Source organism: Python bivittatus, unplaced genomic scaffold (assembly GCF_059951505.1).
Source record: "Python bivittatus isolate LINGU-HERP-01145 unplaced genomic scaffold, Pbiv_v1 ctg000620_np1212, whole genome shotgun sequence".
In the NCBI taxonomy this organism is placed as follows: Eukaryota; Metazoa; Chordata; class Lepidosauria; order Squamata; family Pythonidae; genus Python; species Python bivittatus.
Genome location: NW_028277089.1, coordinates 1 through 65,221, shown reverse-complemented (window position 1 = coordinate 65,221; position 65,221 = coordinate 1). Strand labels below are relative to the sequence as shown.

At 53.2% G+C, this 65,221-nt stretch overlaps 6 protein-coding genes and 1 pseudogene across 13 annotated transcripts in view; 3 read left to right on the top strand and 4 right to left on the bottom strand.

Annotated features, from left to right (window-relative positions):
* The window catches only part of SAE1 (SUMO1 activating enzyme subunit 1), a 6,283-nt gene extending 249 nt beyond the window's left edge, over window positions 1-6,034 (bottom strand). The window contains exons 1-8 of the mRNA XM_088150968.1: window positions 5,625-6,034; window positions 5,423-5,534; window positions 4,995-5,168; window positions 4,612-4,754; window positions 4,237-4,336; window positions 2,343-2,448; window positions 1,043-1,187; window positions 362-428 (exon numbers count right to left, since the gene is read on the bottom strand). Coding sequence (XP_088007094.1) covers window positions 362-428; window positions 1,043-1,187; window positions 2,343-2,448; window positions 4,237-4,336; window positions 4,612-4,754; window positions 4,995-5,168; window positions 5,423-5,534; window positions 5,625-6,034 — 1,257 coding nt within the window. The remainder of the gene's footprint in view (window positions 1-361; window positions 429-1,042; window positions 1,188-2,342; window positions 2,449-4,236; window positions 4,337-4,611; window positions 4,755-4,994; window positions 5,169-5,422; window positions 5,535-5,624) is intronic.
* A 197-nt stretch (window positions 6,035-6,231) lies between these two features.
* On the top strand, window positions 6,232-28,929 carry ZC3H4 (zinc finger CCCH-type containing 4). The gene is made up of 14 exons (XM_088150966.1): window positions 6,232-6,422; window positions 17,054-17,270; window positions 17,662-17,772; window positions 18,058-18,274; window positions 19,843-19,985; window positions 20,076-20,172; window positions 20,334-20,476; window positions 21,126-21,242; window positions 22,237-22,348; window positions 22,645-22,754; window positions 22,923-23,281; window positions 23,529-23,809; window positions 23,952-24,191; window positions 25,038-28,929. Exons 1-14 carry the CDS (start codon window positions 6,232-6,234, stop codon window positions 26,507-26,509), a joined length of 3,810 nt encoding a protein of 1,269 aa, XP_088007092.1. The 3' UTR covers window positions 26,510-28,929.
* A 5,645-nt stretch (window positions 28,930-34,574) lies between these two features.
* LOC103054821 (protein phosphatase 1 regulatory subunit 14A-like) lies at window positions 34,575-40,866 on the bottom strand. The gene is made up of 4 exons (XM_007433790.3): window positions 39,421-40,866; window positions 37,566-37,646; window positions 36,856-36,888; window positions 34,575-36,391 (listed from the first exon to the last, which is right to left on the bottom strand). The coding sequence occupies exons 1-4, from the start codon at window positions 39,637-39,639 to the stop codon at window positions 36,266-36,268; spliced, it is 459 nt and encodes a 152-aa protein (XP_007433852.1). The 5' UTR covers window positions 39,640-40,866; the 3' UTR covers window positions 34,575-36,265.
* Window positions 40,867-40,911: 45 nt separating this feature from the next.
* SPINT2 (serine peptidase inhibitor, Kunitz type 2) lies at window positions 40,912-48,329 on the top strand. Its single transcript, XM_007433791.4, has 7 exons — window positions 40,912-41,225; window positions 44,220-44,384; window positions 44,929-44,976; window positions 45,406-45,465; window positions 45,552-45,722; window positions 45,957-46,031; window positions 46,491-48,329. Exons 1-7 carry the CDS (start codon window positions 40,970-40,972, stop codon window positions 46,655-46,657), a joined length of 942 nt encoding a protein of 313 aa, XP_007433853.2. The 5' UTR covers window positions 40,912-40,969; the 3' UTR covers window positions 46,658-48,329.
* Window positions 48,330-48,833: 504 nt separating this feature from the next.
* YIF1B (Yip1 interacting factor homolog B, membrane trafficking protein) lies at window positions 48,834-53,498 on the bottom strand. 8 transcript variants are annotated; one of them, XM_088150961.1, is made up of 8 exons: window positions 53,079-53,325; window positions 50,383-50,528; window positions 50,181-50,285; window positions 50,021-50,099; window positions 49,876-49,933; window positions 49,646-49,801; window positions 49,460-49,553; window positions 48,834-49,356 (listed from the first exon to the last, which is right to left on the bottom strand). In XM_088150961.1, exons 1-8 carry the CDS (start codon window positions 53,308-53,310, stop codon window positions 49,204-49,206), a joined length of 1,023 nt encoding a protein of 340 aa, XP_088007087.1. In that variant the 5' UTR covers window positions 53,311-53,325; the 3' UTR covers window positions 48,834-49,203. The 8 variants fall into 8 exon arrangements, with proteins under 8 accessions (XP_088007087.1, XP_088007085.1, XP_088007086.1 ...); XM_088150959.1 differs by having other exon boundaries at window positions 49,876-50,099; window positions 53,079-53,493; XM_088150960.1 differs by having other exon boundaries at window positions 50,021-50,285; window positions 53,079-53,483.
* A 415-nt stretch (window positions 53,499-53,913) lies between these two features.
* On the top strand, window positions 53,914-58,227 carry LOC103054593 (potassium channel subfamily K member 6). Its single transcript, XM_007433789.4, has 3 exons — window positions 53,914-54,359; window positions 56,825-57,220; window positions 57,460-58,227. The coding sequence occupies exons 1-3, from the start codon at window positions 54,050-54,052 to the stop codon at window positions 57,690-57,692; spliced, it is 939 nt and encodes a 312-aa protein (XP_007433851.2). The 5' UTR covers window positions 53,914-54,049; the 3' UTR covers window positions 57,693-58,227.
* Window positions 58,228-58,435: 208 nt separating this feature from the next.
* LOC148214535 (latent-transforming growth factor beta-binding protein 4-like) lies at window positions 58,436-65,098 on the bottom strand (annotated as a pseudogene).
* Window positions 65,099-65,221: the final 123 nt, after the last annotated feature.

The following is a 65,221-nucleotide window of genomic DNA, read 5'->3' as shown; positions in this document are numbered from 1 at the left end:
GTAGAGGCAACATAAGAACAGGCCTGGAGGCAGCTGGGAACTGCCAGCAGGCAACCCCCACCCAATTCCCAGACAGGACTTTTTGCGCCTGCCCACCCGCCCGCCTGCCCGCGAAGAACCCCTTTGGGTAGGAATGCCCGCCTCCACGCCTTTTGGTAGGAATGCTCAGCAAGGCAGGAAGAGGAGTAATTTTTTACTTTATTGGTGTTTCAATCCATCTCCAAGCATGCCAGTGCTGCTGCGAAGTGGCAAGCAAGCAAAATCCTGGACTAGAAGATGGGCTCCCCAGGAAAAAAGCCATGCTCTACTCCCTTCAATTCAGGGCCAGAGGCCGGGGAGCATGGCGGAAGATACACCTTACCTTGACAGCCTCCTGGCTCAGCACCCCTCCAACCACAGCACAAACGGGGGCCATTTCAGAGAAGCAGCTGTTGATACCAGCAAACAAGCCAGGTCAAGCAGTGGGCACAAAGACTATTGTTTGCAGGGACTTGAAGAGTACCTGAATCATCATCTAATCTCATCCTGCACCGGATAAGCGATAAGGCAGACCAACATCAGCTGAGAGGGGTGTTCTAGACACTTCTGCTAAACATACCCCCAACAGCTACCCCCTTCCTGGCCTGCTCAAAGGCAGGCCACGTACTTCTCTGCTCCTGGATCAACTTGCAGGAGCTGCTGAAGGAAGGTGGACCCAGAGGGAGGAAGTGTTTTCCCTGCCACTGAAGTGGAACCTCGTTCCAGAAAAAAGCTGCTGCGGCCACCTTCCCCCCAAGGCTCCCCTGGCCATCATTCTTTTCACGGGAAGCTTACACAGGAAATTAGGCCCAGCACAACCACAGCCACCCATCAGCTGCTGGGCCCCACCCAGAGGAACTGGTCCCGCTTGGTGGCTCACCTGCAGCACTCTGAGACAGTTTTTCTCCAGGATTTCCATACGCTGTCAAGAGGACCTTTTGCTCTTTGACCCCAATCTGGGGGCTGAAGACCCATGGCAAGGCTGGCCCCCTAACCTGGTCAAAGGCAGAAAGGAGGCCCCTACCTGGCAAAGTCATCAGCAATCAGGTCAGTTCCAACACCCAAAGAGGCCAGCACATCCGTGCGCATCTGACGGAGCACCTCTGCATCATCCATGTAACTCTGTGGGGAAGGGTCTCGCCCCTTTTCTGTCCGGAATTTCAGAAGCACTGCAAGAGGAAGCAACCACAATGTGCTAAGTTTTACAAGACAAACAGCGTGCCCAGGAGTCCTTAAGACTAGCACCGCACCCGGCTCCCCTCCTTATCTCAGGGCACTGCATCTGCTCCCCTTGACCGGTGGAGAGCAGCTGCTAGCAAGCTGAAACGGAGGCCGCACCATATGCCAAGGAAAAAGTCTCTGCAGCCCACCAGAACCTTCTACGTGCTCGTGGAGTCGATATGCAGCATCCACATGAAAACACACCTGTAACTTGTCTCTACTTGGCTAGCACATCTATGTGCATGCACACACAAGATATCCAGTCACCTGCCTGCTTGCTTCCCCACCTGGACTCTGACTGGCTGAAGCAGACCTTTGTAGTCTTCAGGAGCTGATGGGGGGAGGCAGAATCAGACAGGCCCTCCCTTTTTGGAAAGGGGAAGATCAGCAGGGCAGATCTCAATACACCTCCTAATCCAGATGTTTTCTGTCCCAATTCTTTCTGACATTCCTCTTCCCAAAAGGGATGACCCAAAACACCAAGACCAATGAGCCTCCTGTGAAGGAGATCTGCACCTCGCAGCAGACTGTTGTGGTTGAAGAACAAAGAGAAACCAGACTGAAAAGACACACCATTTGGCTTCTCGCTTACGGCCAAGGAAGAGAAGAGGCGACTGCTGCCTTCCAAACCAAAATGCCAAAGGCGAGATCAGAATAGAAAGCACTGATTTAATCAAGGCAGCCCCAGAGTCTTCCTTTGCCAGACGAACCAAGTCTTGGCACACCTGATGCTTTGGACTCCAGCAGCCAGGCTGAGGAAACTGGAGCAGCCCGCTCTTCTGAAGCCAGGCCCACACCTTGCGACATGTATGCTCTCCATCTCTAGGGAGGAGGGATGGGCCCTTGCACTCTCCTGCCAAAGCTGCCTTGGGATGAATGCCTGGCCTGTTCTAGCACCAATTCCCAGGCCGCCCCGCTTCAGCTACATGCCTGCTTCTCCTTCGGGCCACAAGGCACTCACATGCCTGTCAGCTGGACACTACTCCATTGTCTGCTCTGGCCAGGAATCACATGACTCAAAAGGCACCCTCGCCTAACCTGCTGCCCCAATGCCAGGCCAGATCCTAGCACGTGCTTCCACCTGCCTCAGCTGGGCATCTCACCTTGCAGCAGGAAGTAATCTGGGGCAGTCCGCTTCAGGGCTGTCTTGGCCCCTTCAGTGCTCCAACTGAGAGTCAGGGCATCTTTTAGGAGGCAAAAATGAATATGCTGGGGAAAAAAAAGGACAGTGAGGCAACAGAGGCATTCGAATCGCTTCGCTTAACCTGCAAGACGCTTTCAGCAGTCATCTTTCCAGAAACTAAAGGGAGTTAGTGGAGCTAGAGATGTACCAGAATCCAGGAGGGTAAGATTTTAACTTTGCTTTACTGCACTTTGTTCAGCCAGCTTTCTCTATCATTTGCTCCTTCAAGAAGACTCGTAACTTGTTCACAAGCAGCTCCAATGAATGGCAAGCTTTAAAGCGAAGGAAGTAGTCTGGAAGTTGCCACTACGGGTACAGATAAAGGCTCCATCCTTGGGATCCATGGTTAAAATGCAAGATCACCAAGCATTCAGCAGGACAGACCCAAATAACCAGTAAGAAGAGATCCCACTTCATATTTCTCATTCTACTGTTAAACAGGGACCGTTTTTCTAAAATCTTTTCAGAGGGATGTCCTGTTCTTTAAAATATGTATTCTCCTATTGTGCATCATTTTACACACATGCACTGAACCAGCTGACTTGGCCCACTCAGAACTGGCTGGCATAGGTGTTCTCTCTTCTTATCACACATTGTTAAGAGCTGAGCATTAATCTATTTGAGCTTGGGAAGCTGTAGCTCTTCACTGCTCCTGCCTAGGAATGGCTTAAAGAAGAACATTTGGGTTAGCCCAGAAAACTCTGCAAAAATCACCAAACTGCGGGGGAAGGCAGTGTACATAATTGTCTCTCTGACAGGACTATCCGTCCTCACCAGCCAGCCGCCAAGTCCTGAGCATGCAGGCAAGCACCCATGACTGACCCGAGGCAGCCCTGGAGCAACTGCACACTCTTGGTGCGCTATCCAGCATCACAGTCAACGCTCCTACCAGCCCCTGCAGACTCAGCGCTTGCATAGTACTGACGAGCCCAGAGAACGATGGTTACAGTCTTCCTTGAACTGAAGTTAAGAATTGCATTGCCATCCATGGGGAAGATAGAGCCAGAAATTCTGGGGCATCGACTGGAGAAGCTTCAGAGGCCATTAGGGGCTAGTAGCCCCTCACTGCCTGTGTGCCCTCAAGCTTTTTTCCCTTTTTGGCACTGAGGGGCACAACTGCCATTTCTAATTTTTAGATGCTACCCTGGGCATTCACTGTGCAATTCGTTCTTCTCATGCAACCTCACTTGCTATTCTATGTCCACCCAAGCTCACCCTGTCACAGAAGCCCACAGTTCTCCAAATGCAAACCAAGGCTCCCAATTTGATTAATGCACTCAAATGCATTTTCTGTTTCAACCATGACATCCAGGCGCTCCTTGGTGTCAGTACAGATCTGACTGATATACCAAACTTCCTAGAGCAGCAAGCCACACTAGTTGAGGAATGAACAGAACAATGCAACAGGCTGCCAGATGAAGTGGGGAGTTCTCCTTTGTGAGAGGTTTTCAAATAAGGTTGGCTGGGCATGTCAGAGATGCTGTAGCCGTTCCCGCATGGGGCAGGGGGCTGGACTAGATAACCTCAATATTATCATACCTCCCAAGTCTCTGAAAGGCCAAAGATGCACGTGGCACTAGATGCCCAGCAAAGTGAAAACCCACAGGACAAGGGTAGGCTTGCCTGAAGGCTGGAAGAGGAATACTCAGATGGAGGGAATCCTTTACATCTCGGCCATGAAATACATAGTTCCTACACCATAAACAGAAGTAAAACAGCCTCTGATAGAAGCAGCCAGATGCCTGAGTAAAGATTTGCTGGTGCAGGCCCAGTTCCCCATTTTTTCTGCTCCAGACACATAGACTTCCACCCACCTTCTTCACCAGGGTGGTCTCCGCAAGATCCAGCTTGGCTTTCTTCGGATCAGAGCCCCCCTGCCCTTCCTGGCTAGCTTTGGTAGCCTTTGTTTTTTCTCTGTAAGGCAGGGAGAGGGAGAGAGCAAGGGAATTAATACAACAGTTTCCACTCCTCATCCCAGCCAACTTATAGAATGGCTGTAAGACAGCAGCTTGCCTTCCTGTCTACCTGTCTCCAGGGCAAGAGCCGACACAAATGCCCAGGAAGAAGAGCCATGGCTCCCTCCGGGATCCATGCCCTCCCCCCCGGATACTGGGCGAGTCGTCTCTTTCGGCACCCGTCATCTCCAGGCATAGCTCCCAGCTTCAGATTCCAAACCAAGAGAAACTCACTCAACAAATTCATGTTCACCCAGGTTGGCAAACATGTAGCCATGATAACCAAAGACATCGCCAGTGAAAAACTTGATGCCGTATTTGTTGCATATCTGGTCCACCTTCAGGAGGACTTCCTGGGTGCAGCACGTCAGGCAGACCTAGAAGACAGCGGACACCGGGGTAGGCTTCGTTTCTCCGCGAGGGACCAGGCGAGCAAGCGTCAGCCCCGGGCCAGCGCCCGAGCCCGAGCCAGTCAGGGAGGCCGGTAACCATCCTCCCTCCCTCCCGCGAACAGCGGACGATTTCCCAGTTGGCTCGCGAGCCTCGGAGACAGCCGTAGCCCGCCTGCCAAACCAGGCAGCCATGGCGACCCGCCGGGCCTCCCCACCGGCGCTCACCACGTCGAAGCGAGTGAAGAACTCCTCCGGCTTCTGCTCCACGTCCCCGGGGTCCGCCTTCACGTCCACCATGGGGTTGAGGTCCTGGACGCGCTCCAGGGAAGCCTCCGCCCTGTTCTTGCCCAGCGAGCTCGCGGGGAGCAGGAACTGGCCGTGCGCGTCGTCCGGGCACACCTGCGGAGCACGCAGGCAGCGAGCGGGTCGCCTCGCGCCGGCCGAGGCCGGGAGAGCACCCGGCGCGAACCGCGGAGGACCGTTCGGGCCTGGCCCGCCCGGCGCCGGCCGGCTCCCGCGAGCCGAGCCCGCCCACGCGGTCGGTCGGCCGACCCCTCGCAGGGCCCTCGCGGCCCCCGGGGACGTGCCGATCGAGAGAGCCGCCCGGGCCCCCCTGCGCCCGCCCGCCCGCCCGCCGCCCCGGCCGGACCCACCTGGCGGTGGTCGAGCAGCGTCAGCGCCTTCACGCCGGCCAGGACCAGGTTCTTGGCCACCTCCGCGCCCAGCCCGCGCAGCCCGGCCACCAGCGCCCGCGACGCGCGCAGCCTGCAGCGAGAGGAGAGGAGAGGAGAGGAGGGGGCGTGAGGGGCGCCCCAGGCTCGCGCCCGGCCCGCGCCGCGCCGCGCCCCGCCCTACCGCTTCTGCGCCTCCAGTCCCCAGAGGCGGATCTGCCGGTCGTACTGCGCCGCCTCCTCCTCGCTGATCCCGCCGCCGGCGCCGGCGCCAGGTGCCTCCTTCTCCACCATGGCGCCCGCGGACGCCCCTCCCTCCGCCCGTCCGTCCGTCCTTCCTTCCCGCCCGTCCGGCTTCGAATGGCGGCGGCCGCGCGGAGGAGGCGGGGCCTCGCCGCGCCGCGCCCCGCCTTCGGGGGCGACGCCGGCCGCTCGGGCGCGCCCGGCAGTTTCCGGCGCCGCTCGGGCGTTTCCGCCGACGGCCCTGCCCCCGCGCTCGCCGCCTCGGGTCGGGTCGGGTGTGGCCGCGCGCGCCGCGCCTGGCTGGCTGGCTGGCGCGGGCGTCGCTCTCCCTCTCAGGCGGGCCGGCGCCATTTTGTGTGGTGCAGCCTCGGAGCCAGCCTGCCGCCGCCGCCGCCGCCGCCGCCTGCCTGCCTGCCTGCCTGCCTGCCGGCCAGCGAGCCCACGAGCGAGCGAGCGACCGAGCGGAGCGCGGCGCCAGGCCCGCCCGTACAGTGACTGTGCCCCGTCCCCGCCGTCGCGCCCGTCCCGCCCCCGGCCCGCGCCCCCCCATGGCGGTGGAGAGCCCCAGCGTGCCTCCGCCCAGCAGCCCCCACGCCAGCCCCCCGGCCCCCTCTCCGGCCGCCGCCGCCGCCGCCAACTCCCTGCTCCTGCACGGCCCCCTCGGCAGCCCGGGCCTCGGCGGCGCTGGCGCCCGGCCGCTCCAACAACACCACCTCCACGGGCCCGGCCCGGACGAAAGGTCCAGTACCCGCCTCTCTCTCTCTCTCTCTCTCTCGCTCTCTCTCTCTCTCTTCTCTGGGCCGCGCGGGGGGGCGGACGGGGGCGGCGGGGGGGCCGCGCGGGGGGGCGGGCGCGCGGGCCCCTCGCCCAGGTGAGGGAGCGGCTCCCGGCGCGGAGCCCCCCGCCCGCGCCCCGCTCTCGAGTGAGGCGGGCTGGGTCGGTAAGTAGCCTGTTTTCTTGCATAATTCCGTTTGTACCATGTTCCTTTCTCCCCGCCGCGCCAACAAAGGCCAGAAGCCCGCCCCGCCGCGCGTCAGGAACGGCGGACCCGTGTCCCTTTCTGGTGGGCGCCGCGGGCGACCCTACTTAAGGAAGTACTCGCAGAAGCACGCACTCGCTTTGGTTGGTTTTAAAAAGCCCAGGCCCGCCGTAATGTTTTAGAGCAAATCTGAGTTCCGCCTAGGTGTACCTGGTCTGCAAACTCCATCTTCATTCCATTATGTGGAACGTGAACCTGCTGCAGTCCGCGCAGTTCGGCTCAGCTAAATGGAAAACTGTAAGCAACTCCGAAGTGTAACAATCACAGTGTCCCCAAAGTCATCACACACTCCTTTGCCTCTCCCTCAGTCAAGGTGAGCTTAGACATGTACAGTGGAAGCACCTTAGCACAACTGTTTTCTTCCTGTTTTCATTGCCCACTTGTTAACCACACACACCGTGAACAGTTCATGCTTGTTCCCCACACAAGATCATTGAAGCCAAATTGCAATGCTCCATGTAGTGTCCATTAGATTATGTCCAAGCCCCAAGCCCAGTCCTCTTCAAAACTAGTCACTCCGGTATTTTCTTGTAAATCAAGGGCATAACACTGTCCCCTGGCACGCTATTTTCTTTTTTCTGAGCGGGGAGGAAGAGTTTATGAAAGCCACGTTTTATCTAAAATAATGTTGCCTTGTTTGTTCCTCTTTTCTTGCCTACCAAGATAGTTTTATGCTCATGTGCTAGAAAATCTGACTTTACAAAACAAGGAAATATGTTGGGGGTTTTTAAAAATTAACATACAGTATTAATGCACCGTTAAGCCATTACCTGTATGCTTCTTTGTGAGTCCTGCCTCTTTTATGTGGTGTCATTGAATTCACACTGTAGGATCAATCCATTGTTCTTGGCTAGGGCAGAATTTCCTAGATTCCTTTCTGGTCCTGAAACCTAGTGGCCAAAATAGGTTTAGTAACTTGGCCAATGTTTGTAGCTTGGGATGAGGTAGATTTCACTTGAATATTTTATTTTATGAAGCAGCAAATATACATTATCTCAAAAGACACATTTCAGTCTTTAGAACAGCTCACAATAACATATTTGAGATATTTAACTGTTTTACTTCTGCTTCCAACTGACCTTTCAGAAATTTCTGTAGTTTAGTTGACTTTTCTTCTACCAATCATTTCATAGGAAGCTCAGGTCCACCTGAGAGCGAGGCAGGGAAGAGTGACAAAACTACCATTTCGCTTCAGCTTTCAATGGAGATTGCTATCTTGCTGCTCTGGGTTTATCATCTTAAATTAATCATTAAGAGTATGTGTCTATGGAGCTTTCTCTTAGTACTTCAAGCAGTTCCCTGACATTTCTAAACCTTAGGTAGATAGGCCAGAGCTTCTGGGGCCTGTCAGCTTCTTTTTCTTGGTAGCTGTTAGCACAATGAGGCTGGGAGTTCAGGTGGAAATACAAAGAGAGAATAGCATATCAAAAAATCATATTTTGTTTTGTATTGTAAGTTCTGATCCTTTGCCCAGTAGTTTGGTATATGCCCCAAATATGCTAGTGTGGATGGTAGATGCTATACAAAACTTCCTTTCATTTCCCCTAGATAGCTTTGCGGGAAAAAGTGGGAAAAATCATCTGAGTTAGGAGTGGGAGATTCCAGGGTTAGGGTCAGCTGGGGCAGCTGGCAGATTCCTCCTCTGCTGCTGCTCTGCAAGACCTGCTGCTGTGAAGTCCAAGCTGTGGCATCTCCTAAATTCCCACTGTTCTTCTGCTCTGAGAGAACCCTGTTGAATTCAGCATGTGCCTTCTTGGAAGAACTGGCTCAGTGTTGAATGTCGTGAGTCAGCAGAATTCTTTAAAAACATAGCACCTTTAGTTTTCTAGACTCTCCACTCAGGCATTGTGTTTGCTAGCAGGCACGGAGGTGGCTTAGCACTGAAAGTCTTCCAAAGTTCTTCCAAAGGTAACAGCTGCAATGGAGACCTGGCAAAGAGGGTCAAGCGAACTGTATTCCGTATTTGGTCTTGAAAAGGTACGGGTGTCCTGAATTTTAAGAAAAGTAAACGATACCAGTGGCATAATGTATGATCCTGCCTTTGAAATTCTCAATGCAAGGCAACAGGATTCTTTTCTCCATTGTGGAAGTAAAAATCCAAAATCAAGTTAGCCTCTGTCAAAGCTCTGCTGGGATGTAGAATTGATTAGGCAAATTGAGCAAGTCAGGCTGAGCAAGTTACATATGAATCGTACCTTTTTTCATTTCAGTGGTGCTTAGTCACAGGCAAGTGTTTTTTGGATTTCTTCTTGATGGAAGCAGCCTTTCCTTTTTTTTTTTTTTCAGGTGCTCAGTTTGTTCAGTGAGTCATCTTGTGTATAATGCCAGATGTATGCTTTTACCTATTGAGTAAAGTGTGTTTTTAGCATAGCAGGTAAAAATCTACTCTGTACATTCACAATAACGTTGCTTAAAATGTTGCTCTGAGTTTTGCTTTTTTGTGTAGCTGAAACTTTATGGCCTGTTCTGGTTTTGTGGGGTTTGTGGTTTAGTTCAAAGAGAACGGGCTAGGTACTCTGGTGCTGAAACTCTCATCTTCATTTATGGAGAAGTCACAAATGTTAACGTTGGCACCAGAGTCTTGGGGTCTGGTGTATAATGGGTGGTGGCTTTGCTACGGCTCAGCAGCCTCTCCTGGTCTGAGTTGGTGCTTCTCTGATTCTCATATGCATTGTGAGAGAGAAGCACCGCCTCCATTTCTTGCAACACAGCGTACTCCTGCCAGAAGATACTCCTGCCAGAAGATACTTGAGTCAGACTGATGAGGGTTTCCACAGTTTTCTCCTTCAATGCCACTAGGGGGCTGCAAAGACATCTAGCTTTAAAAGAATTAGAAAAGTTATCTCTATCTAGTTTTCAGCATGAAGCTAGAATAACCCTTCTCAGATATATACTTTTGGTACTAAAATTAAATAACTTATTGATTCTTCCGTGTTTTTCCAGTGGAGCTAAGCCAAAACATGAAGTCCTGTCACGGAGAATCTAGTCTGCAGTCTTTTCTTTCCTTAGTCAGTGCAGGACATTTTATTGAAATTACCTTTCTGTCTGTTAATATGATGACCGCAGTGGGATTCTCAGTCTGGGAAAAGAGGATGACCATTTGCAGAATATTAGAAGCTCATAACAGGTAGCCAGTATACTCAGTGCATCAGTAGTGCATGGCAAGAGGATCAAGAAAACTCTGCCCTAGACATAGAGATAAATTTGGTGCTAAAGTAAACAGCCAGATGCCAGAATTTCTGTAACTGATTCTCTTTTAGTAAACTGAGTTATAGAAGACTGAGAATCTTGCTCTTTATTTGTAAGCAGTTGCTCAGGGGTTCCCAGTGACGTTGCTCCTCTCTGGACTCATCCTCCTCATTTTCATTGTTCTCCACTTCACTCTACTTTGTGCTCTCTTCAAGCCTTGTGATTGTTGAGTCCTTCCTTCCCTTTCCCAGCTTTCCTCCTTGTGCCTGGACCATATGGTTTCCCTGCATGTTCAGTTATCCCATTTCTCCTTCTCACTTGATCTTGGCGTTTGCTGAACTCTTCTCCACCAAGTCTTCATTGGTCCTCCAGCAACCAGGCACTGATCCTTGCCCAGGATTCTGTAATACATGTTGCAGCCAGTGTGAAAACTTCCTGAATTAATTCCAGGAGGGGGGAATGTCTGATCCAGATCTGGGAGAATTCCATTCTGGTCTGCTGGCAGGCCCCAGTCATGTGATCTGTGAGCTCACACAGGTTGACTGTGAGGCAGTCTCCTACATGAAGGTAGCATTCTGCAGAGGTAGACAAACGTCCCATGGTGGGCTAGCCACAAGACTAGCAATTTCCCTAGTATCAGCTTTATCCTGTGAAAACACCATAGCTACATGACAACCACGCTGCTTTGCTCTGTAGCCAGAGTGAAAACGTCTGGCAAGCTGGAGGTGGCAGAACCGTACACTTTTCAGTAATAATAATTTTACTCAGAGTTCTAGTTAGTAGTTTGCCACACAGCTGAAAGCCACCATGTGTTAGATCTTCTGAGATTCTTCTTGTTTTGACATTGCAGCCTTAGAGGCCCAGCACTTAACAATCTTAAAGGCACTTACTTGGGAGCAAGTCCCAATGAACATAGCATAATCCATATCTGAACAGGCATGCATAGACATCCCAAGCTGTGGAAGAGGCTGCTGCTTCCACGAGAAAATGAGTGGCAGAGACTAGGCATAATAGCCTTGAAGCTCAGGTCATCTTTTCTCTGTTGTATTGTTCAAACTCTTGCCAAAACATTCATTTCCAGAACTGAATGAAATGTGTTCTGTTCTTTTCAAGAACTGAACAATTTAAGCTGGTAAAATTGTATTACCTGATCTGATTCTGCTTAGGTCATGAAGTCATAAGTGCACAGTTTCACTGCTTGTTGCAGTGTGTGAATAATTCTGGAGATCATTTCTTGCTTTAGCCCATTCCCAGTTTGAGATGAAAGAGTTAGCAACGTGTTGGAGTTAGCAGCATGTCCCAGAAAACAGGCAACGTAGAGGTTAAGAACAGGATTCTAGCAGCAAATTGACAAGTTCGTTGAGGAGAAATTTAAGGGCCCCAATGGGGCAAAATAGTTTGTGGGAGCAGCCTGCTGAGTGTGAGAGAGCTCAGTTGGAGTGAGGCATTAGCATTCCTCAAGACCAGACAGACCTTACCTAAGCTTTGCTTCCTTTTTTTGTTTGGATGTGATAAAACCAACCTGTCAGCAATTGCGGGAGGAAAGTTCTTAGGTTATATTCAGATAGCACCAGCAGCTTCCTGCAAGTCTGCTGGCTTATAATATAAAAGATCCAGTCATCTTATATTCTTTATTTTGTGAAATTGGGAGTTTTCTATTTTAGAATACTAGAAACCAATTTTAAAAAATGGTTCATAAACAGATTTTCTAAAAATGATTAGGTTCACACATCAAGCCAAGAAAGCCAAAGTCTGGTTTGTTTTTGTTTTGTGTATATTGTACAAATCCATTATTTGTAACCTGTAGTTTATTGCTTAGCCAATTGTGTATTAAATTGTGGCTACCTAATTCTGTTTCAGAATGATGTGCGAGGCAGTTCATATAATTTCAGCAGTGAGAGATTAACAATGCAGTGATTATTCACTGGATGCATTCAGGCAGGGGCTGGACAGCCAACTCCCAGGGATGCTTGATGGTGTCATAAATCATACCTGATGGTTTTTGTGACTATGCATGTCTCTTCCTGCATGGCAAAGGTTACTTCGGTTAAAAAGAACACGTGCATAGGAGTAGAGCAACTTTTCCCAAATTGGAGGTGTTTACACACTATCAGAATAGGAGAATCCACCATCTCCTGTGGCAGTTGGTCCCAACATTGAATGGCTCTTACCATTAGGAAGTTTTTCCTGAACTCCAACTGAAATCTACTGGCTTAGAATTTCAACCTGTGATTTCTTGTCCATCTTCCAGAAGGATAGCTCTTCTGATACTTGAAGATGGCTCTCATGTTTCTTTGCAATCTCCTCCAGGCTAAGCGCACCCAGCACCTCCAACTGTTCCTAGCAGGATTTTCCTCTCAGTCCCTTATCCTATTGATTGCTCCCCTCTGGACACACCCCAGTTTATCAGTGTCCTTTCCAAAATGCAGTGCCCGGAACTGGACACCCTATTCTAAATGCAGTCTGACCAGCACAGTCTAGAGAGGAATTATGACTTAACCCTCTACGTCTATCAGTGCAGCCTAGCATGCCGCTGTTTACTTACTTATTCCGGCTTCGTCACACTGTTGGCTCCCATGATCCATCAAGACACCCAAATCCTTTTATGTATTGCTACCCAATATGGTTTGCCCCATCCTTTCCTCAAGCCTTTGATTTTTCCTATCCAAATGTAGGTTTTCACATTTGTCCTGTTGAAGTTCATCTTGCTGGTCTTAGCCCAATATTTCAGCATGTTGAGATCCACCTGAGTCTTGGTATGTCTCAAGGTGTTTGCTGTCGCTCCATGTTTATGTTCTCTGCAGATTCAATAATTATATTTTCTAGTCTCTCATCCAGGTCACTTATAAATATGCTGAATAGCAGAAGGCCTCAAATGGAGCCGTGCAAAAGGTCTAAAACAGTTGTGCAGTTTTTGCTCGACGCTTCCCTCCAGCTTCAGTTAGAGCCATTGATGTTCACTTGTTGCATATGCTTGCTCATCTGCTCTGTATCCATCTACTCTTGGATGGACTTTGCATAATCCAGCCCACATTTTCCACCTTCTGTACTAGAATCTCATGAGAAACTTCACTGAATGCTTGGCTCGCATCAAGATACACCGCGTTGTTGTGAGCTAAACTGGTCACTCTAAGAAAAAAGAGATTAGGTTCCTTTGGCATGATTTATTCTTGATAAACCCTTGCTGGCTCCTGCCAAGCCACACATTCTTTCTGAATGTTCAGAAAGCGATTGCTATTTGCTCCAGAATTTTCCGTTGTATCCTCATCAAGCTGACCAGTATGCAGTAACTCAGGTCCTCTTTTTTTCCCCTTTCTAAAGCTAGGGAACACCTTTGCCTTTTTCCAGTCTTCTGGTGCTACGCCTGTTCTTTATGCTTTCCCAAAGGTCCCAGAAGGAGCTCTGAGATGATGACCGCCAGCTTCTTCAAGACTGTCAGATGCAGTTGATCTGGTCCCAGAGGCTTAAAGTTGTTCATGATAGCCAGGTGCTCTGTGATCATCTCTTTTCTTACTTTGGGTTTCTTCTCCCGCCTTCGGTCAGTTTTTCTTAGGTCTGTTTGAATTATTGTTAGGTCACGGTTTTCCTTTTGGGAGAAGCCCAAAGAAGGGAGATGTTGAGGAGCATTGCCCTCTCCCTGTCCCAACACCTGGTCCTGTCTTACCATCTTGTAGAGGGCAGAGGGAATGGCCTCAAAGGACAGGAGGAAGAGTTGCTACCAAGGCAACAGTCAGATAAAAGGGTCCTGAGCCCAGGCCAAGAATGTAATGTAAGAAAACATCTCACACAAGCCATTCCTTAGTTCACATGAAGATAAAGGGAGGGACAGAGGGAGGAAGCACATTCAGACTTGCAAGATTCTGTTACTGAAGCTTTACAATAAAAGTAGTACTGACCTGCATGGCATTGGTTTTCTACAGTAGTCTGGTCTACCCTGAAGGGCTAACACATCTTCTCCAGCAGGTGGCCCACACCTTCCATTTTCTACTGACAAAGCTAAAAGAATCCCTTTATGTTGCTTTGGTTTCTTTTGCAAGATCAAATTTCTTTTATACTTTTGCCTTCCTTACTGTCTTTCTGCAGATACCTGCTTGCTGGTAAATCTCTTTGGTGATTAGATCCATTTCCTATATACGTTCCTTTTCATTCATAGCTCAGACAAACGCTCTGTCCATCCACAACAGTTGCCCCCCCCCATTTTTTTTCTCATTATATGTCAAGTATCTTGAGTCACTGGGAGTCAGGCAGCATATAAATTATGATGATGATGATGATGATGATGATGATGATGATGATGATGATCCCAACCCACCCATCCTCCCTTTGCCCTGATACATTCTGTCCAGGTGTGCTGGATTTAAACTCTTCCAATTATATGGTCGTTGACCAAAATAAATATTATCTATCTAAGCTCTCCTAATTCCTAACTGGAAAACTGAACAGATGTTGGGTTGGATCCAGACTTAATCATAATTTGAGTAAGTACATTAAAAGAACCGGGCCTTAAATTAGTCATCATAAGTAACTGATGTCCCATTGTTTTTAATGAGTTTAACTAAATGTTGATCTAATATAGTAATTGTATTTAATTTGTAAGTTTCGTTCTTATTCCTTTTTTGCCCACCAGTGAATTTTGTACACCGATCAATTACATCTGGTTATTTTGGAAGTCTTGTGCGTTTTTCCCTGCCGAATGGACTAGGTTATTAATTGATGGTTGACAGTTACCTCTGCAAATTTCTATATCCACGCCATAATTGCAATAAGGGTATCACACCAATCAATTGTGTCTGCAGCAGGCAAAAGAAACATGAGGCAGGACATGAGATTTTAACACTAGTGGGAGGCAAAAAAGGAACAAGAGCTGTAAATTTTAAATTACAGTAAAGGCTAAAAATAGAGAAATCCCCTAGGGCCCCCAGGGACAGTAGAAGTTATATAAAACCCTGTACATGGGGGCATGGCATAACATAATGTGTGTATCCCTCTGCTCTGAGACCTTAAGGGAAGGTGAACTGTGTATTCCATTTTGATAGCTGTCAGAAATGATGGAAGGCTTGGCTTTCATGAGATAATATCTATGTAAGTTATTGCACAGGTAAGAGCTGAAGTCATTGTTCTTTCCAGCTGTGTGCATTTAAGGCTGTAGCCCTCTGCATTAACCTCAGACTAAATTCTATTGAAATTACTCTGTTACTCACTCCTGCCCTCTGCAACCCCCTGAGGTTTGTTTTGCCTCAACTCTGCTGCCCTTTAGAAAAGCTTTAAAAACTTGGATTTTCAAACAGGCCAGAGACTTGAGTGTTTTGTGATTCCACTTGATTGATGATGGGTGGTTGGAATTCTCTTGTTTGTCTATTTTCTCAGTGTGTTACTACTGAGTAGTACTTGGTTGTGTACTGTTATGATCTTAACTCTGTATGCTAAATCTTTTGATTTGGCAGCTTTATAAATCCAATACACCATGATCATAGTAAGACCCTATGAAAAACCATAAACCAAAGGCCTAAGAAATCCAGCACTAAATTCTCACAGTCAACAGCAATGCATGAACTTGTAGTCCCTTCCATCTTTCTTCTTACCTCTGAGCCTGGAAGCATAATATAGTCATCATGATCAGCAAACACTAATCACCTTACCATTCTTGAATTTGTTTTTCAAGTGCTTGGGTGTTTCAGTATCCCATTCGAGTGAATTCTGCGGTCTGACTGAGCAATGGGTGAAGAACACACACTTTGAATATCATTGCATTCTTAGGGCCTTTGTGTTCCTGTCCTTCACAGAGAGGCTCTGTTGTAGACAGAAATTGGATAATGCTTTTGCCACATTTTACATCATCCAAGTCTGGAGTTTCAACTGACAAAACCATCCATGACTTAGAGAGTCAGTCTTGTAGTTTCGCTTTTGGAGAAATCTTCTGATGTTCTGCTGTGGGAAATACAACGGGCAAAGTGGTGGGCTTAGAAACTGCTGTTGGCCTTTTTTGAACATGAAAACTTGCTGGCTGTGAAGATTGCTGCGTGTTTCTAATCCTTCGTCACTACCTCAGGGTAGGACATACATCTGTATTCCCAAAGACGGGCCTGCTGTGAAAATGTCAGAGGATTTAGGTTAACTTTCAAAAATAAAATCCAGATAACTTTAATCATACATCAAGAAGCTGTAAACTACTGCAGTGGAGGGATGTAAATGTGAGCTGAATTTACCTACTGCCCAGACTTTTTGGCCAGGGAGCTTGCAAAATGAACTTTGTTTTCATCCAGAACCCCAAGATCAACAGATGTATACTCAGAATTTTGGGATTTTGGCTCCAGCTATTTATTGCAAGTAGTTGAAATTAAATGATCTCTCAGTCTTTCCATTCGTATTAATGCAGGTACTTTCTTGCTGCCGTTAAACAGTTGCAAGGTCAAAACCCTTGCTAATCTATTCAAAATTCAGTAATTCCTGGTTTATCTTCTGCTCTCATAGACCATAACCTCACTGACTTCTCTGATTTTTCCTTCTTCCAGTGTCAGTCATGGAGATAATAAAGATGCCATTTCTTTTTCAGTGAGAAGAATGAGTTTTCTGGCTTTGGATTTGGAATGGAGTTGCTGCATAGTTACAAATTTTATATTGGAAGATACAGAATCAAAACTGTTTCAGTATTAGGCATTTTTGTGCACTAAATGATTCCATTAAATCTTAATTTGGTAGTTGACAGCTGAAGGTTGCTCATGAAGTAAATTTTACTTTCTGTTTAGGTAACAAAGAATTTAGTGGGTGAAGATTTGATGCTTTCAATCACAGGCATATTTGCATAGTAAAAAAAAATCAATTTTTGGTTGTACTGCTTTATAACTGGCAGATTCACACCATAATTTATAGCTTGCAAATTTGTAAATTATAGTGCAGTTGATGAACCAGTCAGTGTTTATAGGTAGGTTTCTGTACTCACTCAGGAAAACGTTACAGGAATCTGTTCTGGGTAACAGGTTGGATTTTTGGGGTGGGGGGGGGTGTCACTGAATTGCCCAGACTAATTTTTGAAAGGCACATGGTAACATTTTGTAATTTGTGTGATTTTCAGTTTTAAAATTTGCCTTTGCTATCCTTCCTGCTACTTCCAGTCAGTTGATGTTGCTGTTATATCTTTTTAGGGAGGATGGTGAGTTGGAAGAAGGAGAGTTAGAAGATGACGGGGGTGAGGAGCCCAATGGTGCTGCGGAGACACATGAGAAGAGTAGGAAGGACAAAAATGAGAAGCACCATAGTGACTCAGACGAAGAAAAGACACACCGTAGGAAAAGGAAGCGTCGGAAAGAGAGAGAGAAGGAAAAGCGGAGATCTAAAAAAAAAAGGAAATCCAAGCACAAAGTGAGTAATGTGGGATAAGCCTTGAGAATCTAATCTCCTCTTCCCCAATTGGTAGCAGAGGACTGAAACATTCAGGGGAACAAAACACAGGCTGCCTTTCTGTACACCTTGGAAAACCAAAATAGTTGATTTGTTAGTGAATGGCCATGTTCTGGAAGCCCCCGTTTTCAGTCGTTTTTCATGTTAGAGTGTCTTTGCATGTTGCCCGAGATCTGACTGTTGCAAAGTAGTGAAATAATGCATCAAAGGAATACAGAATTTCCACTTGGGTAGAATTGCTTGTGCAGCACTGGACCCATGCTGCCTCCTAGGCCTTGGCAGGATTGGATAAGAGCCCACAGGACTGGGGGAGGAGACTGATTGTGAGCAAATGATTTGTCTTTTCTTGCAGCGCCATGCCTCTTCAAGTGAGGATTTCTCTGACTACAGCGAGGATTCTGACTTCAGCCCAAATGAAAAGGGGCACCGGAAGTACAGAGAGTACAGCCCCCTCTACTCCTCTGTGAGTGCTCAGTGCCATAAATACGTGTGGCTCACCACACCAAGAGTGAGGGTGGGAGCCACAAGGTAGATAAGCCTGTAAAATGTCCAGGATAGAGTAGCAGTAGAGACAGATCTGAAAAGGTAGCAAATCAATGGTATTTGCTTCTGCTCATCATGTAAAAATGATGCTTTAAAAAATATTGCTTTATAAAATGGGTCAAGACCCATTTCTTCTTTTGGGGGTCCAGTTCAGCTTATGTCCTCTCTTTTGTTCAACCATAACCATTTGTGTGTTTGCCTCCAGTCCCATCAGCAGTATTCATCCTCTCACAGTGCCCCAAAGAAGGGGTATTCTAAAATGGAGAACAAGAACTACCCCATCTATGAAGAATATGAGAATGAGGGCTACTGTGACTATGAGGGGGAGGAGGAGGAAGACATGGGGAAAGAAGAGTACGATGACTTTGCAAAGGAGCTGAACCAGTACCGGAGGGCAAAGGAGGGGACGCACAGGGGGCGAGGTACAGTTGCTTTTCCTTCAGCCCAGATATTATACGGCATCCAAGACACTGAATGGGAATTCTTTGGCAGAGAGATTGAGGAAGGTTCTGGGAACTGTGTAGCCTGGCAAGTGAGTTTGGTTGCAGAACAAACACCCAGGCCCATCCTGAAAACTCAGCAGTCCCTAGCCAGCTTGGGTAGTGTGTGCTGCCTTTTTAAATGACCAACAGCTACTGATTGTCAGGAGAATGCAAATTTTTGTTCTGGAGTCTCAAACACCCTGGTCCTACTTCCTTTTGTCAGCCACGAGGAATTGTGCAACCTCTGCCTATTTAGGCAGTCTGCCCCGGTTTATGTGCAACCTGGATCGAGAGACTCTACTCATGGTCACTCAGGCCCTAGTCTCCTCCAGATTGGACTGTTGTAATGTGCTCTACATGGGACTGTCCTTGAAGAGTATTCAGGAGCTTTAGCTGGTGTAAAATGCAGTGGCACAGGCAGTTATGAGTGCTTCTAGAAGAGCACGTGTCACACCTCTGCTCCATGAGCTGCATTGGTTGCCAGTTTGCTTCCAGGTCCAATTCAAGGTGCTGGTTTTAACTTTTAAAGCCCTTCATGGCATGGGACCAGGTTATCTGAGAGCCCACCTCTCCCCGATTATATCACCCCACCCCCATTAGATCCGGCAGAGAGGGGACACTGCAGATACCATCTGCCAGGGGCCTACGTTTGGTGGGCCCCAGGCAGCAGGCTTTCTCTGCCGTGGCACCCGCCCTATGGAACATTCCTCCCCCCCCAACATTAGGTTAGCTCCATCCCTTTTGATGTTCTGGAAGTTCCTCAAGACCTGATTATGTCACCAGGCCTGGGGGTCTCAGGGAACCGGAGATTTGTCTAGATGGCTCCACTATTGAGGTGGATGTATTCATTCTCTCTCTGCCTGGGGTTTGTATATATATTTTAGTTTTAATTAATCTATCTTTTTTAACGTTGACTTTTTATATGTTTAATTGCTTTTTTATATATGTATTGCTTTTATTTGATTATTGTACACCCCCCCAGAGTCACTTCTCATGAGATGGGCGACTATATAAATTACATTAATAAATAAATTAACTAAATCCAGATTGACTTTGGTTCCAGAAATTCACTCAGCTCCTAGTTATACAACATTCTCAAGTTATGTCTTTTGTCTCTACATTTTCTTTGCATTGGGAGTTGAATTTCAGAACAACAGCATGCACGTGTATGTGTGGTGTCCATTGGTTTGTGGGGGCTAGTGTACAACATTGCATGAAAACATTGCTATCTCTCAAAACCAGGAAGAGATATCAAATGCCTTTCTGCTTTTTTCCATAACAAGTGGTCCCAGTTAAGAGTATTGCCCTCAATTGCTGCATTTGCTCACAGCACTAAGTAGGGTTTTTTTGAACTAACCATAGTGGCTTAGTTCACAAACCACACTAAGCCAGGCCAATCAAACAAAACCAGTATAGCTTAGTGTTACATGCAAACCAGGCCAACGTGGAAATAAATGCTGGAGTCTGATCCATTTTTATTTGGCATCTTCTCTGGTTTGTGTCAACAGGTGGCCGTGGTCGAGGCCGAGGTTACCGTGGGCGTGGAAGAGGCGGAATGAGAGGACGAGGCATGGGTAGGGGCAGCCGAGGCAGGGGAAGAGGAGAGCACCCTGAGGAGGAGGAGGAGGAAATGTACGATGAGGAGATGGAGGTAAACATGGAGGCTTGTCCTTGCTCAGCCTGTCTTCTGGCTTCCTATGATGGTCCCATTTTGCTAATTGCCCCTCTTTCTGCATGGTAGTTCTGTGAAGGGGAGGAGCCCGTGGGTGAGGAAGAGTATGATGATTATTCCAAAGAGTTGAACCAGTATCGCAGAAGCAAAGAAGGAAGGGGGAGAGGTATGTAGATGGAGACTCTGCCAGGGAGAAAAAGTCAAGCCTCCTTTCCCGTTTGAGCATCGGCTGCCCAAGGCTTCTGCAAAGCAGATGAGAGGTTCTCTTGGGGAGTCTTGGCCTTCTGTTGCTGGGCCGAAGAACTGACCTGACTGGTCTCGTTACAGGCATGGGACGTGGCCGAGGCCGTGGCTCTAGGGGACGAGGAGGCAAGGGTATGGGCCGGGGACGAGGCCATCGTGGCAGATCAGGCATAGGCAAAGCAGGGGGGATCAATGAGGAGGACGACTACTATGACGACGACATGGGGGTAAGTGACAGGCGACCTGGCTTGAATGCTCTGGGGAATGGGCCCCTTCTCTTGCTGTAGCTTTCAGCCTGACGGGGGCTTGAGACTGGATGGAGGCCGGGAAACAGCAGTCGGCTCAGGTATGGGTAATGGTTGGCTGACTAAGAATGGGACTGGACTCCTCTTGTGGGTGCCCAGGTGATGCCAAGCACCTTCCGCCTGCTAGGAATGGGATGTCAGTTGGGCCCTTCCCAGGATAGATAGAGCTGGGCTGTTTGGCACGTGTGAGTCAGAAACTTTTGTTGACACAGAAAATGGCACATGGTTCAGGCTCCTCAGTTCTCATTGGCTCTGAGCTCGGTTGAAGGCACTGGTCTTAATCTTTGGCAGCTGGGACTGTTCAAGATGTCTCACCGTAGGCTTGGTGTCTGCTTAGAACGATGCAGATGGCCTAAGTTGGAGCTTTCTTGATAGTGGTGCTCCAGCTTGGCATGCTTCTCTCAGAAAACCAGCAAAACACCTTTGGTTCACCTAGAAGCTATTTAAGGTGCCAAATTAATTTTATCTGACGTTTATTCTTGCCACTATTCTTTCTTACACATTTTGTTTGTTTTGTTTTTAAGTTTTTCACAAATCAGTCAAATGAATACTTTTCTTGTGATCCCCATAGGATGGAGGTGGTAGCGGTGGGAATTACAGGCGGAATGATCATGAGAAATCTCACCAGCAGTCAGATAAGAAAGGAAAAGTCGTCTGCAAATATTTTGTGGAAGGAAGATGCACTTGGGTATGTGCCTGCTTTGACCAGGAACGGAGGAACAGCCTGCTTTGATCTCTTACATCCTATGGAATAATGCAACAGTTCTCCCTAGACGTGCACTAGAAGTGGCAACTATTGTGCATCAGTGTCCTCCCCCAAAAAAGTTTTTTCTTGCAAACTCCAGATCTTCTCATCCCAGTGTTTTGAGAGGACATTCTTAACACTTTTCACTTAGTTCTTTGTGTAGGGTGTCCTCTCAACAATGATGTTAGTCCCCTGTTGATTTAAAAGATTTGGAGACTATGCTTCAAGCCTGAGGTTATAATTCGCGTACACTGAAAAAAACAGTGAAAGACCCCCAAAAAGCTAGCAGCCACATAGTACATTGCAGCTAATTTTCCATAATCGGAGTCCTTATTTGTCTGCTCCAAGTTCTCCAGGCAACATAGTCCCTCTCTGCCCACTCCTGGTACATACCTTAATCTGTGCAAGATTTCCGCCATAGGCTCCTCAGTTCATTAGACTCTACTGTACTGCTGGGGCTGAGGGGATGGCAGACACCCTGGACTCGCCATTGGCTTCAGTGGGATATTTTAATTTGCACCTCCTTTTTTGCAAGCTTAACTTTCTGCTGTAGTCAGTGGTCAATCTGGCCTACCTTGAAATGCCACTGAACCTCTCTTTGCTTCTTCCATTCTGTGCCTTTTCCCCCATGAAGTGGTGGTTTCCCCCAAAGCTGCAGCTGTGTTAGCCCCACTCTGGTGCAGTCCATCACCGATCGTGAATTGATGGACTTAGCAGTGGGCCCAGGCTCACCTGGTGGGGGGGGGAGGGAGGGAGGGAGGGAGGGCTCTCGGATTGCTCTTTGAATTGTTGCCATGGCTGTGATCACCAGCTCTTTCAGGGTGAGCCAAGGGCTGCTCCTGTAGGTGTGTGCAAATGTCAGTCTGTGGCTGTTCAGCCGGTGATGATGTGTTGTATTTGTGGCTGAGCAGTGTGCCTTTTGTATTTTTCCTGATAGGGGGAACATTGCAACTTTAGCCATGATATTGAGCTACCAAAGAAGAGGGAACTGTGCAAGTTTTATATCACTGGTTACTGTGCCAGAGCGGAGAATTGTCCCTACATGCATGATATCCTTTCCAGTCATTTCCCTTTAAAGTGTTTGCCTTTTTACTTCCAGCATTTTTAGGGGTGGGTTTTGGGATATCATCTGTCCCCAGATTTGCCTCTCCTCACTTGGAGGACTGGCTAGCTGCAGGCTGTATGCCAGTTTTCATCTGAAAGGGGATCTGAATGCCTTGTGGTCATGGTGAAAGCAAGGGGTTGTGTCCTGGCTGTGACTCCTTAGAAAGGTGGGATCTTGAGCCTGGCAGGTTTTATTTCTTTGGTCCTTCGGCTGTGTCTTGCTTTCCTGAACACCTTGCATGGGACTTCCCTTGTAAGCTGTTTCATACCACTGGGAATTGCATTAATGGAGATGACTGCATGTTCTCGCACGAACCCCTCACTGATGAAACCCGGGAACTCCTGGATAAGGTAAAGAGGCTGAACGGGCACCAAGGTTTGCCCACTATACAGAGGGGCCTCAACCAGCACCTGGAGTTTAGCAGCCAGGAAGGCTCCAGCTCAGCACGGTGGGAGATGCAGGTAGAGGGACTGATCCCCTGCCTTTGCCTGTGACTCTGCGTTTGCCTTGCCTCTTAGATGTTGGCGGATGATGCAGAAGCTGGAGCAGAGGATGAGAAAGAAGTGGAGGAGTTAAAGAAACAGGGCATCAACCCATTACCCAAGCCACCTCCTGGGGTGGGATTGCTGCCCACTCCCCCACGGCCCCCAGGGCCCCCAGCTCCCACCTCCCCTAATGGCCGACCCATGCCTGGAGGGCCCCCTGCCCCCCCACCCCCCCCACCTCTTCCTCCCCCAGGGCCACCACAGATGCCTCTCCCAATCCACGAGCCTCTCTCACCTCAGCAGCTGCAGCAGGACTTGTACAAGAAGATTCCTTCCCTCTTTGAGATTGTAGTGAGGCCCACAGGACAGCTGGCAGAGAAGCTGGGGGTGAGGTAGGTGTTGCCTTCCCTCAAGGAAGGGGGATGCAGAAGGTCAAAGGGAAAAGGGGGTCTTCTTCCATAGTTGGTATGGCCCAGTCTCTTCCCTTTGGACGGTATCTCTAAGACTCTTGGATTTCTAGGGCAGCCAGGCTGACCTGTCCATTCTAGGCTGAAGCGAGATGCTTTGTGGCTCAGCCGAGTAGAAATAAAGGGCCACAGTCTTTAGGAGATGCCTGATCCCACCTTTCTTTTCCTCTAGGCACCCTGGCCCATCTCCACCTCGGTTCCCTGGGCCTGGGCACCCCGACATGCCCCCCGACATGCCCCCTGACATGCTTCCAGACCTATGTCCTGACATCTGCCCTGATATGCCAATGGGTCCAGGGATGAACCCTGGCCCTCCGTTGGGCCCTGGCCCTCCCATGATGCCCTTTGGCCCTGAGGAGATGCCCCCTGGCCCACCAACACAGGACTTCTATGACAACTTCTACTTGCACCCAGAAGGCTTGGAGATAGAGCCCAGCCTCATGGTTGGCCCAGGCAAGTGTCTGACTTGGGCCTGAGAAGAGTAATGGGTTGGGCTAGGTGGTTTTGTATGTCTGGAGTTGGGGGAGGGGGCTGGCTCGGTGCCTGCCTTCTGATCCATTGTTTTCACTGCTCCCCCCCCTTCTCTCTCTGGTAGAGGGCTATCCGGGCTATGAGGAGATCCCTGGGGAAGGTCTCTTCCCCGATCCCTCCCTTGAGCCAGATCCTTTTTGCGATGGAGGCATCTCAAGACTGCAGAAGCCCTCCACCAGCATCCCAGACTTCCTGCCTTCCACCCAGAGGGCTCTGTACCTTCGTATCCAGCAGAAACAGCAGGAAGAAGAGAGGGCTCGCCGGCAGGCAGAGGGCTGCAAGCAGGACCGGGACCATGAGGAAGGCAAGGGCCAGGAGGGGTGGGGCAGGGCGGGATGGGACGGGACAGGTAGCCTTTGGCAGGCTTCCTTCACCTCCAGGTTCCTTTCTGGAGCACCTGACTTGGCCAGCTCTGAGATGGGAAAGCTCAGCCTTTCCAATGTCCCTCCCTGGTGGGCATGTTCTTTGATCCACTGCTAGGCCTGGAAGCCTTACAGCCGTCAGGTAGGTAGGTAGATAGATAGGTTGGCAGCAGAATATTTTCCTCACCCGTGAAAACCCAGGAGCAGCCACCATACTGGTAGAGTCTAGAGCAGGGTTCACATATTACGCTACCTGATTGTGATGGCCAGTAGTGGCTTATTCAACAAACCACAGCTTGATGTGACTGTAGGAAGCTACCGTTGCTTTTTCCTACTAAGACTGTAGGTACAGACTCTCATGGAAGAACACTCGTTTGTACTTGCTCCCCAACCACCATCCCTATAGAACAGTACCTGTGGAAAACTCTCAGCCCAGCGCACCTCACAGGGCTGTTGTCATGGGTATTAAATGAAGCAATGTGCCAGCAACGTCCAGCTTAGGTTAGGGAAAGGTCCAGAAGTTGAGTGCCTTTCCCCCCTCCTATTGTAGCATTGTCAGTTGAGATAAGAGCAGCTGTTGGATAAGAGAGAGCGACTGTCAGCAGTTGCTCTTTCCTGATGCTTGGTCAAAGTCTGCAGAAATCCTTTTGCCTGAATCAGTGATTTTCCATGAATTACATTCCTCCTTAAAATGTTGTTAGCGGCTTTGAAATTATTCTTGGTTGCTTCTTGAAAAAGCTTCCTAGGTAGCCAGGGTTGGTTTACTGCCCTCTCTGTCACTCTGCCAGGTGATCCTGGCAGTTGGTATTCCAGCGATGAGGATGATGGAGGCGGCAGCAGCGTCAGCTCCATCCTGAAGACCTTGCGGCAGCAAAGTTCCAGCAGGCCCCACGAAGACCCCTCTGGAAACATCATCTCTGCCTCGGGCAGGAGCGATCCTCGCCTTCAGAAGAGCCAGCCCTCGGGAAGCAGCCGGCCAGCTGATCCTCGCCTTCTGCGCGACCCCAGGCTTTCTCGAAACCTGGAGCCTTCTGGGGCTGGAGATGCAGGGCCCACTGATCCAAGGTTGGCGCGGCACGTCCCCACGTTGGCCCCCAAAGCAGCAGAAGCTCTGCATTCGAGCCCCTCAGTTGGCCAGAAAGCTGTTCCAGTCCCAGAGGAGGAAGAAGGGGAGAGGGCCCTCCGGGACAAACCAGTCACAATCCCTCTAGACACCTTGCCAAGCCACTCCCTTAGGGACCCTCGCTGCCAGCTGCAGCAGTTCAGCCACATCAAGAAAGATGTGGTCCTGCTCAAGCCTAGTTTCGCACGCATGGTGTTGTGGAGCCCTGAGGACCTGATCCCCCTGCCTGTCCCTAAGCAGGAATTGGTTCCTGTCCCAGCTGCTCTCCAGGCCTTGCCTGCTCTCGACCCGCGCCTGAACCGGCCTCAGAACGCTAGCCTTTCTGACCCCAGGCAGCGGGCTGTGTCCCAGCCAGAACCCTCCGCTGGCTCCGGCTCCAGCCTTCCAGATTTTGAGCTGCTGTCCAGGATATTAAAGACAGTCAATGCAGCAGGCAGTCCTGGACAGAGTGACAAGCCAAGCGATCCCCGTACGCGGAAGGCACCGGTTGATCCCCGGTTGCCCAAGGCTTCTGAGCCAGGATCCTCAGGGACCTCAAAGCAAGCAGAGATCAACTCCCCTCTAGTAGTGGGTACGGAGACCGCAGCCAGCATAGCACCTTATGATCCCAGGCTGCTGACAGCAGGAGGGTTGAGCAGAGGTCCTGGCCAGAGCAGCGTCCTGAGTGGGATCAGCCTCTATGACCCGAGGACTCCAAGCCCTGGCTGCAAGTCTGCAGAGTCTGCTGGCGAAGGGAGCCCAGCCACCAAGAGCTCCGAAGGTGGCAAAGGCGGTGGCGGCAGAGGGAAGGAGCCGCTGTTTGTGCGTCGGTCAGCTCTGGATCAGCTGGAAGCAGAGAAGCCCAGCCCAGAGCCTGCAACTGACCGCTACAACAGCTACAATCGGCCACGGCCCAAGGCAGCCACCTCTGCTCCTGCTTCCGCCGTGCCTGTTGCAGAGATGGCTGTCACTCAGCCTGGCGTCCACAATCTCCCAGTGCCGCCTGTGTATGGCATGGTAAAACAGGCGGCTAAGTCGGGGGCAGGCAGTCCTTTTGCAGGGAACAGCCCTGCCCAGGAAGGGGAGCTGCAGGATGCTGGCTCTCTGAAGGATGTTTTTAAAGGCTTTGACCCAACAGCCTCCCCGTTCTGCCAGTAGTATTAAAAGACTTGTACGTGCAGCCTTGTGTCCAAAAGAAGCAGCAGTGTTCTTCACTTTTTAAAAATTCCATTAATGCTCCTTTTTGCCATTGACTATGTACCTCCATCCTTTGAGCTTTGCTGAGTGTAATCTCCAAGCGACTTGCAGGAGAGTAATGAGCGTCTTAAGCCCCCTCAGGCAGTATTGTGTCATGCCCCTCCAGGTCCCATTGTGGACGGTTTTGAGGTCCACTCAGAATCATTCAGTGTCTTCAGACCCAGGCTGGCTAGTGCCGCCAGCCCCTCCCTCATTCTTTGCACAGTGGCCGGGCCATGTCGACATCCCCCCGCTTCTCCTCTTCAGGTATTTATTGTCTGTCGAATGGAGGAGAGGCTGACGAAAGGATGACAGTTTCTTAGTGTGCCGTGTTAAGGGGTGAAGCTGTCAGCCATGCTGATCTGTAGAATATATATATCTTCATTTCTAAACTGTAACAATATATGTGTATCATAGCCTTTTTTAAAAAAAGAATCTAGCGCAGTGAAAATTATTATGGAGAAGTAACCATGTTGAATTATTTTTGTAATTGTATTGAATTTTGTTTTAAATACCCCTTCTGCCGTTTCCTTGCGTTGCTGGATTCAGATGTGATTCAGCCAGGCTAGAACAGGCTGCTACTGCCTCTGGTGGGTGACCCCTTGAAAAAGCGATGCCTTCTACCAAAACAGAGTTTGTAGTATTGAAATTAAATTATTAATAACACTCTTTATTTTGCTTGTATGTCTTCTGCACTCCTCTAAAGAAGCAAAGGGACCACCGGTGTTCGGAAATGATGGATTTGTCATTCACACAAAGAACCAATAGTTTCCACGAGCTGTTATGGAGGGGCAGTTGTAGCCTTCCAGCATCCTGGAAAGCCCTGACTCAGCACAGCCCCCATTCCCTTAGAAACCATGATAAATAGTTCAGAGGAGAGGTTGCAGTGTCCTTTGTGTCACATCCAAGAGCAGCCCCCTAGATTTGGTCTTTCCAGAATTGCTAAACGGAGCCGGAAGCCAGGGCTGGTTCTGTCCTTCCGGTGCTTCTGACGGATAAATTTGGTCTTTGCTGCAAGCAGGTTCTCTTCTCAGACGGGGAGAAGTGAGTTGCACTCGGTTTGCCTCCAGAAGACTGCTCCTGCCCTCCCCACTGCTGCGCTCTCGGTCAGCCTCTTTAAAAGCGAGACGTGGTTCTTGAGTCACGAGCGCTGACCTTTTGCTCTGAACCTGCCTGGCAAGAGCCACCTGTAGGATGTGATCCACGTGGACTTGCATGTTCTCGCAGCAAGTGGTTTGGAGCACGTTTCACCATGTGGCTGTTAGAAAAGTGTCCTCATAACGGAGTGAGCTGTATTGGCTTATCGGGGTAAGACCCAAGCATCCTTTCTGCCTGGGAAAAACGAGCTGAACCGGAAAAGGCCCGCCTGCCCCACAGAACAGATGAGCAGCAAGGGCTGCAGCCAGGTTGCTTTGGTGTGGTGGGACTGAGGCATCTCTGTGAACCCGAAGGCGGGCACAAGCATGTGTCAAGAGCTGCTTGCGGGCGCCGTTAGAAATGATGGGGTTCCTTTGGCAAAAGTATTTGCAGTTCGACAGCTTTAAGACGTTTGTGGGGCTTACAGGGGTGTATCGGGGAGTGACTGGAGCATGGTTCGTGCCCAAGCTTAGTGTTTAACCTGACAAGGGTGAGGGGTCAAAACATTTTTCAGTGTATTTTCCTATCTCTGCCTTGATGATTCCTACTGTTTCAGGCACCTCCGTTCTTTGCCCAGGAAGTGTAACACCCACAGTATAGAACTCGCTTGGAAAGGGAAAGAAAGTTATGTCCTTTCAATACAAATGTAACCTAGTTTTCTTGGAAAGCCAGGTCTGTTTCCCACTCTCCAAATTTTCAGCAGTTTCCCTGGGAAGGCTCCGCATGCAGACACATTGAAGCCCACAGGAGGAGGAGGAGGAGGAGGTCTGGAGCATATTTCCAAGGAACCTTCCAGAACTCTTATCCTGGAGTGGGCAGGACTCTCTAGAGAAGCTGTGGTCCTGGAACTGATGAAAAGCTTGTGAAGGAGTGTGCTCTTTGTGAAGTATTCCGTCTTGTGAGCTTGCATAGGTACATAGATGCTCTGTGACATTTGTACAATCTGACTTTTGTAAATCAAGATCCATTCAGTAGGCCTAAATCTTTGTTATGAATGAAACTTGCCAGAGCTTTATAAAAATGCTGTAAAATGTAAATATTATTTGAAAAGGGATTTGTATATATCGTACTGGTATTTTTACAGTGATTTTTTGGTTGCATGGCTGTTGCTTTCTTTTTTTATTACACACGTGTCTTCCAACAATGTCCAGACTCAAGATTCCTATCGTACTGCTGGCATTAAATGATGCGGTGATTTTAAAGGTTGCGGCCCAGCTTGCTCTGGTGTGGAATCATTTCAAATACTCCCTTTGTGAGGCAGAGGGTTGCAGTCAGCAAGGCTGCCATTGCAGTTCATGGCTTTTCAGCCGGAATAGAATGCTTTGCAGGGATGATGGGTTGTGGGGAAAGAATCAGAGAAGACTGACCTTGGGAGAACCGGCAGCCTGGACCCTGGGGGAAAGGGGCTGGTTGAGAAGGCTAAGGCAGCCTGCCTTAGCGTCTAATGAAAGTCCCAGCAGTTGCGGCCAGCAGACCTCGGGATCCTTTTCCCTGAGACAGAATTTGCTGTTGTAAATTTGACCAGGAATTGGGCCTGTGGGTAGATTTTGGGCAGCATGACCGTAGCACTGGCCGTCAGTGTGAGTCTACGTGGACAGCCTCACTTTACCCTTGCGGTCTCCCTCCCCCCAGTGAGGTGCGTTGAGCTCAGAAGGGTAGCACAGGCATGGCTACCCAAAAGGTCTTGGGTGGAACTTGGCTGATCTTGGGCATGTGGCCTGGAGAGCGAGCATGCCTGGCCCCAAGGATGACATCTCAGCAGCGGCAGGTGCAGAAGGAGCCCTGTCAGGCATCACGGGAGAGAAGCAATAACTGAAAGGACATTGAGAATCCACCTTGCGTGTCTCTCACGGCCTCGGGCAACACATTCCTCTTGGATGCAGCCTCCTTGGAATGGTAAGTCCTTGGATATGGCTCTGGAGCAGGGGCAGGGGGTGACTGTTCTGCACCTGCAGAAATACAGGGACCCCTCCTGACTTGCTGACCCATTGCCTCCCTGATGGCTGCTGCAGAGGGGAGGGGTGGACGTCCCTCTTGCCTTCTTGGTATTGTGAATTTTAAGGCTCTGCTGTATCTCATCTTTTAAAAAGAAATAGATACAGCACATTAGCCTAATTAAACTGCTGGGAGGGTGGCCTTTGGTCTGCTGTGATGGAATGGGGCCAGGAGGAACTCCATGAGAGGAGGAGTCAAGTCACTGGCATCACTGTCAAGAAAGCTGTGATTCACTCCTGGGCTGGGCTTGGGAAGGGCCGCCTGTCTCCAGAGGCAGGCTTGACTGGGCATCAAGCTGGCTCCCTACTCCAAGACTGGGCTGCTTCCAGGAGGCTGCAATGGAAGGAAGGCTGAAGGTCTCCTGCCCTCGCCCAGAAGCTTCATCTCCTCTTTGGGTTAGCAGGTTGGAAGTTCTTGCTGCCAGCATCTATCTACTGGGGGGGGGGGTCCCTCATCTGGCATTCTCCCCTATCCCAGGTGAGAGAGCATGAGCGAGCAAGCCATCACCGGCAGCCTGGCAATACAAAGCAGGATTTCAGACTGACTAAAGGAATCTGGAGTGAGTGCTCTCCCCACCCCAAGATGGTCATTCTCATGAAATAAATCATTTAACGTTATTTAGGAAAAAGGGGAATGTAAAATTCACTTTTTAACTTTAAATATCAAAATGCAAAATTCAGTGCTGCAAAAAAGGAATTTGTGGAGCTATTCAAAACGTGGGAGAAGACCAGCTGTGCAACAGACCACGCAATTCTCCAAGGAGACCACGGGATGGTGCTGGTCACCTACCATGGAATCTTCATCCCTCAGTCCCAGAGAAGAGGCCACTGCTGTTGCTATCCCAAGCATAAGATGTTAAAGAGAAAACAAAGACTAGGTCCTTTGCAACGTTAAAGCCTAGCATCCTATTTCTACAAAGAATTAAGAATCTTAGACTTGGGCTGAACAGGGAATAGAAATCAAAACCCTGATGTAAATGCCTTGCTAGACTTTTTTTTTGGAATCTGTTCAATCATGTCCGATTCTCAGAGGCTGCCTGGACAAGTCCCTACAGTTTTCTTGGCAAGGCTTTTCAGAAGTGGCTTGCCATTGCCTTCTCCTTAGGACTGAGAGAAAGTGACTGGCCCAAGGTCACCCAGCTGGCTTTGTGCCTAGGCAGGACTAGAACTCACCATCTCCCAATTTCTAGCCTGATGCCTTAACCACTACATCAAACTGGCTCTCCAAACAGGGAACAGAAATCAAAACCCTGATGTAAATGCCTTGCTAGACTTGCTATCTATTTAGAAATAAAATTCTCTTCCAAGAGATGTTCCTTTTGCCTGAACCTTCCCACCAACTCCTGATGGTTCCAGCCATGGACTGGAGGCTGCTTAAGAAGGTGGCGCACCCACTTATTTCCAGCCTCTGACCAGTGTCTTCTGCCTTGTTTTTAAAAGTGCAATACCCATTTCTGTCCCCAGAGAGGGAGGGCTGGGGCAGTCTCCATCACTCACTCTCTCTCATAAACAGCATCTCTTCCATATGAAGAGGTTACATTGCTCAATAGCATTGAGAGAGCTCTAAATTAATTTAGAAAGTGGGGGATGGGAATTGCCTGCCTGCCTCAGGTCAGGCATAACACAGTGTCCTTTCAGAAAACTTGAAGGAGAAAATATAGTCTGAATAATCATCTTTTCAGAATACAGATGTAATGAAAAGGAGTCAGCTTTTGTGATCCACAGCTGATTTCATCAGATCCATGAACTCTCCATCTATCTGATGAAGTAAGCTGTAGCTCACAAAAGCTGCCGCCTTTTAATAATGTGTTAGTCTGAAAAGGTGCTGCCAGACACCTCTTGATTTTGGGTAGCAGGAGGTAGTTTGGGAGGGGGCTCTTTCAGACACGGCTTGCACTGTAATCGGGGTGCAATTTTGCTTTGTGTGGTGGAAGGGTAAGATCCTTTGGTTGAGGCTGATGGGCTGGGTGTGGAAAGTGAGTGAGCCCTTTATGAGCACCACTTCCAAGTGGCGAAGGAAAGAGAAAAAGAGGTAGCAGGTGTGAATGAGCCAGGATTAGGTTGTGTTGTGTTTGGGACAAGGGACCTCTGAGCACTTGCAAAATGAAAGCCACACAGAACAGAGAGCAGCCAAGGGTGACCTCCACATATCTGGAGATTCTGCCCATCTTTGAATCTCTCTACCCTGGTTAATAACTAGCATGGGCTTGTAATAGTTGTGAATGTAGGCATCCACTCCTAGCCACAATTGCACTCAAAGGACAAAGTGTCACAGCACAAGCCTCACCTTTTTGCACTTGTGGAACGTGGTCACACATACATCTGTGTGTGTGGTAGTTGTAAGGGGCAATGGTAGGAGGTTGAAGCTCCAAAGATCCAACATTCCCCAGCCTCCCTGGAGGCAGCTGTTGCCAAAGGCCTTGGCAGCTGCAGCTCTTCTCTGCTTCCATCCCTTGGACTGGGGCTAACTCCCTTCCTCCCCACTTGCATCAGAGAGTTGGTGCAATTACCCTGCCCTCCTCCTGTCCATGTGGGAGTTGGAGGGAGGATAGATACTCAAGATGTGTCAGCTTTGGTGTAGGAAAACCAGGCCTCCCCAGGTTAGAGGGCCCAACTACATTCAGAGGGTCAGTGGAGCAATGGACCTTCCTCTTCCTCTTCCTCTTCCCCCCCCCCCCACTGCATTGCCCAGGATGGGCGCTCCATTGTTCTCCTCAGTGGTTCTTTTCTTTCTGCTGTGGCAAGAAGTGGAGGGGGCAGGGGCTGCAGGAGGCAGGGCTGGACCCCTGGAGGATGTCCCATACCACCAGGAGGTTTTCCTGGGCCCTGCAGCCAGTGGGGTAGAAGAGAGGTGCTCAGCACAGTGGGATTTGTATGCCCATCTGCGCATCTTTGATTTGCTCTCCCTGGCCACAGAGGGTCTGAGTGAGGAAGGGTCAGCACTGTCCCGAAGTCTCGGGCCAAAGTCACTTTCTGACGACATCAGCTGGCCCTTTCTTTGCTCCAGAGACAGGAGGGTCCGTCAGAGGCTGCGCCCGATTAGCATTGGCTGAGTTAGCTTTTGTGTGGCTGTTTGGATCAGTGGATTATGCAAAGCCAGGAGCCCCATTTGTACCAAAGCTCAGCTTGTGGGGTAAAGCAAGCCAGGTGCCAGTGAGAACAGTGTCATTCCAGCAACCTCAGAATTGCTGCACTGGGTTAGATCACAGGTCCTGCTGTCCCAGCTACCGGGGCCCAAGCAGATGAGAAGCCCCCACCTGGTAGAAGAGCATCAGTCTTCTCAAGCACACCAGCTTCCCTGCCTCCTTGCACTGCTCTTAGGCCAGGGGGGAACTGCCAGTCCCAGTTGGCGGTTACTGCTGTAACCCTGGGAAGCAAATCCCAAAGGTTAATGGGGCCCAGTCAAGGTGAAACCAGTTTTGCCCCAGGCCATCACTTTGGCAAGAGATCCCCTTGCACCCCCAATAACAGTAATCCGAAAAGGCAATGCTTTACCTCACTGCTCTTTCTCCTGTTGGCTCCCTCAGAACAGCAGTGCCCAGGCTTTCCCCGTTCGTCTTGCAGGGTGACAAGGCTACCATTGACTGCTGGGTGGGCCAAGTCTTGCTTCTGAATCCAGAAGTGAGCAAAGGAGGTTTTAGCCACCAGGAGGCAGCCTCTGATCACCTTTTGCATCCGAAACTGCTCGTTAAGTTTTTGCACCACGGGACAACCTGGGGAGCAAGGCATCCCCTTGAACGTGGAAAGGGTCTTTCTCCAGTAGGCAGTGCTGCAGAGTGAATCTGTATAGGGGTCTGGGACCTTACGGGAAAGGGAAGGCAAGGATCTGGTGAGCCTGGAGAAGATGGGCAGTGACCACCCCTGACCACAGGGGCATGAGTCATGAGCATGGCCCTTCCTGTTAAGCTTCTCCCTTGACAGGAAGGTCACAATCTCCAGGGCCATCAGGGCAGGCTTGGCAGTGCCAGAGGAGGTGGTTCTAACTTGCAGCCAAAGCCCTCGAGCACCTAAGAAGTCACCAAAGTCAGCAGCACCTGGTGATTTGGAGTGGGGGGCACTGGTGTCCTTCCTGCTTCCTAACTCTCCAACCTGATAAATAGCAGTTCAAAGCACAAGAGAATGACAACTGCCCAAACTGAGAAAGCCCAAAGCTGCAGTTGGTGATTTTTTGCTCAGTTCCATTTTGGCTCAAGAATGACTTGGTGAACATAAACTAAATCCAGCCTCCACAGAATGCTGGACCTACTCAAGCAACTCGTATTTATTTATTCATTTATTTATTTGATTCATGTACAACTGCTCATCTCACCATAGCAACTCTGGGTGGCTAGCAGCATATAAAAACAATAAAAAATAACATCTGCAACAATAAACAATAGTATGTTTGACCCCAAATATATATACCCAAACATAATCTCATTGTATTTGGACACTCTACCCTTTAAAATTGTGAGAAAAATGAATTAATTAATTCACTTCACTATAAAACAAGAAAGTGTAAAAGACGATGAAGTGGGTTAATTGAATGGTTAATTTTAGGATCAATATTATATAAGGGTTGGGATTATATTAAAGTTTTAATGTTTTGTGTCAGGAAGGAACTGTCTAGTTTTGGTTTCTTTTTGGAAGAATATTGTAACGTGTAAGTAAATGTAAATGGGTAAATGTTTTCAAGTTACATGTGTCAATTTTATTTTGCAGTAGATTACAAAACTGTGGAACTTGACCATTTCTGAAGAGTACATTGGTTGTGGGGAATAGCCAAAAGAATTATATTGACAGATTGGAAAAATGCTATTATCCTAAACAGCAAAGACTGGATTCAGGAAATGTGTCATTTATCCATTTTTAAAAGGCTATTTTTCTCTTTTTGTTAATACTATTTCATAATTATTTTGTTGAATAATACTGGTTTTCTTTTGATTTGTTTTTGCATGCTGTTTTTTTTTCCTGTATTTCTCTTTTAAAATTGCAACAAGTTAAAAAAAAGAAAAAGAAGAGGAACAACTGAGGAAAAGTCATTCACCACAGCAGCCTGTGAAAAGGAGCCCCCAAAGCCAAACAGGGTTCCCCTTCCTGGACTTGTCTAGCCCTCCCCTCCATACCAAGGCGAGTGAAAAGGGGGGGCTGCTCCTTGGCGGGGGGCTGCGGGCATCTCTAGGCTATGGGCAGGCAACAAGGGCCTAGCTGAGTTGGCTGTTCCCCGGCTGCAGCCGCCCAGGGCTCCAGCAAGTCCCTCCCCCGCCCACCCCTCTAGCCTTCGCCTGTTCCCAAATAAGGGCACAAGCTTCGGCAGCAGCCACTGGAGGAGGGAGGCAGCCTGCCCCCTATTTCCCTCTGGGGAGAGGCTCAAAGAAGTGACATTGGCAAGCATCTCCCTCCCTGGGGGGAAAGGATCCTCCGCGTGCTTGGACTGAGGCTGGCAGCAGCTGGTACCGATCGACTCACAGACTCAGTGATGGCGAGAAGTGGGGGGGAGCCATATGCGCACAGGCACAGGCATCACTGGGGCCTGGGTGGAGCCCTTCTAGCGCCTGGACGTTCCCTGCTGCTGGGGGACCAAAAGCTGCAGAGAGAACCGGATTGGTTTGGCTGCCTGCAGGCCCAGCTGCAGGCAGGTGGGCGGAGTGGCTGGGACCCCCACCCACTCGCAGACCATGCTGGTCTGCATGGAGAGTTGAGAGCAGGCAAGGGGAAGGGCGGGCTGCTGCTGCTGCTGCTGCTGCTGCTGTGCTCAGCTGGCTGGTCTGCCGAAGACTCTTTCTCCAGGAACCAGCTTCCCACCCAGAGCAGCTGGAGCCCTTGAGAGCCCAGAATGTGACAAGCTGGGGGAGGGGGGAGGCAGGAAGGCTTCAAAGCTCAGTGCCACCTTTCCGACTGAAGTTGGTCCGAAACCTAGGAGTTTATCTGTTATTCCCTGATAGCTGGGGTCACTGCACGTCACACTAGGCTAAGAAGTGGCTGGCTGCGGAGTCGTGGATTTGCAAAAGAAGCAGTTTCTGAGTTTTCATGGGCCCTGGATAATCAAACGTGTTCAGCCAGAGAAAATCTAGCCCAACATGCTGTGGGAATGTAGCTGTCAGAGTCTGGACTGGCCGTTCAGCACAAGAGTGTGCAAATACAGCTGCAGCTTCTGGGTTATGCCCAGACCAGGCCACAGCCACAGCCAGGAGCTTCAAAGGGGGCAAGCCCTGTTCTGAGGTTGCCACTGGTGGCCAGGTTATTTTCCATTAGGGTCCCAGTCATGAGCTCCCATCTCCCCCCTCAACCTCTTTGGCACAGGCAGTAGTTGAGCACCTGGGGGAGAGAGCACTTTATTATAGGAGGGGAGGGGACCACAGCAAAGGCTGTCATCCACTGTACAGAGATTTACCCAGAGGGGAGGGAGCCTTAAGAATATTGTTAAAGTCAGGCCAGGGCATGGCTGGACAGGGGTGGCTGGGGGCAGAGGCGGCTGAAGCCAGTGCCCTGCAGACAGTGGAACCAGTCCAAGCTAGTGGAGGCAGCAAATTCTTCCAGCAGCTCAGCCCTCCGCAGCTGCCCAGCTTCACAGCCGCTTCACAGCCGCTTCGACACCCTCCTCCATGTTCCTCTGGCTGCTGGGACTTGTCCGGCGGAGGACGTGTTCTGTTCGGAGGCCTCTCAGCTTCTCCAGCAGCTCTCTGGTAAAGTCCTGGGGGGGGGGGTGGAGGAGAAGGAGGTTGAGTCCTACCATTCCTCTCCAGTAAGATGGAGAAGAGGTCTGGCACTGGGGGGGACTCAAGCTGGAGAGAGATCTCCCTTCCAGTAATGACTCCCAGGATCTGTGTAAGAGCAGCCAGCTAGTTCAAGACCGGCTCTGGCATGCCTAATTCCTGGGACTGGAACTCCAGGAATTACAAGGGACCACCCTTAAGGAGTCATGGGGTTGGGAGAGGGCCAGGGAACCCACAGGATGAAAGGGAGCATTACTGCACAAAGGACATGTTAATGCAATTCTTCAACTGAATATCAGAAAGCAACAATTACATAGCAGCTGGAAGTGTGGCATCTCTTGGTGAAAGCAACCCCACCCCCACCCCCATTTGCAGGCACACACATTCCACAGGACCCAGATAAAAGCCAGCAATTGCTAGTGCTCAGAAAGTGGACACCCACCTCTGTGTTGTTGTGGCATGACTCCAAGATGCCCTAAAAAGAAATTACAGTGAGGAACAGCCCCAAAGGATGGGGGCACAGCATTCCTTGAGTTTGGCCCTTTTAATTTCCAGCCTGGTTCTCAGCTTTACCCTTGAACTAAACCAGGAAAATCTCTCCCCATTAGTAATAGATCCCCTGAGCCCAGATCTAATTCGCAGCCTTCTTGTTTGCCATGAACAGTTAGTGCCCAGTTCTCTTTCCTTATCCTGTTCACATCCTAATTAGTATTTATTGCAAAATGGGATGTACCTATGCTAATTCCACATTAGGTATGTTTGCTTATTAATACACAGTGCAGGGTGAGATGAGTAATATGCATAATCCTCAGTGTCCAGAAATTAGCACCAGTGTTTTGGTACTTTCATGAGTATTAAAGCTCAGTACATTTGATAATTTGCTCACTGTCTGGCCCTGGAAATGACCCTGACCTCTTAGAATGGTAACTTCCTCAGAATTAGTCTGCACCACAGCCCACTGTTCAGCCTGTTGCTTGCTCGGTTGTAACACCGTGACTGGTTGGCCTCTGCTGTTTTTATAAACTAAAATTCATCAAGGCCTACATTTTCTCCTCCCTTCCCCTCCTGCTGGCAGGACCTAGGGAGTAAACCGTGCCTGTTCTGGACTCCTGCCTCTGAGTCAGCAGACTTGGTAATGTGAAGGAAGCTTACCTGTAATTTCTTGGCCCTCTCTTCATCTGTGTCCATCTCCAGGAGATCATCAATATTGACTTCATCTGGCATCTCATCTTCCTGCCACAAAACCAAAAGGATCAGGCTACGGGGCCCTTGTGACCAGTTCCATGGTAGCATCAGGAAGTGGATAAGAATTATGAGCGTGAGGACAGCTTTTTTACAATATCCCAGGTTCTGTGGCTTGTGCAACTCTTCAGTCGAATGGAAAGACATTTCATAGTTAGGACATAGCATGCATCTGGAATGGCAGAGTCTGCACATAGGCCAACCTGTATCTCTCTTTTTATGCAGGAGGAGGAGCACGCCTCCCCCCCCACCAACATCCCAGAGACTTGGCTGTTGCTTTTCCTCCAAATACAGGTAATCCTGGGAGCATAAGTACCCTTATGCAGCTGCTCCTCTTCTGCCTGCCACTAAAGAAGTGGTTGGTCCAATTGGAAGGGCCTGGCTCCATCTGCACCCACTTCCTCTGCAACTTCTCCATTAGTGTGCAGGGGGAAGGAGAATAGTCACAGCACTGCTGTCCTCTTGTACCAAGCAGCCCCAGGGTGCCAACCTACCACCACTTTCCAGCCCGGGGCTTGCTTCCCTCCCGCAGAACTGGCCTGCCAGCTGAACTTCTTCCCTCCCAGATTCCCCAGGGAGGCAAAAAAGCAACCCAGATGGTAACCCGCTCCTTTCATGGGAGGATTCGAGATGTCTCTCTTATAGCTAGGCCAGGCTCCCCACCCCCACCCCGAGGAATTCTTTCTAGGCAAGGGGAATATCAGGAACTGGAGGCGGAGAATGGGATGCATTTCTCTTGCCTCCAAAGACCGATGACCCTTCTCTGCAAGCCCAGCTCCCACTTCTTCATGTGAGCCACAGCAAGGTTGACCTCACTTTTCAAAGCCAAGACCCCTTGCAAGAAAGAACCATGAAGCCCATTTGGAGCTTGGCAGATAACAGCCCTCCAGTCGCTCTGGACTGCAACTCCCACAATCCTAGTCTGAAGTCAATGAAAGCAGATGTCCAGAACTTCTGATGTCTTTCTCAGCAGGGCCAGCTGAGTGAGGGCATTTCTTCCATGTCCCAAGCTCTCTGCTGAGTGAGGGCATTTCTGAATTTGCCCTCAAGACCCCAGGAAAAGCCTGATTCCCACACCAGGACCCAAGTGCCTGGTCCCTGGAAAGATGGGTGAATGGGGTGGGTAGAAGGCAAAACCACCATAATTCTGCAGCACCGCTTCCCCTCCGAGTCTGAGCGCCAGGCAGTCGCAATGATAACTCTATTTCTCCTGGCCCAGAGCCACAACATGCTCCAATCTCTTTAGCATTAAAATCCCACCAAGCAAAAAGCAGGAGCCAGGCATTCCGACTAATCTATTTAAGGCTGGACGAAGACTGCTTGCCAAAAGGACTGCGAGCCCCCGGGAGCCTTTCCCCACCTTCCTCTCCTTCACAGCTACAGCGCCGTCCTGACCGTCTCCCACCCAAGCCTCTAGACTGTGGCGCCCCCTCAGCAGATGGGCCTCCCTATAAGGCAGATGGCTCCCCAGAGCCCCCGAGGAGCAGCGCCTGCAGTAGTACAAGCAGCTGGGCGGGAGGAAGGGGAGGGGGTCCCAAAGACCCTTAACGTTAACCCCATCGTGGCCTTGAGGAACCGCACGGAGGCCAGAGTTGAAGGCGGGCGGGTCGGGCGCTCTTCCAGCAGCCCAGGAAGGGAGCGCGGCCGCAGGCCGGCTTAGACGGCAAGCTGCGATGGCACTCGAGACCCTTTGGCCACAAGGATCCCGCTATCCCAAGCGGGCCGGTCTACGCGCGTCCCCCAAACGACAAGACTGCCTCCTCACCCGTCCTCGGTACAGCTCCTCCAGGCGGCCATCAATCCACTTTTCCGTGTCAAGGCGCCGCTGCAGTTCCCGTCGGTTATACTTAACAGTGACCCGCGCTTGGCGCCTCTGGATGCCTGGGCTGGAGGCCCCTTCTGTGCGGTTCCCTCCGGGAGAGAGGCCGGCAGAACGGGCCGGCGACGCGCGCCCCAAGCGCCTCCCCACCCGCTCCGCCGCCATCGCTCGTTCCGCCAGCTAGACGGGGCGTCCGCCGCCTTCCCCCGCCTTATAGCAGGCAGGGGCGGAGCTCTGGGCTCCAGCCCCTCCCTCGGGGCGAGGGGTGCCGTCCTGCTCTGGTGGCAGAGGGCTGCTGCCTAGGCAGGGGATCGCCGGTCTCCCGGTTACCCAAGGGGCGACCTGCCGCTCGTGCGGGCCGCCCTGAGAGACGGAGGCGTGAGGCCTAGCTCTGGCGGGCAGGAACCGAGTGACCCTTGCGGGGCCTCCCTTTTCCAGAGCTGATCCTTCTGTGCCGCCGCCGCCGCCGCCAAGGGGCCTCTGAAGCTCCGGGTTCCAGTTACGTTACAGCAATTAGTGGTCGATCGGCCGCTTCCCCCTCCTCGGGGCTGTAGCCGGCGATGTTCTTAACATTTTCTGAGTAATGCCAGTTACCAAGAGCTTGGGCCTGGCACTCCACCAGCTATGAGCCCCCCGCCGCCCTTTTAATGGGTTGCCAGCAGGGCCCTCTCTCCTAGACGCCGTGCTGCAAAATGCTTGCCTTCCACAGGCGAGTGTCACCGAACTACCTGCGATTCGGTCCCATCTCTGGAAAAAGCCGGCGGCTTCGCTCTTTGAGTTCCTGGCGCCAGACTCAAACAAGGCTGCTCTGCTCGGACCGTTTGATTCGGACTCAGAAGCTGAGACGAGAGCGCCGCTGCAGTGCTGCTTCGGCCCCAGCGGGGAGCAAGACGACCCCTCCCACCCTGCCTGGGCAGTTCCACCACAGCCAAGTCATTATGCAAGTACTGTACCATTTGGCGAAACGACCCCCCTCCCAAAGAGGTACGACTTTTTCAGGAAGCCTCCCAGCAGCGGGGGCTAACCCAAGCGAAGGCCTCCGTGACCGCGTACGCGGTTCCAACGCAGAGCAGGTTTCCGGGCACGAAAGGGGGCCCTCCCTACCGAGCTGCAGGACCCCCCAACTCCCACCTCGGCAAAAAGGAGGTTGGAGAGCTAAGGAGGGAGGAGGGAAAAGGCGGATGGATGGACAGAAGACAGAAGAAAGGCAAGGAGGGAAGAAACGGGGACCCCAGCACCCTTTGCCTGGAGCCTCTTCCCAAGGCCAGGGGACGGAAGCTGGTGGAGGAGAAACGGAAAGTGGATGAGGCTTCCCGCGGAAGCCATCCCAGAACCAGACAGTATGCGAGGGCACTGTGTGCAGGGACGGGGAACCAGGAGGAGCGGGCCGGACCGTAGCCCTGCCCCGGGTGCGCCTGATCGGTCTTCAACCTGTGCCTGGCAGGTTTCTCCATCCGGGACTTTCCTACCAGTACTACGTGATTGTCCGCACCCTATGCAAAATAGGTGGGCGTGGACTATCCGCCCTCCAGACAGGTGCGGTAGGGACAGGGGCGGCCTCGCTGGTTGTGACGTCAGCCCCCGTGATTGGCGCCCGGAGAGCGATGGGCGTGGCTCACCTGCGGGGTCCGGCAGCCGTCGCGGCCCAGCGGGCAGCTTTGTCCGGGACGGCGGCGCGATGGGGTGTGAGAAGAGTCTAGCGCTGTTGGTCACGTTGGCGGCTGCGCTGGTGGCCGCAGAGTCGCTTCCAGGTAAGAGAGCGCGCCCCGGGGCTGCTCCCCTGCCCCGGCCTTGGGGAAGAGTCGTTCTGCCCGTCCGTTCTTGCGGTGGCCAGCCTTCGTTGCCGATCGTCGGGAGGGTTCCTGCGCTGTGTCCCGGGCCTGCTGAGGCCTGCTCTGCCAACGCCCTGCCCCCCCCCCCCCTTGAGCGCTCCGCCAGGTTTCTCTGGTGCGCAGGCCGGTCTCGGACGTGCCCCCCCGAAGAGATCGGCCGCGCTGTGGGCCGCCTTAACCCCCCCCCCCGCTTAGACTTTTTCCTGCCCCGGTTGTCGGGTGTCCCAAGTGCGGGGGGGGGAGGGAAGGATCAGAGAAAGCCAAATCTCAACTCTTCCTCCCCCCCCCCTTCCCCGGCCGCTGCTGTGTCTGGGAGATGAGGGCCTCTCCAAGGAGGAGCCCCCGCTATTCCTTCCTGTGCCCGGCTGGAGGGGCACCGGTCTGGCAGTTCCATTGGGCGGGATCCACCCCCATCCAGAGGCACAGTCCGGAGGGACTGCCCTTTTGCCCTACTGTGGTGGTGCTCCTCCCCTTTGTTCTGGCCCGGCTCAGGAGGAAATGGCAGCCTCTTGCCAGGCCTGTCTTGGGCCCATCAGGGGTTTAGACATCTGGCAGCCTGAGAGAGGCACGCAGGCTGGTGTTCTTTCCAATGCTGTCCTGGGCCTCTCTGGGGCCAAGGAGGCTGAATCCCCCACTGGGCGCAGGAGAGTATCTCTTGGCGGTTCTTCCCTTCCCTTCGTTGTGGAGAGAAGAGAAGCTACAGCTGGAGCTGCTGCCTCCTCCACTGGGGGACTGGGGGCACAAGAAGGCATCGGGGTGGCTGCCCTTCTGGTGAACCCCCACGGATAGGATGTTCAGTGAAACCTGATCTGGTGGGATGGGCCAACCCGCCCTGAACCAGTTCGGCCTGTTAGGGTGAGGCCACCCTAGGACTTGTGTCTGAGTCACCTGGCTCAGAGTGATTGTTCGCTGGGGAAAGCTGGTGCCATTTGGACTTCCGCCTGCATCCAGCCTCTGGGGCTGCTGATGTCACTTCCACCCACTTAGACCAGCAAAGGGGGACACCAGGACGCTTTCAGCTGCCTTTGTTGCCAGGGCAGCATGACCACGGGGCACGCCCCCTTAGCTGAATTTGGCGTGTTGAGAAGGGAGCAGAAGCCGAGGGTCCTTCTCTCTCTGGGGGGTTGATGCCGCAGGAGGTTTTTGGTGGGCCAGTCTGTTGGCGCCTTCCAGCAGCAACTTGGGTGGGATCCTTGGGGCCACAAACATTGCACAAGGGGAGTAAAACGCAGAGCTAAGGTCTTCCTTTTCTGACGCTCACAATCTGCCCAAACCATTCCTGCACAAAATCCCTAATTCTGATCATCTGAAATAGAGCAGGCTTAGTCCCTTGTAACATTTCATTCAGGTCAGTCAAAAATTGGAGGACCTCACAGCCACATTTTGAACTTCACTACGCCCGAAGCTTCAGACACAGTCCAGGTTAATTCGGGGGGCTTCCAAATTAGCTGAAGGTGGATTTGGACACTTTCCAAATTGGGGTCTGACCTAAAACTTGTGAAGTTATAGACGGAACGTTTGTAGGCATCTCGCTGTGAAGAGAAAAAGCCTAGAGAGTTGTAGTTACGATAAATCTCACACCAGGCAACACGTGTTGCTGAATAAGATTCTCCTGTGCTCTCCAAAGGCCTTTCGCTTGGAGACCTCGCTCACTCCAGAGCGGCCCCCGCTTCTCTCCAGGTGCCTGTCACCTTCCCCGCTCTTCTCCGTGGAAATCACTCCTCCTGCAGACTTTATTTCTGGGCAGTTCCAAAAGCAAGCTAGGGAGTGCCCACTTATTTCCTTTCGTGGATCACTGGTGGGCTAGGAATCTGCCCAGGCACTTGGTCTGCAAGACTTGAGACTCAGACCTCAGAAACGGTGCATTTGTGGGACATGGTGGTGCATTTGTGGGGAGTGGCAACCTAGAGTGTTCCCAGAAGAGGCACATTTGAGCCTGGCCTGCCTCTGGCCCTTCCTTCTCTCCAAAGATAAGGACGCTAACCCTCCCCCCTGAAAACTACACAATGGGAAATGCCAGGTTGCTGGAAAGTCTAAAGTGGGTCAGCTGCAGCTGTGGATGCAGGTGGTATAAGGACCCAAAGAGCAGTGGGCTGTATTGGTGGTCGCAATCCTGCGGGATTTGCTAATGCCAGTGGGAGAGGGAGATGATCCAGGGTGGCAGCCTGCCAATTCCTTTCCTTTCCTAAGCAATCTTTGCTGGTGGGCATGCCAGCTGGACCAGTGATGGAACCCAGAATCTTAGGGAGCTACGGGCTGGACCCCCAGCATTATTTTCCACTCTCCCGTGACAAATGGTCACATGCACAGATAAGGAGGTTTTCTCTTTCCATTAGAACAGTTAAAGAGTTTCCTACAATTAACTGTAGGATTAGGGAAATACTTTAAATCTTCAACAACCGAATAAAAATATAGGGTAACTATTCAACATGCTCTAAGAGAAATGTTCTTCAATAATGCCAGTCTTACAAATACATGAAAGTGTACATGTGCAGAAAAGCCAAAGGCAAAGTTTCTGAGTTTCAGATTTTTGAATGCTATTCCGCCAAGTAAATTATCACTGTTACTGCTTTGTTATTATTAAGTCAGGTCGACTTACATAGGGGGATCATATCAATACCTGTGAGGTGGAGGGGATAGTAGATCTCACTGGTCCAAGTCCAGCACCTCATTTATAATCTTGCATTGGTTCACAACCCTACCTGCTTAGCTTTTCCAGGCCAATCTGGAGGGAGTTACACCACACTGTTGGAGTCCTGAGCAGCTCCTGCTGGGCGGCAGCTAAGTGTTGGGGTGCCCCTGAATGCCATCAGAAGCTCACCCAGGGAACAATATTTGAGCTGTGGAGGTTCCCTTCTTGGCAACTTGCCCCTCCCAGGCCACCTCCTTCCATGGACCTCTCTTTGCTTTCAGACCGATGTCACTCACCCAAGGTGGTGGGCCCTTGTCGGGCGTCCTTCCATCGGTGGTGGTACAATGCCACCAGTCAGATGTGCCAGGAATTCATTTTTGGGGGTTGCAAAGCCAATGCCAACAACTTCGTCTCAAAACAGGACTGCCTCCAGATATGTGTCACAGGTGAGCATATCACAGAGAGTTGCCAGAGGGAATTTGGGGGAAAGCATATTCGGTCTTTGTGAACGCAGTGCTTGCTGCTGCTTCTGCAAATCTCTCCTCTTTTCCTACTGCCACCACTAGGAGCACATGGCTCCTGCTGGCTTTCTTCCTTCCATGCCTCTTGGTTTACACTCTACCCAAATTCTTAGCCCTGTGAGCAAGCAGCTTGCAGTGATTCTTCCTCCTCCTCCAAATCGATAAAGTGACTTGTGCTAGAAATCCCCAGTTGGTTCCTGGTAAGTGAGGTAGTTGAGGTCTCCATCAGGAATGCAGCTTCAAACTGAAATACAGCAGATTTCTCTCTGGAGCAGCAGCCAGACGAAGGCTGAATGCGCAGAGGTCTTCCCGGGGATTCTGTCAACGCTGCTCATCTCTCTCTCTGGGCAAGAGCAGCCGAAAGTTGAGAGTGTTCTGGGTCAGAACAGGCCGCCAAGCCTCTTGGTGGAACTCCCTTCAGAAGACTGTAGCTCTGTGTGTCTGATGCTGGAATTGTCTTGGCTTTCAGATGGAGGTGCAGAGGCAACTGTGGTACCTAGTTCGCCAGCCACTAAAGGTAAGGTTCCTGTGGTAATGTGTGGGGCTAGAAGGATGGACAGGAGTCAGGACCTCGAGTGGCTCCTCCCAGAGCACACCTGGGGTGGAGGCTGGTGTCTCCCAGAATATACAGCTCCTTAATGCTGCCTCCATGGCCAAGGCTCTGCTGTAGAGCCTCTCTGCAACCTACAAAGCCTGAGATCTCTTGAGGTCTTGCTGCAAGCTATGTCTTACCCACTGCTCGGCACAAGGCTACCTTTTGGGGAGTGGGGCAGGCTGGCCAGTTAACCAGAAATGCCAGGGCCTCTAGGACCTTTGATGTGCAAGTTAGGGGCTTCAAAAGCTGGGAGTGGCCCAGGTCTGGAAGTGGGGAGGGCCTGGAAAGTATCAGGAGCCAGCTTTTGCCAGAGAGGTGACCGTTGGCTAACGGCTCTGCATTCCTCCCCAGTGGCTGCCTCGAGAGTCCGCCATCACCAGGAACCCAGTGACAACAGGCCTGGCTTCGCAGGTAAGATGGCACCTACCTTTCCCAGACCCTGGACTGCCCTTCTCCCTTCAGTGGGCTAAGGCAAGAACAAACTGTTTCCCCCCCAGAATTCTGTGCTGCGCCCCGGGCAGTGGGTCCCTGCCGTGCCTCCTTCCTGCGCTGGTACTTTGACATAGAGACACGAATGTGCAAGATGTTCATCTATGGTGGCTGCCGTGGCAACAAGAACAACTATCTCTTTGAGGAGCACTGCTGGAGCCAGTGCACAGGTGACAAAGGTAACACCTGCACCCCCCCCCGGCCGTCTTGCATTTTCTTTCCCAGAGCAGCTGGCACACTCATGACCCAAAGTGGTTTGGGAAAGTCCAGGTTCCCCTGCCCAACTGTAGTGGCCAGAAGGCCAGCCTGGACTCCTGTTCTTTCCTCATCAAGCTCCAATTTGCCCTGCCAACTTGCTCTGCTTGCTTTCTGCCACTTTTCACCAGTTTCTCTTTGTCTTCTCTGGCTTTTAGAGATAACCGAAGAACCAGAAGACATTGATGCACACACTCACCTCCCGTCTGAACCCTTTGGCTTCTCCACCAGAGGTGCGTAGCTAGTCTTCTGCTGAGGGTGCTGGGACCACCTGAGGGGGGAAGTGGAGTCCCGTGCCACACCTCTGCTCTCGAGCCGGTTCAATCCAGGAGGGGCCTTGGACTTCTGGGGCACCTCGGCGGGTTTGTTCCTGGGGCTGCTGGTTTGTACAGCAGAACTCTTTGCAGTTCTTCTGAGAAGGGAAGGGCTGCTGGCTGGGGGGATTCTGCTCATGGCATGGCCACAGCTCCTCCAGCGGAGGAAGTCGGATCACTTACACATTCCCTTTCTGTCAAGCACTCCTGCGGGGAAGCGGCGGCACTCGGGTGGAGAAGTTCTCATTCTGGACAAGTAGACCAAAGCTGTACCAGTTGCCTTGCCAACCAAGCAGGCAAGAGGGAGGCTCCCCTGATTCCTGAAAGTCCAGCCTCTTTCCTGCTCCTCCTGATGCTCTGCCTCTCTCTCTTCCACAGCTGTGGTCCTGGCAGTTCTTCTGGCCATCCTGGTTGCCATCCTGCTGGGGTCTATGGTGGTTTTCTTTGTCAAGATCTGCCAGAAGAACCCCGAGCTGTCTGTGGGAACAGTGTGGAGCACCCTGGACGACAAGGAATACCTGATGAGCAATGCCTACACACTTTGAGAGAGCTGCCTAGGTGCGCTCTCAGAACACGCCAGGAACCGCAGCAGCATGTAAATACTAGAGCAGGTGGCCTGGCCTGGCCTTGCCTTGCCTTTGTAGAAAACACGCGGATCATTCCTCTTTCACCTGTCAGCTTTGTTCACCAGAGGCTTCCCGGTGCAGCTTGGCCACCGCTGACTCCGAGGGGTGGCGCTGTCTGCCCCCTTCTCCTGCCTCCACGGGAGTCTGGAGGGGAGCTGCGGACAGTGCCCCTCCTGCTCTCCGGAGCCAGCAAGGACTCACCACTTGATGCACTGCCCTGCCCTGCCTTGCCTTCCCTCTGGGTGACTGTATCTCACCTAATCCTGCCCCCACTTGGTGTCCTCTTCGTGTGTTGGGACAGCAACTCCCAGAACCCCAGCCAGAGCAGCTGGTGGTCGTTTGGGCTGGAAGTCCTGAGAGATGTTGATCTGGGGGGTGCAGCTGTGTCCTGCAGGCATTAGTTCTGTTGGGGAAAGAAGGGGGGCAGGACTGCTAAAGCACTTTTCTCCAGGAGGAAAAGTTTTGGGTACGTTCCCATCTCTGCTCCCAACATGCTTCCCCAGAATTAATCCAGTGTGTCTGAGAGACCCGGAGGCACTGCTTTCCCTCTCTTAAGCTGGGCGGGCCCAACTACTATATCACCATATCCATGCATTTTTGTGGGGCAGGGAATTAGTCTGCATAAAGCAGCTACTGCTTGTGGACCGTGGGTCCTACCCCAAGAACAGTGCTTCTGCAGCAGTTTCCACAAGGGCTCTGCCAAATCCCGCTTCCCTGGGAGACACCAGTGAGTAGTGCTGAGTGTCACGAACATGGCCGAGCTAGTATAGTACAACGGGTGCGAGATCCTCCAATTTGGGGGCCAGGAAGGGAAAACAGCAAGGCACGAAGCCTCCGTCCAACAGCTCGTTGGACCAGTCACTCTGGGCGGGGGCGGGCGGGGGCCTCGGGCACCCTTAGTTCACTGCTCAGCATGGCTTAAGCTCAGCCCTTCTCCAAAAAGTCCATGGCTCTTCCTCGCCAGACCAGTGCCTTTCTCCCTTTCTTTTGGGAGGCTGCCCAGTCTTGCTCCATTTTCCAGGCTCCACCTTCTTGAGATCATTAGATGCAACAAGCTGGTTGTTGAGGCTGAAGGATCGGCTGGCACGTTCCTTTCTGCCCCAAGCCCGCCAGCTTTAGAGAGACGGACAGCTTTAGGCTCGCAGACCCTGGTCCACCCAAAACTTTCATCCCTCTGGCTTTGCGAGGAAGCAGAGAGTGGTTGGGGGGGTGTCCTTCAAGTGCTCCCTCCCTCCCCAGCACTGAGGCAACTGATGGCCTTTGATTGCACTTTTAGGAAGAGCAGCTGCTGCTGCAAACATTTCCACCTTGTATTTCAGCTCTGCTCCTTCCCTTGTTGCGGCCTTTGCCAAAAGTTTATCAGGGAAGGGTCTGTTTCCAGCCTGCAAGACAGATCTTCACTGAGTTACAGAGCTGGTTCCTGCGAAGCCCCCCCCCCGCTGCAGAGGCATCTCACTGAGCAAGGTTCTACCTGGCTAGCTTTAAATGGGTTTTTATACTTTTTTAAAACAAATCAAATCTCTTTAGGGACTCTTCTTTTAATTTGTGTTTTTAGTAATGAAGGGACTCTGAATAAAGTAGAGTAACTAAGCTTCTTTTGTGTAACAAATGGCTTAGTGTTGTAAGGACTGTTTGGCAGGGGGTGTAGGTATAGCAGTGGACTATGGCAGCAGCTGAAAGTCCTTGCCCTGCCCAACTAACACTGCCCTTTGCCCATTTAGCGCAGGCAACAAAGGGCCAGCCAAGAACCTTTGTAGTAGCTGGCACTCCCTGGAGTCTTTCCCTTGGCTGAAATTAACAGGTGCCCATGCTAAAACTGCTTGTCCACAGCCAGAGACCCAACTGCTTCTCTTCCCCTCTTTTCCAAGCACAGGCCCGGTTGGCGAAGGCAGAACCAAGCCACCTGCCCACAGTCTGGTTCAGTCTTCTGTCCACATGTAGCAGAGCAAGGCAGCCGCTTGGGCAGTTCAGCATGGAAGAAGTAGGCGCAGCACGGTTTGCGGAAGGGAAACCACTGGGGTGGGGAAGGGAGGGACAAGTGGGAGACAGAAAATGCCTTCTGGTACCTCCTCTCAAAGCCACAGAAAGCACCTGGTCTCTTTTCCACATTTTATTTTGTTTGACAAGCAGAGCCTGGAAATCCATGGTCCTGAAGAGACCAAGCACCACCCGTGCTGGGTGGCTGGGCAGGAACTAGACAGGGAAGAGCAGGACAAGCAGACTTCTTGAGCCAAATCAAGGGGGGAGTACAGCAGAGCAAGGTTCCCAGTTCCCCTCCCCAAGCAGGACTGGGGGAGCCATGAATTATGGCCCCAAGAAGCCTGTTTGCCCTGCTCTGCCTCCTTTACACGCACACGCCCCTTCCTGCTGCACATGCACACAGCCCCCGGCAGCTTGGTTGGAGGGGACAGAGGCTCAAGGTGGCGTGCATGGGGGGGGCACAAATCAGCTTCCTGAACAACGCATCAGTAGATGAGGTGAAACGTGAGCCAGCACATAAGGAGGGGCTGCAGCCCGGACACAGCCACGGTCAGGTACATGCGCAGCTGGTTCTGGGTATCCCGCCTCAGTACCCCTTCAGCTGCCTCCAACAGGATCTTCAGGCGCAGCGTACGGATCTAGGAGAGGAGAACAGACCAGACCGGACAAGGAGCCGAAAAGGTCGAGGGAAAGGCCGCCCATCTCCCCTCAGCCGAGCCTGGCTGGCGGCCTCTCTCTTACCATAAAGACAAAGGTGGTGATGCAGCACCAGCCGAGCAGCACGTAATACCCGGTCTTCCCAAACACCAGCCCTGCCAAGAGGCCCATGATCATGCTGGCAAGGCAAGGAGAAAAAGTCGGGAAGGGTCAGCCCCGCCCCAGCCCCATTCCGTTCCCCCCAGCACGCAAGGGTCCCGAGCTCCTCACCCGACGTATTTGTAGCCCGAGAAGGCGACCAGGTCGAAGGGCGTCAGGTCTGTGTTGATCGCGGCAAGGTAGAGGCCCAGCAGGACGGCCAGCACCTCCACGGCCAGCCAGGCCAGGGCCGAGCTCGCCAGCAGGCCCAGCAGGTCGGGGGAGAACCTGCACAGTAGCGGCAGAGAGTTGGGGAGGGGTCCCGGCAGCGGGGGGAGGGGCCCAGGGACCGCCAGTCTCACCGGTTCTGCGTCCCGAGCGCCAGCCCCGCCACCAGCAGGTAGGTGATGAAGGCCATAACTGCGGAGGAAGAGAGGAGGAGGAAGAGAGGAGGAGGACGGGGGCGCGGCTGCCCAGCGCCCGCGCGACCCCCGCCCGAGGCCCTACCTGGAATGTAGAGGTCGGGCGCGTTGACGTCGAAGCGGGGCGCCACGGGCGTGTCCTGCTGGTAGCGCACCTGCCAGTCCTGCCCAGACAGACAGACAGACGGGCAGACGGGCGGCCGGGGAGCGGGGCCCGCGCCCGTCGCCCCGCCCGCCGCGCTCACCTGGTGCCCGAAGGGGAAGAGCAGCAGCCGCAGCTTCTGCCCCACGTACAGCGTGTCCACCGCGAAGTAGCACTTCAGGCGCGCCAGCGGGACCAGGCGCCCGACCTGCGGGCAGACGGGCGTCAGCGCGCCGGGCCGGGCCGGGAAGGGGCGCGGCGCCCCGCCCCCGCCCCCGCCCCCGCTCGGCGGCGCGGTCACTCACGTGGCGGTCCACCAGCGCCTTCCCCTGCAAGGCCAGGTGGCCCCCGTACGCCGCGGCCAGGCCCGAGATCGGGTCCGCGGCGGCCCTCGCGTCCTCCGGGGGCGGGGGCGGCGGCGGGGCGGCGGGCAGGCGGCGCTTGGGCGGCGCTGCGAAGGGAAAGGCGGCCGGCCGTCAGGCGGCGCGGAGACCCCCGCACCCGGCCCCGGCCCCGCACCCGGCCCCCCGCGGCACCCACGCGCGCGCGCGGCCCCTCCGGCCGGGGCGCCTTCCATCGCCGGGGGTGGCTGTGGGCGGGGTTCTGGCGCCGCCCGCGGCCAATCGGAGGCCGGGCGCCGAGCACGCTCCGGAGAGGCGGCCGCGGTCGCCCCTGACGTCGCCGAGGCGGGATGGCGGCGGCGGCGGCGGCGGCGTCACTGCGCACAAAGCCTCCCCGGCGCGGGTCCCGGCGGGGGGCGGAGTCCCGGGCGGGATCGCGGGGCTGCGGGAGGGTCACGTCAGCGAGTGACGCAGCGCGCGGAGGACGGGGGCCGCGGGTTCGTCCGTCATGGCCGGATCGTAACTTCCCCATCTCTGGGCTGCTCACCGCAGATGGCAGTGGCGTCGATGAGAGGCAGCGAGGCTCCCCCGCCCCCCGCAGCAGAGGCCTGGGTCTTCGTGGCTCTCCTGAAGGGCGGGGGGCATCCGGACCTTGGGCGGGGGGCCTCGTTCCAGGGGGAGGCGCCGCTGCAGGGAAGGCGCGCTTCCAGGGTTCTGGTAGCTGGCACTGCTTAACTGAAGACGCCTGGAGCGTGCCAACCCTGCAGGATCGAATCGGCCGGGCAGGTGCTATGGGACGCAGGTGGTCCCTCAAGTAAGCAGGCCCTGTGGCATGTAGGGTTTTTAGGTCACAACCACCCCCTTGAATTGTGCCTGGAATCAAACCAGCAACTGGTACCGCTCACAAAGTAGGGGTGTTACAAGGGCATACTGAGGCATGCCCATGACTGCTTGCGCCACCGCATTCTGGACCAGTTGAAGCTGCTGGGTGGTCCTCAAGGGCAGCCCCACATACAGCACGTTGTAGCAGTTAATCCGCAAGATGACTAGGGCATGAGTGAATGCCTGAAGGGCCCGGCAATCTAGGAAAGGGCGCAACTGGCACACCAGATGGAGTCGTGCAAAGGAACTCCTGGCCACAACTGACACTGGAGTGCATGTCCAGGAAGACTCCCAGATTGCACACCTTGAAGGGGGACGTGCTACCTCATCCAAGGTCAAAGATGGAACGTCCCCCGATCTGCATGGTCCAAACACCCGCAGCTGGTCTTGACAAGATTGAATTGGAGACCGTTCCTCTCCATCCAAACCCACAGAGTCTCCAGGCACTGGGACAGAACCTTGACACCTCGCTTGGCTGGCCCTGGGGGTCTTCCACCTCTGGTCACGAATCAGGCTGCAGTGCCCACTTGGGACTGGCAAGCCACCTGGGCTCTCCGCTCCTGCACAAGGAGCAGGTGGCAGCCATGGCCAGGAAGATCTTCAAGCAGGTTCAGCTTGTGCATCTGTTGAGTCCATTCACTCGTGCCTTGGGCACCATACAGGCAGATTACTTGAAGATTGTTCAGAAGCTGCAGTTGGCCAGAATACAGAGGCATAAGTAGTGATGCCTGCATGGCATCCCTGCTCCGTGAGCTGCGCTGGTTATCAGTACCTGTCCGGGAGCAATTCAAGGGGCGTTAAAGCACGAGGCAGGGCCCAGTTCTCTCTCTGCTGCTGCACCTGTCTGTCCTGCACAGTCCAACAGATTCAGCTTGTTCTGGGTCCTGTCCATGGAGCAGGAGCCAGGAAGCGGCCCTCCTTTCTCGCTGCACCCTACCTGACTTTCAGCGAGCCTTAAAATGCTGGCTTTTCCCCAGAGCTCGGGAATGGGGTGAGTGATCTGTTTGATTTGGTCCCTCTGGGTGACTGCAGTTCTTTTCTTATATGATACCATTTTTTAAAAAAGGTGAAATGGCCAAGAGTCATTCTGGATTCGGGTGCCCTAGAAATTTAACAAATAAATAATAGGCCCTGTATCAGGCCTTCCATGGCACAGTGGAGCCATTGTTCAAGTCAAGCCAAGGGATCGCCAGTGTGGGCTGCTCATAATGTGATGTGGCAGTAGCTTCCTCTCCTCCCTGTTGGCACAGCCCAGACCAGACTTTTGTCCCCGTTTGCCAGAGAGCCATCTTCTTCCGGTTTCACACACTGCCGAATGTGCTGAACCATGGAATGGTCATTTGGTTGAAGCTCTCGACTAGGCTGTCGTATGAACCCAGCTGACCAGCTGTTACTTGGGGGCATCCTTCTTTCCTGGCTGGGCTAGGGCCCCAAGGTGGTGGCTGTGAGGGGCTGCTGGTCCTTCTGATTCTCATGCGATCAGCTGTGGAAGCACAATTCTTGCTGGTGACAGCTTGGCTTAGTTTTCTGCAAGAACCCCTTGTTAATGGGGAGCACATTGCCTCAACAGTCCTGGAGGTGCCTGCGTGCTTCAGGAAGAAGATTCACTTCCAGCTTGCTGGGTGGGCTCTGGGGGCCATGCTGGGCTGCTCTAAGTGGCAAGGGTTGAGCACAGAGAGCCGTGGTTTCCCTTGCACAAGGTTGGGTGGAAGTGAGGTACCGGAACCTCTGGAGCAAGCACTCTCCAACCCACACAGGCTGTCCATGTACACACTGACCTGCAAACACTCTGGATACTCTCACATGAGCAATGCAAGTGATCGTTGGCAACTGCTCATTTGCTTCACTTTCGCTCCCACCCCAGCTGCTGTTGGAGAGGATCCTTTTTCTCTGCCTTGCTGCTCTTCTGGGCAATAAACTGCAGGGGAGGATACAATCTCTGTTTTCCCTGGGGTCCTCGTGCCCCCCCCCATCTTGGTTCTCAAGCTTTCTTGCAAGCAAGCCTCTCATCTCTTCCCCAGTTCCTGTTGTTTTCGCACAACTCGCTTCCTGCCAAGAGCACACCCACAGTCCACAGAGTGGAGGGAGGGAAATGCCTCCCTCCTCAAGACCTCCAGAGGGGGCTAGCGAGCCCTTTTTTCTGCTAGGCTTTTATAGCCCTCCATCATTTTGGGAGGTGGCAAAGGCAAAGGCAGGACAGGAGGAGGGCAGCTGTAAAGCACAACCTGTGCCCATCTCAGGCTTTGGCCCAGAAGTCCTGCCTGGTGCCCACTACGCCTGCCCTCTCCAAAGCAGCAGATCCTTCCCTCCTGGGGATGGGGGAGGGGGGGTGGCACTCCAGCTCTCTGGGTTGGAAATGCCAAGGTCAGCGTCTGGGTGGATGGTGGGGGTGAGGCCTTAATCTGTCAGGGGAAGGAGACACAGAGACGGAGTCGTCCCTGAGCATGTACCCGATGCTGAGAGTGCGACCGACTCACCCAGTGGAAGGGGCGAAGCTGGTGAAAGTGGACCGGGAGGCGGCTCAGCTCGCGCTCGGGCGGCGCCGGCCCAGTATCCCGCCTGCCAGGTGCAACTCGAGGCAGCCCTGGCTCCGCCCGACGGGAGGGGCCTGGCCGCCGCCCAAGAGGCTGGCCCGCAGGGTCGCTGGGCCGCGACGTGGTGGGGCGGGCGCCGGCTTCGCTTCTCCAAACGTTTCCTTGTTCTTCCGCTCGGTTTGCCGCGACCGGCTCTTCGCTCCGCCGTCGGGTCCATGAGGCGCGGCGCGGTGTTGGCGGCCTTCGCGCTGGCCTACGCGGGGTATCTGCTGCTCGGAGCGCTGATCATCTCAGCCGTCGAGCGACCCTACGAGAGCCAGCTGAGGGCCGAGCTGCGGGACCTTAAGAGCGACTTCCTGCGCCACAGCCCCTGCCTGTCCGAGGCCACGCTGGAGCGTTTCCTGGGCGCCGTCCTGAGCGCCAACCGCCACTCCGCAGCCCTCCTGCGCAATGGCTCGGCTGCCGCGTCCAACTGGGACTTCGCCTCTGCCTTCTTCTTCGCCAGCACCTTGATCACCACTGTGGGTGAGTCAGCGCCGGCCGCACTTCTTCGGTGAAAGGTGGCCACGTTCTCCTCCACTTCCCACGGGTGATTCCGGGCGCAGTGGGCGTGGAAGGGCCGGGCCGGGCCGGGCCACAACCGAGCGCCTAGGAAGGTGTCAGTGTCGGGAGGGGTTCAGCGGGCCTAGAGCCGAGGCGCACGCACCCAGCCACCGCCCCCGGCTCTCGGGCACGGCCTCCTTTTCGCGCTTCGACGCGGCGCCGTATCTCAACCGTCCGCGGACAGGATCCTGAGGAAGAACTGCTGGTGCAGGTGAGCAGCCGGGGCTGCTGGGACGCTGCAGCTCGCTTCCTCGGCTTCGGCTGGGGCCCGATGGATGCTGTTGAGGGCCGAAGCAGCGCGCAGGGAGCGGGAGTTGAGTGCGTTCGTTGGCTCTGCGTAAGAGCCGAGCCGTCGGTGCGGTTCTCTGCTGGTAGAGCCCAGCCAGATACGGTCCCTGCAGCCCGCTTCTCACCGGAAGGGCGCGGACGGAGCTGCCAGGGGTTAGCCGGGTGCCCGGGGCTGCGTCGCCTTGCTCGGCGGTTCAGGACCCCAGGCAAGCCGCCCTATCGAGCGCCTTTCGGGCTCGTGTGGCTGCGTGAGCTGGGAGCAGCCCACCGGCTCGGCCCGTTGCCTTGCCCGGTGGCGGCTGGCTCGGGAGTCAGCTTCTTCGTAGCGAGCATCAGGCAGCTCCTGAAGCCGCGCCCGGGGCGCAGGCCCGATTTCAGCAAGGGCCGCCTCTTCCTCGGCGGGCTGCAGGGGCCCCTGCAGGGCTTAAGCCCGGAGCAGGCTTGCTTCTCGACCGCCTTCCGGAGGGTGTCTACGGCCCTCCCGCCACCGAGGAGAACGGCCTGAGCTTAAAGGAAGAGGGGGCTGCCGCGTTTGGGCGTGCGGTGCCAGAAGGCGGGGAGGAGACGGTCTCAGCGGCTTCTGGGCTTCCAGCCGCTTGTCTTCTCCTGCCGTAAACCGGGACGGAGCAGCAGGGAGGAAGCGGCTATCCTGCCACAGACCTCCCCTTAGCCCTGATATTGCTTCGTTGCCCATGGTCCCAGTGCTCTGTCAAACAGGTTGCCACCCTGGTGCCCTCCACAGTCAGGTTCCATCAGTGGCAAGAGACGATTTCTTGGCTTTTTTGCCCACCGCCAGTGGTAAAATCTCATGTCCCCACAATTTTTATCTAACGGCAGGTACATTAACAGAAGCGGGTTCTGCAACATTTTATTAACAACTCAGTTACATAAATATTGCACAAATTGTCATGTAGAATGAATATGAAGATACGCTTGTGATTATAGAACCCACAAAAGTGGGCAAAAAAGAAACGAGCTGATTTCCCTCCTCCATCTCTTTTTGGGGAGAGGAAGGATGAAAGGCATTGTGGGTAGATGCTGAGCTTTGGCTTATGGGGCAGATGTGCCGGTGTTTCCTTAGAGAAGGGTCCCTAGCCCTGAGCACCGGTGGTCCCTTGCCACACAGAAGGATGGGGTACCCAACCCAGGAAGAGACCACTGCTGTTTGGGCCTCCTGGGATTGGGCCCAGACACATGTCAGCTGGCCAATTTCTCCAGCAGGGAGAGGGTGTGCCACCCTCTGGTGTGCAGCTCAGGCTGTAGTGAATTTATCCTTTAGGGCAGAGCCCTCCCAACCAACCGCCTGTCTGAAGAGCAGGGGCTTAACCCAGAACCCCGCAGTCTTTCAGTAGCTGGGCGCAGGCGGTGGAAGATATTAATGGGGATTAGGCAGAAGATGGGGCTGGGGCTCCCCACCCTCTGGCTCCAGGGCTCCTGCTATCTCACCAGTCATGGGGTGCTGGCACCCACCTAGCTGGGGCTTTTCTTTGTGAGCGTACAATCCTCAGGGAGGCTCTTGCAGCACGTGAAGGCCGCCCTCAGGCCAGGAAAGGTGGAAACTGCTTCTCTGTGCCGTGTCACCTCTGTCTAGACCTGGTGTGTCAAGATTTGTTCTCTTCAAGAAGGAAAAGCCTTTAGAGGATCCCAGCAATGATTAAGCCATTATGCTTCCAGCCCAGGCTCTTGGGCTAGGGCTAAGGCTAACTTTGGCCTTCAGCCATTTCCTGTCAGATTTGGGCTTTATCGTGACCGGCTCCCACACATTGGTGTCTCTTGCGTGCCACAATATCCAGAGCCTTTCCCTCCCTTTCCCACTCTGCATTTGCATACTTTGTGAAATTCAGGTTGCTCCATGAACGTTGTTTCCCCTCAGAAGGGCTGAAGTTCGTTTGCCTCCTGCCTATGAGCCATGTGAGGTCTGCTATCCAAACAAGAATTTAGCCCCGCAACGACTCATAACCCTTCAGCCCCAGCTCCCGCTTGCCTGTGGGCTCAGTGGAGGGACACCCGGCTCTCTGCCCTCGGCCCCAGGCGCTGCGTGTGGGGCAGCTTTTGGTCACTCCTTTGGCTGCTGGTGCTCACCCGTCCCTCCTCCCCAGGCTACGGTTATACTACACCCCTCTCGGACGCAGGCAAAGCCTTCTGCATCTTCTATGCGGTGCTGGGCGTCCCCTTCACCATGCTGGTGCTGACAGCCGCCGTGCAGCGCCTTGTGGGCACCTTCACCTCTGGGCCTCTGGAATACCTGGCCCTGCGTTGGGGCTCCAACCAACGGGTCCTGTCGTGTGGGCACCTGCTGGCACTGATGGGCCTGGTGTTGGCCACCTTCTTCTTAGTGCCTGCTGCCATCTTCAGTTCGCTAGAAGAGTCCTGGAGCTTCCTGGATGCTTTCTACTTCTGCTTCATCTCCCTCTGCACCATTGGCCTGGGAGATTACGTCCCTGGGGAACAGCCCGGGCAACGCCTTCGCCCCCTCTACAAGATCTCTGTCACAGGTCAGCAGCGCTGTGCCCTGGGGAGTGAGCACTAAGGCCAACCTGCCAGGACAGCATCCAGATGGGGAAGGCCGAGCAAATCTACCCTTTCATTACTGGGCACCCCAAACCCATCACTTCACATGGGAAACGGTTGATACCCTTAAGCTGTGCCTCAGCCAGATGGGGGGGGAACCTAGGAGGGGCCCCTCGTATCTTCCACACCTGCCCCTTGCTCACTATCCCACCTCTCCTTCCAGTTTACCTGCTTCTGGGGCTCATGGCCATGCTGCTGATACTCCAGACCTTCCACAAGCTGGCAGACCTGCACGGCCTCTCTGACCTGGTCTTCTTGTCCCCGGACCAGCCTCCTGAGGAGCACCAGAGCATCCTAGAGGAGCGCAGCCCTCCCTCTGAGCCTGGGCAGAGGGGGACGTTGCCTGCGCACCCCCGACCAGGGGGACAGGCACAGTATTCCTCCATTAACAGATAGCAAGGAGTAGGACGGTGACCGTCAGGGCTCAGCCACAAGGAAGACTCACTGCTCTCCTCTTTACCGAGCTTCTCTGCCCCCGACCTGGGAAATGAGGCTGCTGGACAGTCCGTTGTGAGCAGAGGGCTGGGAATGCCAGCTGCTCTCTCAGACCAGAAGAGATTCTTCTGGCTCTTGCCTTTGGGTGAGCTCGCGGTGGGGATTTTATTTAAAAAGCACAGATAAAAGGCTGGAACTTCCAGGCACTTCACTCTGCCCGGTGACACGTACTTTTGTAACTGTAGATAGTACATCATGGCCCAGGTATCCTTCCTTCTTTCCTTCCAGCTGTAGCTTGAGCTAAGTTTTGCAAGTGAGGAGCTGCTGAGGCGGAAGTCCTGCTGCTTGCTTAAGAAACCCAAAGCCGCACACAGAAGGTGGAAGCTGGGGACTCTCCCCAGGGTCCCCTCCTTGAATGGTTTTGCTCCTGATGTGAACTGGCCGGGTTCGTTCTTGGGGTTTCTTTCTAAGTGCTTGATGCTCGGACTGCAGAAGCCCCCTCCCCTCCCCTCCCCTTCCGGCTGGTGAGGCCCCAGAGCTATCCTGGAGGTTGCTTGGCCTGTGCCGCTCCCCCAGGCCTGAGTGGGCCAGTCCCCGCCGTCTCTGCCTCTCGGGGGGGCGGAACTTCCTCCCTGCCAGAGAAGCCAAATCCGAAAACTCCTGTTATAGAAAATATTTATTGGTCCAGTAACAGCAGTGAGGAAGTGACTGTGGCCCCACTGGCATGATGCCAAAAGGCCCCCTGCCTAGCTGACAGCCCCTCTCTGGGTTGTGTGCATGTTTAGATGTGCAAGGGATTTTAAGCATCTGTTGTAGTAATCAGGGAGGTGGAGCTGGGGGAGTAGGGATGGTGGGGTATAGGGCCCCCTCCCCTCACAACAGGCACAAGTACCTGGGAAATGTTCGGGGATTTGGGTTTCCTTGCTACCCCCCTGCCCTGCAGGATGAATGTGGTTCTCCAGCCAGTCCCTGATGGTAGGGCAAGAGCCCAGTTGGCTGACACTCGCCTGCATGCTCAACCCTAATTCCATGCCCTCTGAGAAAACCCCACACTTTCAAAGGGCCAAAGGAAATGCAGAGAAGGAGCGGCCCCTTCCAAACGCCCCTGCACCAGGAGGCACTAGCCACCACCCTGCAGGATCGCTGGCCAGAGCGCCAGAGGCAACTGAGCTCTGACGTGGGCCTTGAGCCAATGAGGAAGGGCTCCAGGGGTGTGCCCTCCCCTTGCAAACTCAGACAACAGATGGAGCAGGTCTTGGGGGGCCCTTTGGAAAAAAATTTCCAAGGGTGAGAAGACGTTTTCAATCAGGGGCCCCTGGGACCAAGCAGGGAGGTAGCCACATTGGCTTCCCCCTTCCAAGGACAATACTTATTGGGGAGAGTATTGAACCCTATTTTGGAACTTCTGCCACCCCCACCCCCCACAGCACTAACCAGAAGCAGGGGAGACCCGCCTCTCCTGAGCACTGCCCGCCCAGCACTAACCGCATTCCCAGGCTCCTCCAGGGGCTGCAGGCCGACAACTTCCTGGGGCAGGAAGGGTGGGGCAGGCAAAGGGTCCTTTCACCTTCACTACCTTCCTCCATTCCCCGCCTGGACAAGTAATAAATATTTCCCCACCCGCCCCAGCTCAGGCTCGGCTGCGGGGTGTGTGGAGGCAGCGGGGAGGCTGTCCGGTGGGCACAGTGCTGGGGGGGCACAGGCAGCGGTAGGAGCCGTCCAGGTTGAGGCAGCGACCACCAGAGCAGAGCCTCTCCATCTCCCTGCATTCGTCAATATCTACAGGGGAGGAGAGAGACGGAGTCAGGTCACTGGAGGACCAGGCGTCGGAGCGGTCGAGATTTGGCCAGAAAGGCGAGCCACAACCCGGCAGCTGGGGGGCAGGCAGAGGCAAGCGAAGCGCAAGGGGAGGGGCCCCTCTCACCACGGCAGGCCATGTGGGTTGGGTCAAGACGGTAGCCCTCATTACAGGAGCAGGTGAACCCGTCGGCGACTTGGACACACTGCCCATTTTCGCAGCCACTGAGGATCCCGCACTCCTCGGGCCGGAGCCCTCCAGCGCCTCCGAAACGGCCTGCTGCCGAAAGACCCACAGACAGCGAAACGAGGCTTCCTTTTGGCTCTGGCACACCCAGAGCCCAGCAGCCACACCTGCCCCTGCCCTCCTTTTCCCCTCCTAGAGGCTCCTCTAGGCCTTCTTTCAAGCCAGAGCCACCCAGAACACAACCGGGAGCCCGCCCACCTGCATCTCCCACTCACGGTAATCTTCGCTGGCCCGGCTGGGCCGCCGGGATAGGAAGGCCCACGGCCATGGGATGGGTAGTGCCAGTCCGATTCAGGGGGCTACGAGGCTGGTATCCACCCCGGGTGGCTCAGCTGGGCTCTCCAGCTGTGTGTCACTGTAGGATGCATCGTCCAGGCCAGTTGCCTCATAGGGTGATGGGCCTGCAGAGCGACTCGCGGAGGGAGCGGGTTGTAGCCAGGAAGTTGAGGGCCAGGCCGGGCCAGGGGTTGTAGACCTCAGGGCCATAGGGCAGAAAGTCGCCTCCACCATATTCAAAGGGCGCCCCAGGCTCCCTGCCCGCATCAGCCCATAACTGGGGCGCTGAAGGACATTGCACAGGGCTTCAAAGTCATCTGGGGGAGGGGAAAGCAAAGGTGTGGGGGTAGAGGGCAGAGACTTTGCAAAGCAATGAAGGCACAGGGTCAGAGAGTCTCACTGGGCCCCCACGGTATGGCTATATGGACGGGATGTTGAAAAAGGACAGGATCATCTCCAGAGGAAGTGCGGTAAAAGGTGGCCCCCCAGCATCTCCCCACGTACCCCTGGGAGGCCCTGAAAATTCCTCGATAAAATTTGCACTGAGAGAGAAGATTCTCAAAGAACTGCAAAGCTGGACAAAGTAGAGGAAATCTGGGGTGGCGGTGGGGGTGGCTTAGGGAAAAGGCAAATCATGGCAGACCGAGGTGTATACCACTGCACGCAAGATGGAACTTTTCTGTGGGACAAAATCACCCGCGAACTCCTTTCCACCCAATGCCAAGATGGCCTCCAATCCATACAGCTTGAAAGAGAAAACTAGACAATGAGAAGGCTCCTCTCAACAGCTCCTAGCACCACTGTGGTTCTTCCTTTCCAGCACCTGAGGCAGCTGGAGAGGATGGGAGATGTTCTGGTCCCCCTCTCTGTTCACTAGCTCCTCTACTCAGTCCCTGCAGCTGTCACTGGCCTCACTCCTGTGGGGAAGAAGGGGACCTACCAGAGTCCCGGGCTGGGCACAGAGCACAGTTCATGCTCCAGGCTTCCCCATAGAGACAGCAACACTCCGTGTAAGTCACCCGGCGGTCCAGGCGGGGTCGGCTGCACACCAGGTCCGGGCCCACCTCTTGCCAGCATACAGCCAGGTTGTCATCTGGGGGAACCGAGCAGAGAGGCTTCAGAGAGGAATTGCCAGGGTGACCCGTCCCTGCTGGCACCTTTCCAAAGAACTGGGTATCAAGGATCGTGTTGTAATCAGAGTCTCCAAGCACCTCTCTGGCCATCTGGCAGAGAAGGCGGTGCCCTGGGCTAGAATTGATGGGCAGAGAGGTGGGGCAGTACAAACCCAAGCCGTGGCTCTCATTGGTCACGCAACGGCGCTGGGAGGGGTCCAGCACCAGGGGAGCAGCACAGGAGCAGTAATAGGAGCCAATGGTGTTGACGCAGTGCCCCCCCACACAGGGCTCGGCTTCTTCATCCAGACACTCATCGTTATCTGGGGTGACAAGGGCATCAGTCGGTCTCAGGACTGCAAGCACATCAGGAGCTGGGGGGCAGCAGCACAGCTGCCAGGAGAGCCACCCCAAGTATTCCCTAGCCAGCACTCACCAATGCACTCCAGGTGCTGCGTCTCATAATAATAGCCATTGGGGCAGTAGCAGGAGTACCCAGGAATCTTGTTCACACAAACCCCACCCTTGCACACCTGAGAGCTGGAAGAGGGCACACTCATCCACATCTGTGTAGGAACATCTTGGGAGTTGGGGATCAAAACAAAAACAGTGAAGAACCCCCTCCTCCATGAACCCCCAGCCCCATTTCTAAGCCTGCCCTCCCCAACCCTGCAGCAGAACTGGCCCTGTCTGGACACCCACAGTAGTTCCCCACCTGCGACAGCCGGGACCCGTTTCCTGGATGTTGATGGTAGCGTAGCCACTGCCGTGAGGACACAAAGCTCTGGAATTCAGCTGGAGGGAAACAGTGCATGTCTCAGCAGCTGCCCAAAGGGGCCCCGAGTGCACCGCCCGCCGCTCAGTCTGGTGGCTCAAGAGTGGGAAAAAGCATCCTCCTTTTCAAGCTGTCCCTTCTGTTCCAGCTCCAGTTTAAAACCACGGAAATAGCCTTCATAGATACCTTCCCGAGAAGATCCAAGACTGGGTAGATGGTAAACCCGAGGACGTTCCTAAAGGGCAAACTGGGCCTTTTGGAGACTGTTGGTTTCCTCCAGAGCCATCCTGTGCTGACAGGCACCCTCAAGAGAAACCCACCATCTGGAACCAATTTAGTGCCCTGAATGCAAGTTCCCATTTGTGAGAATGGCTCTCTCCCTCCCTTTCATTTCCTGTTTGATTCCTAGAAGTCATAAGCACTGCCGCGTGCAGGATGGCCAATACCCTGCTAAAGGCTGGGGATTTCCGTGGCCAAGACAGCCTGGCTGAGCACCTCCCAGAAAGGGGGATCTGCGGCGGAGATCAGAGGCTGGCTTGCAGCATCTTAAACCACAATCTCTCCTCTATTGCATTTCCCAGAACGATGCAGGCACTTGTGTGGTGAGCAGATGGGATCAACCCCTAAGCCTGGCCATTGCTCACACCGCTCTGCTTTGGCCACCCTGGAGACTTCTGCCTATGCATATCTGTTCAAAGGATCAGAGCCCTTGCAGAGAACTTGGGTGCGCTTGGCAGTTTGACTTGGGCCCATGCAACCCCTGCCTCTCTGCCTTGTTTCAGCTGCAGTGCAGACCTACTTTTGCCCCACAGCTCACACGGCTCGATGACACGGTTCTTGCCGCCTGAGCCCGAACCATACTTCAACGCCTTGTATGGCCAGTAGGAACGACCGCTTAGCTGGTGACCTGCCTCTTCCACTGGGTGCTTATAATGGGTGGGCCCAGCACCACCACACAATGCTTTGGAGAAGCCTGTGAGGGGGAGGGTCCCCCAAATGCAGCTTTCCCAAAAAGTGGGTGGGACCAAAATGGGCAGGCAATTCCAATGAAACAGAGGATGAAAATGAAAAACTTGTCCCCTCACTCAAGTAGTTGCTAATTTGTACCCAGCGCCTTTAAATGGCCTGCACAGGCCAACCAGGGGAGGGAAGCTGCGGCTGGGAGAGCAGCAAGCAGCCTCCCTGCCTCATTTGGTGGCAAAGGGGCCCGAGGCTGGGGGGCTAATGCATCTCACTCTATGTAGAAGAGCAAAGAGGATGGTCTTGGAGGACCTAACCCTAATCTTAACCATGGTAGCAATCAGAAAAGCACAGTTTAAGCCCATCCCTTAACTCTGAAAAAACCCTCAGTCAGGCCCCTCTTGTTCACATGAAGATGGGGGAGGGGCACATTCAGGGCTTGCACAGATTCTGTTTACTAGAGCTGTTCCAGCTCGAAGTAGTTCTAGTCCTACATGGCACTGGTCTAGCACTGCACCAGAGCCCCTGCCGGGGCGGCGCTGTTTACCCTCCCCAGCCTTACCTGTCCCCAAGGAGGGGCAGGCCTGGATGTGGCAGTCAAGGCCCCAGCCGTGGCCAAGGCTGCAGCAGCATCTCCTGGCGCGTGGTGCTCCTGGCCAGAACGTTCTCACAGGCCTGGGCTGCATTGGGGCTCATAGTAGCATCTCGCGTGCTGCAGGCCGTCACTGCTCTCTGACTGCACAGCATCCGGGTGCCTGGGGAAGGCTGGGGGACGAGCTGCAAAGGAGAGGCCTTGATGGAACCCTTCGTTCAGCAGGTTACTGCTAAAGCGCTCTGCCTGGGGTGCCTTGGGTAGTCCAGAATGCAGTGGGGTCTGCCAACGGGCAGCAGCCAATTTGGCAACATCACGCCTATTCTGCAGTTACTCTGTTGGCGACCTGGTTGCTCCCATTCAAAAGGCCAGTTATTGCCTTTAAAGCCCTACGTGGCTTGGCACCCAGGTATCTACAGGACCACTGCATCCCACCCAGTCTTGGCCCACCCGATTTGGATCTGAGGGCTCCCACCCCATGACGGCGATGAGTCTTCTCAGCAGTAGCCTTTGGAACCCTTTCCTTCCCAAAATAAGGGATGCCCTCAACCCCCTGCTCTTCAAGAAGGCCTTAAAAGCATTTTGATTCCATAGAGCATTTTGGGTGCTGCCCATACTGGCTTGCCTTAATTAATATGCTATGTGCCTGATGACTTCTAATTGTTGCGTGGCATTGAAAACCACCACAAATCCCTCTGGAACTGGATAGTCTATTTGTGGATGAAACACATCACTGGCGGTGGTTGAAATCTCCAGAACTGCTGAAGCTGCTGCTCCAGCCTCCCCCTGCAGGCTGCAGCTTACTCCTGCATTAGCCCAGAGAGTGGGCTCCCTGGGGGAAAAACTGCAGCTGCTCTCTTAAAAACCCCATGCGAGGGGTCTGGAGATGCCATTAATGCCAGGGGCAGTTTGGAGCTTTGAGAAATCAGGAGGAGGGGACATCCATGGCTGCCCAGCACTTTATTGCTTCAGAGGCAGCCTACCCCCAAAGGCTGCCCACTGCGAAGGCCGCTCTGCTGATGGACTCCCAGAGGCATCTGGCCACTGACCCTGGGGAGTGGGGCCAGTTGGAAGTGCCTATGCTGACCCAGCGCCAGGAGGTCCTTGCCTCTCAACTGGGGAAAGGAGACCGAGCTTTTGGCACCACAGGCCTCTCCCCACTTCAATCCCTCCCAAGCCCCCTCCCCCGCCTCTCACCAGCACCGGGCAAAGCAATGCAGTGGCCAGTCATGGGGTCAAACTCTTCACCAGCAGGGGCAGATGCACAAGAAAGAGCCTTCCACGTTTCCACACACGGTGCTGTTCCACACACCCCCTGTAGTGTCTCACACTCATTCACATCTGCGAGGAACAGGTGGAGAAGCAGGAAAAAGTTCCCCCTGGAATCCAGCCCTCCACCTCTCTCCTACAGCAGAAGGCTGCATTCCCTCTGCCCGTCTCAGGACCTCCCACCCCATGCCCCCTGCTGCCAGCCACATACCTAAGCAATGCCGTCCATCCCCTGGCACTTTCATAGCCCTGGTCACAGATACACTGGAAGGACCCAAGCAAGTTGTGGCAGATGGCATGGGCACCACACAGGGAACTGTTCTGGCACTGCGTCCACATCTGCAAAAGTTACATCCACCCACTCAGGAGGCCTCATGATCTTTTGGTGGGCTGCTGAGTTGCAGAAGCCACCACTGAGGGGCTCCTTCTCCTGCCCATGGTCCAAATACCATGGATGTCCTC

What these genes read in the sequence shown, in the direction of transcription:
- ZC3H4 (XM_088150966.1), top strand. Translation starts at nt 6,232, where the DNA reads ATGGCGGTGGAGAGCCCCAGCGTGCCTCCGCCCAGCAGCCCCCACGCC. An exon ending in GGGGACGCACAGGGGGCGAG is followed by an intron (nt 18,275 to 19,842) that starts GTACAGTTGCTT and finishes TTGTGTCAACAG; the next exon opens with GTGGCCGTGGTCGAGGCCGA. An exon ending in TGGAAGGAAGATGCACTTGG is followed by an intron (nt 21,243 to 22,236) that starts GTATGTGCCTGC and finishes TTTTCCTGATAG; the next exon opens with GGGGAACATTGCAACTTTAG.
- LOC103054821 (XM_007433790.3), bottom strand. Translation starts at nt 39,639, where the DNA reads ATGGCGGCGGAGCGGGTGGGGAGGCGCTTGGGGCGCGCGTCGCCGGCC. An exon ending in AGGAGCTGTACCGAGGACGG is followed by an intron (nt 37,647 to 39,420) that starts GTGAGGAGGCAG and finishes GTTTTGTGGCAG; the next exon opens with GAAGATGAGATGCCAGATGA. An exon ending in CATGCCACAACAACACAGAG is followed by an intron (nt 36,392 to 36,855) that starts GTGGGTGTCCAC and finishes CCCCCCCCCCAG; the next exon opens with GACTTTACCAGAGAGCTGCT.
- SPINT2 (XM_007433791.4), top strand. Translation starts at nt 40,970, where the DNA reads ATGCAAAATAGGTGGGCGTGGACTATCCGCCCTCCAGACAGGTGCGGT. An exon ending in GGCCGCAGAGTCGCTTCCAG is followed by an intron (nt 41,226 to 44,219) that starts GTAAGAGAGCGC and finishes CTTTGCTTTCAG; the next exon opens with ACCGATGTCACTCACCCAAG. An exon ending in CTTTGGCTTCTCCACCAGAG is followed by an intron (nt 46,032 to 46,490) that starts GTGCGTAGCTAG and finishes TCTCTTCCACAG; the next exon opens with CTGTGGTCCTGGCAGTTCTT.
- YIF1B (XM_088150958.1), bottom strand. Translation starts at nt 53,310, where the DNA reads ATGAGAGGCTTGCTTGCAAGAAAGCTTGAGAACCAAGATGGGGGGGGG. An exon ending in AGTATCCAGAGTGTTTGCAG is followed by an intron (nt 50,529 to 53,078) that starts GTCAGTGTGTAC and finishes TTCCCTTCGCAG; the next exon opens with CGCCGCCCAAGCGCCGCCTG. An exon ending in TCGGGCTACAAATACGTCGG is followed by an intron (nt 49,554 to 49,645) that starts GTGAGGAGCTCG and finishes TTGCCTTGCCAG; the next exon opens with CATGATCATGGGCCTCTTGG.
- LOC103054593 (XM_007433789.4), top strand. Translation starts at nt 54,050, where the DNA reads ATGAGGCGCGGCGCGGTGTTGGCGGCCTTCGCGCTGGCCTACGCGGGG. An exon ending in CACCTTGATCACCACTGTGG is followed by an intron (nt 54,360 to 56,824) that starts GTGAGTCAGCGC and finishes CCTCCTCCCCAG; the next exon opens with GCTACGGTTATACTACACCC. An exon ending in CTACAAGATCTCTGTCACAG is followed by an intron (nt 57,221 to 57,459) that starts GTCAGCAGCGCT and finishes CTCTCCTTCCAG; the next exon opens with TTTACCTGCTTCTGGGGCTC.